This window comes from Ostrinia furnacalis, unplaced genomic scaffold (genome assembly GCF_004193835.3).
Source record: "Ostrinia furnacalis isolate ACB-3 unplaced genomic scaffold, ASM419383v2 OfSCF3523, whole genome shotgun sequence".
NCBI lineage: Eukaryota > Metazoa > Arthropoda > Insecta > Lepidoptera > Crambidae > Ostrinia > Ostrinia furnacalis.
Genome location: NW_021133762.1, coordinates 1 through 72,089, shown reverse-complemented (window position 1 = coordinate 72,089; position 72,089 = coordinate 1). Strand labels below are relative to the sequence as shown.

Sequence of the window (72,089 nt, the reverse complement as noted above, 5' to 3'; positions counted from 1 at the left end):
AGAGTAATTTACTCTTTTCTATACTTTCTTGAAACAGGGACGCACGCGATAAAGGTTTTCTGTGACAGACAAAATTCCACGCGGGCGAAGCCGCGGGCGGAAAGCTAGTACAATAAAGTAGAAAAATAAGTTTCCATCAGGTGAGATGCAGGGCAAGAGCTTTTGTGGAAAAAAATAAACAAAAGAATTGCGTTGTTTTGTAATTCCTTTTGAGCAACGGAAGCCAACGACTGACATGTTATTTGGGTTGTACCTCCCTTAATACACCCCTGTCCACTACTCAAAGGGAATATAAACAAACTTCGAACTAGTAGTGCTAGTAGATAGATTTACAAATTCTTCCTACTCGCTCGCTGGGATTTGTAATGTATGACAGTTTACCGTAGAAAACTACATTATATCCGCTTGCAAGCTCCACTGCGTTTATATGAGTTATGTATTGGAAAACGGGCTTTTATCAATATTAATGTTGAAAGTTTTATTATTTTCAGAAAATGTAACTCAATTTAAAGATATACATAAACATTTCGTTTTATAAAGTTTGTTGGCTGCAGCCAGCCATATTTATAATCATATTTCCTTTTGTAAACAACTTATTCAAATTTAAGTTAAAACTATGTACACCCGAGTCTAGTCCATGCAAAGTTTTGGCTTCCTACCCTCACAAAAACTACCGCAGAATAAAACTGTAAGCTGCTCTCGTGCCAAGTTTTGTCGGAACCACACGAGGTGTTCCTGAAAAGCCTAGCTTAATCCAAAGTGATGTATGGTTGGACAAACTGAACGAATGAAACGTAGAAGAAACAAAAACTCTTTTTATACAAACCACTACTGATTATTTATTAGACTTTTTTATGCAGAAAAAGGCAGGTATTTGACTGCAGAAGATTGCAGCTGTTNCTCTGTTCTCCGTTTGGTTTATCTTGGGCTATGCCAAAGCGTTTTAACTTATTGTATAAGCTCTTGGGGTGGAACAGATAAAACTTGGATGCTTCGGATTGAGAGAGCCCAGAGAGCCGTGATCAAGGTGATGCTTGGCAGGCCGCGTCGGTACCGAACTAATCTTGTGTACAATGAGAGCCAAGTCCTCAGCGTTCGCAAGCTTTTCATTCTTAAAGCCGTTCTGGCCACACATAGGACAGTAGTTCGGTCTGTAAACTACGAAGCACTACTCAAAAAACGCACATTCAGAATTGATACACCAAAAACAAACACCTCTTTCGCACAGCGACATAGTGTATTCCTATTCCCCTACGTTTATAATAAAGTTGTGAATAAATGTGACATCAAAACCCTTAGCGCAAATTTGGCTAAATTGAAAGTGAAAAGTGGCTTCTAAAAATTAATTATGCGGAAACTGAATCACTAGTGAGTTCAGTTATCTGATACTGGCATAGGATACATACAAAACACACTCACGCACGCACACACACACACACACGCACGCACGCACGCACGCACTCACGCACGCACGCACGCACGCTGTATATTGTAATCTTTGGTAATAAAGGTTTTATTATTATTTATTATTATTATAAGTAAGATGCAGTCTAGATGGTACATCTTCCCTGTAAGTGCCTATTCACTCTTGCCTTGAAGAGGCCCGGATTTTAGTGTTTGGGAAAGACAGCAAGCAGCAGGCAGATAATTTCAGCCATTGTTGGTGCTTTAGCGTGCTAAGCTCAAGTTATTGGCAAATGGCAACCAACGCAAAACAGAATACTACCCGTTCTCGTTAAGTTTGCCGATCCGTGGAATGCGCGTCCCCTCTCCCAACCGCGATTAAACGCAATTAGTTAGTGAATAAACGAAATTAATTTGTCTTATTTTACGCAAATACACAATTTTTATCAATAATAATAAATAAAAAAATATTTTAAATATAGGTACCTAGGTAGTTTGTTAAAGTTATAGACCCTTCGAGTGACGTCATATCGCCAGATAGTAGGTATTAACAGCATATGTAATAGGTAGAAACAGCCTTTAGAAAGACTTCTTTAGTTATAATTTGATTCTGTACACGTATTTCTTTCGTTTGTCAGACATAAATCTTTTCAAATTAATTCACGTAGAGGCAGGAATTAGGTACGAAATTAGGTGGTAAATGAGTACAATGGAAAACGGGGCATGGGTAAAACACCGTTGAGTAATGTTAGGGCTTATTTCAGAGCCTCCTGTAGCTGTGGAAATGTTTTATGGTGATAATTCTGGATGTCTAAATTGCAGTGTTTTAATAAATAACTATAGTGCCTTATTAAAAAAGTAAAGAAGGTAAGGAATAGGCTGCAAAAACTTAGAAATGGTCACGAGTTGTAAGGTAAGGTAAGGAAGTAGGTACGTAATAATAACTTCTACAGAAGATGGCAAATTCAAATTCAAATTTTCAAATTCAAATTCAAATTGTGTTTATTGTGAAATCACAGGTACATAAGTCAGGTCATTAAATTTGTATGATAGATCAGCTGTGTTCCGCCGCATGGGCATACAATAATGGTAAGATACAATTGATAGGTAGTAAAATTGAATACTTATTGTATATTATTGTACATTGTTTTAACTAGGTATTTACTTAATAAGACACATCTTGACTAACACGTGACACAACATGAAGAGTGATGGAGACAGTGGTTTCGGAGTAAAAAAACAAAAGTATAGGACGAGTAGGTAACTTGTTTTTTTTATATTCTCAAAAACAGAACAGCTTCTGCTACAATTTTCACGGAATAAGAATACTGTTTTCATTGTGACATAATTAGAATTGTATTTTTCCTCAGGAAAGAAGCCTTGTTCCGATTCTACAGTAGAAAGAGTCAGTAAGCTTTCTTTACTTTATTCATTCATATTTAAAATATGAAAGTTACTTTCCCGATTTAGTATGCTTTTATAACTAACTAGCTTTCCGCCCGCGGCTTCGCTCGCGTGGAATTTTGTCTGTCACAGAAAAACTTTATCGCGCGCGTCCCTGTTTCAAAAACCGGGATAAAAACTATCCGATGTTCTTTCCCGGGACTCAAACTATCTCTATGTCAAATTTCATCAAAATCGGTTGCGAGGTTTAAGCGGGAAAGCGTAACAGACAGACAGACAGACAGACAGACAGACAGACAGACAGACAGACAGACAGAGTTACTTTCGCATTTATAATATTAGTTGGGATAGGCATTTCTCCGCACAAAAATACTACAAACAGTCTTGACTCTCAATGGGTAGTTCCAACGGCAATCCAGTAATGCAGGATCCTGCAAAACTGGAGTACACATAGGCTGGGTTGCACCATCTTACTTTAACTTTGACAAACGTCAAAAATCTGTCAAACTCCATACAAAAAACACCGGTTATCGTTATAGTTAGGTGGTGCAACTCAGCCTTAATGTGTTTGAAATTGGAATTACAAATTCCAACGGATAAGTATTTTGCGGGACACTACAAACCGCATGTTCTTGTGGATATTAATCTTAAAATACGTATACTAAACGGGATCCTGCAAAAACAGTTCCTACAGGACGTCTCTGTGGGAACAAACCCTAATAAGCGTTGCGTTTAATTTCGTTTCATCTACAGACACTACTCCATCCTTATTTGTTGCCTGACACTGATGGATTTCCACGAACCACTGTCGGTCTGCGACAGTCGTTTGTTCTTAATTATTGTGGGTTCCTTGTGGCCCCCGGCTAAAATATAATTTAACTTAAATTGATCTTTCCAAATGTTACTTTAATATTTCTGATTGTTTTTTATTGTTTTCTTGGTAAAGCTTCGCCTCAGGCTATCAGTGTCGTTTGCTAGCAAGATTTGGTCCGTGTATTGAGATAGGTTTTTGATGTTTTCAGGAAAGAGCATGCGATAAGATGATCCTCTGTCGTTCTACTAATAGCGGAAGGGGTGAACTTATAGATGGGATGCAAGGGAAAACCTTCGTGGCAGTAGGTACTTGTCCTCCTTTAAAACAGTCTATTTGGCCCATTTCTGTAATGATCTAGAATAAAATGAGAAGCTGAGAGAACTATCGTTAGTATAGCCACGGTAATACTATCTATACAGTATTCCAACTCGACCATATTTTTGAAATAAATGTCAACAGCCGCGCGGAACGTCACGGTATGACAACATGCGATAGGGCTGCCCACCTACAGACCCTATTCATTACATCTGCCTACTAAGAATTTTTATCTAGTTTTGTGAATGTAATTTTTTATTTTATTTTGACAAATAAAATACTTTGTGATAGAAATAGGATAAAAATGCACGTAGTTTTGTGATTAGTAGATTTAATTAAAAAAATATATTGTGTTAAGATTTAGTAACAAATCTTATAAATTTGCGGCGACCGTAAAATGTATGCGCCTCGACTGAGGCGTACAAAATGCTTGATTATTATTGAGGGTGTTAGGTAAATGGGTTTACAAGCCGACACTAGCCCATGTTAACATGTGCATATAAATGGTATGGTGATGTCAGAAAAATTATATCATCATTTTAATAATTTTAATTTTCATACCAATCTGATTTTATAAATTTTATTTTGTATGAAAATTCAAAAAATTAAATGATGATATCACTGACTTCACCATACCATTTAANAGACATACATAGATAGTTATAGAGATCTTTGAAATTCGGTCTATGTTCATTTTTATAAAATTTTAGTAATGCCTTTAGAATAACGATACGATGCCTTATTGATTGTTCATTGTTTTTGGTGGCGTTGCTGAAAAAGACTTGATTCAACATTGCCTTCGGGAGTCCAGTGTAAAAAGCAACTCTTTCTTCAAATTCATTTAGCGGCACTTGCAAACATTTATTTTCTGCTTCTACCTTACAATTTGAAAGGATGGTGTGCAAAATAGGTTTAATTTTCTTATCGATAACTGTATTTTCATCGTAATCTGCCATTCTTCAGTCAGTTTAGAAAATAATGATGTAATTATGTATTTCGAGATAGAATTACCAGCCAATCTGTAATAGTAAAGTATAAGTAAGTACCTATTTTATAATTCAACAAAGATTGTAAAAGATTTTTATAACTAATCGAGAAATAACGTTAAGTTCAATGAAAGTTTACCTATTGAATAATAGTTGAGCATGTGTATTCTTAGTAATTTATAATAATGGTAGCTTCTTATACACAGTAAAAGATTTTTTTCTCAATAAACTTAATTTAAAAATGTTATTAATTTCGTATAGTTTACAAAAAAGACCGACAAATAACACCAAAACAACACGCGAGACGCGAGTCCAAAGCACAGATTAGAGAGTATGTCTAAAAGATGAGACAGCGCACAGATTAGAGAGTTTCCTATGTATTACTTTTCTCTATGTTAGAGAGTACAGACAGCGCGAGTCGCAGTGTTGCCAGTCGGGTCTTGTCAGAAATTACCAGAAATATAAAAAAATGGAACCTTTTTGAATAAAAAGTAACCTACTACTTTGCGTGCGGAGCGATTGTGTAAGGTTGTTCATGGATGGAAAATGAATACAATTGATCATCAATCATTTACCTAAATTCGAAATTTTCAGAAATTACCAGAAATATAAAAAATGGAACCTTTTTGAATAAAAAGTAACCTTCTACTTTGCGTGCGGAGCGATTGTGTAAGGTTGTTCATGGATGGAAAATGAATACAATTGATCATCAATCATTTACCTAAATTCGAAATTTTGACCATTCCATGAAGACCGAAAAGTGACCGGTCGTATAAAAACGTTTCATGGATTTGCGTTTCACTATCGAAAAACATTGGCTAAAACTCATTTTTTGTAACAAACAATAAATCAAATTCATGTTTAAATGCAGTTTATGACATAATTTTAAATTGTCACTATTAATATTTTTTACTGAATAACCTGTAAAAGTTAATTCTACAATTTCTGAAAAATCACCTAAAAGTAACCTTTTCATTAATGTAACCTAAAAGTAACCAATGCAGTTCAAAAGTAACCTAAAAGGTTACAAAAGTAACCTTCTGGCAACACTGGCGAGTCGCGAAAAAGCGAGTGTCAAAGTGACATAACTGACAGATGACAGAAGATGGTTGATCTCCACAGATCACGTAATAGTTGGTCTCCAAAGATATAGTAAGTAGATAGCGTTACGTGGCGGCTCGCCTTCTAGAGATGGGTTTCCACCCGGGTAAAAACCCACATGAGGGTAAAAACCCAATAAAAACCCATTTCATTCCACCCGTGGGTGTTTATACCGGGTAAAACAAACAATTTCACAATTTTATCAATTGGTATCTTTTCTTTATTTTTATTGAATTTTTTTCATTTCAGTTTATTAATTAATATGTAATAAGTCAAATTTAACACTAATATGCATTTATATTGTAGCCAAATCGTAAAATTGATCACGTTATGATGATGTGACCAATCATTTTATAAAATGGTGTTATTATTTCAAGAATCGTTGAACCGATTTAGAAGAATAATTGTAGTAGGAACACAATAATTTGTGATCATGGCAAGGACATGNCGAAATCTGCCAAATTCTCGATTTCTGCATGAAAAATGTGACAACGCTCTTAATGTTAACTGGGCTAGTGTCGGCTTATAAACCCATTTACCTAACACCCTGTATAAATAGGTACTTGTAATTATTTTTATAAAAAAAAAGAGCGCTTACTGTTTAAAAAACAACACATCGTCCGTTTATTACTGTGGCACATTCGCGACACCCCCGACTTTTGCATGTCGAGCGCATACCGAGATTTGAATTTCGAAGGAAAGCTCGCGTTTCGTCCGTTTATATGAAGTTACAATACTGTATGATAGTATTACCGTGGTATAGCGTTGTGTTGTGTGTACTTGTGTTATAGAAATACCACCTACATCAGGGGTGGCCAACCGGTCGATTGCGAACGACCGGTCGATCGCGACTATAAGTCCAGTCGATCGTAGCAAGGCAAAAAATACTACATAATTGTGTACTAAACTATGGTGTTTCATTTAAGAATTCAAGAAGTAGTATATATAGTGGTAGATCGCCCAGGGTTTCGTTAGTAAACAGTAGATCTTATGTCTAATCAAGTTGGCCACCCCTGAACTACATTATGAAACTTATTTTACTTACAGACATCGTTTAAATTAATTCATTGTTTACACTCGTTCGTTCGTTTCAGCCGAAAGACGTCCACTGATGGACAATGGCCTCCCCCAAGGATTTCCACAAAGACCGGTCCTGCGCCGCTTGCATCCAGGTACCTCCCGCGACCTTCATCAGATCGTCGGTCCACCTAGTGGGAGGCCTGCCCACGCTACGTCTTCCAGCTCGTGGTCGCCACTCAAGAACTTTCCTGCCCCAGCGGCCATCAGCTCTTCGAGCTATGTGCCCCGCCCACTGCCACTTGATTTTAGCGATTCTGCGGGCTATGTCAGTCACTCTGGTTCTCCTACGGATCTCCTCATTTCTGATTCGATCACACTGCTCCCAACTGAATTCGCGACAAACAGGTTCAGAAGAAATGCTTGTTTCTCTGAAGTCTTCTGTATCAAGAATTCTTAAAAAATAAGATGAATACAGGAAAATAAATTAACCGTGCCACCTCAATTTATGGTGCTCCAATTTCTTTTTTCTGAATATGCATCTACATAATTGCTTGTCAACGAATGTCGAAAGAGGAATAAAAAATGTTAAGAGGGTTTCCTTAATTTCTGAGGATCAAAGACAGTCCAGTTGTCATTTAAACTATAAATATTACAAGGAAAACGAAAAATAATTATATGTAAACAATATTATTTGTCTTTTCATCTTGCTCTTGTTTATTTGGAAGAGATATTTTATTAGGTAATAGATTTTGTCCTAGAGCTTCAGTATTCGCGATAACTTTATTTTCCAGTCAGAGAAACGTCAAAATTGGTATACCTAACTACACTAACTAGATTTCTAACTAAGTACACTAACTAGATTTTTACTTGTCACCTTATCATAATTAAATCACTACTTCATTGAACTGCAGAACGAAGCTTGAAACTAGATTCAATTTCAAGTATAGTTTGATTTTTGATTGATTCAATATTAAGACCAATCACAAGACAATCTAAGACTGATTTTGAATCAAGTGTTTCTCCTTACAGCTCTGTGCTGTCTTTTACTTGTTTATACTAAGACCTACAGAGTCTGAAGCCTTAATACCTACAATGAATTAATGTAGAAAATACTCGCAAAGCTTAAAAAGTTTTAACTATACTGAAAAACAAAATTAAAAAGCTCTAAAACCACGTTGACGCAAAATGCCACCAGCATAAAACATTTAAGTTCACGCCAAGTTAGGCTGAGTGCAGGCGGCATGGCAGCCGGGGGTAAGTGGATTGACCTCTTTATATTAAAGAGCGGGTAATCTTGTAATTACTTTAAATACATGCAAGTTGAATTGCTTTAAAATACCTTTATACGAGTTAAACGTCAAGTAACTAGTGATTTATTTGGATTGATCGTTGGAACCTACAAAATAAACTCGACGAAAAAAATCGCTCCCCCGTGAAAATATCGCTATCTGAGCGTCCCCACCAATATTGGTACTATTATTTGGAAGCATTATTTACATAAACTTGCAATATTTTCGCGGAGGTGTGATTTTTTGACGCCAAGTGTTTTACAAGAAGTTTATGCAAATAAGTAGCTTCCTGATCCGATGGGCTAGGTACTTGTACTTCCGTTGCTTAAGATATTTACATTATTTTAGACTTACTATCACTATGATTCATAAACTACAAGCATTATATGCTTCAATTCTATTTTTCTTTCCAATATTTCAAGTGGGCGACATTCCAAAAACCATATTTGTGACTTCAAAATAGCTTCCGCTCACCAAAACGTTCAATAGAGCCAAATATCTTGAAGTTTCAGTAACAGCAGATGTTGACAAATTGCCAACATTCGCTAAACTTGAGCTGAAACGTCTCTTCAAATCGTAATATATGTGGAAAGTTGTAGCATTTTCAACGATCATGGGTTTTATCGACAGCCTAATATCTACGGGGATAGTATGGTAAAGTCGACATATCGCAATGAGAATATGAATATTAGCTGCAAAATCCAATTTTTATAGCTTTGAAATTAATAAAATAGTGTGTTTACGAGTAAGTGCATATTATCATTATGCGCGCGCGCGAATTTGTGTCTGTATCCTCCTTAATAAAAGTTTGATGATTTGGAGGATTTGATGAGTGCTGCTGACAACGCCACTCTTGTGGCGGAGTTTTGGGCTGACACTGTGTAGGTTTGTTGTCGACACGAAAAGAAAGAAAGAATAAAAGTTACACCCTAGTTGAAGCTTAAATTATCATTTAGTATGGAAATGTCATGTTAATCCAGAGTTCATCCTAGGTGTAACTTTTTATAAGGGAGCAGAAGTATAACTGAATATTACTGAATGCCTGCAACTAACCTATAATCTTTTTTAGGCCCAAACTTGGGCCCGTAATCACATGCAGAGAGCCAATCCTACACCGTCGGACAATAGCGCCGGTTGTTAGCGCTAGCATCGCTGGCACTGGGCCACACACCCTTAATAACGGCATATATCTAGGGAAATCGCCGTTTTTATCGAGAAGCATTGTCCACGTATGAATACCGATGGTTATGACTTTGCAAATCGTTTTGGCACTAGTTGAAGAGTGTTTTTTTTTTGGAGCTACAGCTACTAGATGATGTGTGGTAAACTACAGGCCGCCACGGTAGTATTAAGGACGTGCGTACCTTACCTACTTACCATTGTATCCGGCCCACACTGTTTACGTAGTTTCGGGTCTATCTGTCACCGTCGCTCATGCTGGCTTCTCGCTTTGCGTGGGAGGGATGGCAACATTCGAAACTTCGGATAACGTTTTTCGGAGTAACCCCCCCAGATACCAAATACCTACCTACAATATGTAACTAGAAGCCTTTAAAAGCCTGTTTAAAGAAAAAATCTTGTTTAAAAGGACGGACGCATGCCGGTAAATAGTAGTTCTGTGAAGAGACTGGGTTCGATTCAGGGCAGCCTGTCATAAAGTAAGTAGGTAGGTAGTACTACCTACATAGATTTCTTTACTAGGTAAGTAGGTAGGTACCTACAAAAAAAAACAAATCTGAAATAACAAGTGGTGTAATTTGAAAGACGCAAAAGCGAAAAGTGAACGCGTTACTTACACTTTCATTGCCTCATTACAACAATAAAGGCTGTATGTTTATTTTACTTCGTATTCTACTCTAAAAAATTACTCCATTTCAGAGTAGGTTGTTCCCGCGTATCATTATGTGGAAGATATGCGAATAGATAAAAAGCATTTTCTGCGAGGGTTTCGGGCGGTCCTGGGATAAGCTAGGCTTAGCCAGCCACTACATTTTGAGATATCTAGTCTATCAGCATGTTATTTTCTAGTCTGTACGGTCTACTGTGGGCACAATATCAGGCTACACATTTTTGTGGGAAAATAGGAACTATTACAACCACATAGGATAGGTCAAACGTCGTATGAATGCCGTCATCCGTATTATGAAAAGGGTTTCAAGTGTATTTAGAAATTCAAGTTTTACGGTTCTTCCTTTTCATAATCATTCAACTTGAAATTAGTACCTACCTAACTAGCTAGGTAAGCTTCGGTACGCATAGTTGTTTAACTTTGGGAAAACTGGTAAACCTTTTTGACTAGGACTTAAAAACGTAACTTACGTAGGTACCTAGTCCTACAAATAGTTAAAGCAGTTAAAGTGTTAAGTAATTCGTAATTCAATTATTACGTAATACGGTAATGGGAAAAATATCCAATGGGGCGGTAAGGGACTCCAAACGACGTCCAACTAATAGTTACAGGATTGAAAACCCACTAACCTGAACCAGGATCGCCTTCAGCCAGATGCTGTTACGGAGCCAGAACTCGAAGGTCCGCCGTTGGTTCATGAGATCCCCAAAATCCTTTGGAAAACGTTCAACACGAGCACTACACTATTATAGTTTTCATAATCCACGTTACAATATTGGATTCACTATGAAATTACTCACATCACAGAGCTAGTAATCACTAGTAGGTACGATTAGCGTGTTCCATAATTCGAGGGTCCGTTGGTTTATGAGATCTCAAGAATCCTTTAGAAAACGTTCATCACCAGCACTATTTATAGTTTTCATAGTCCACGTCACAATATTGGAGCGGTTTACACTACACTATGAGTATTTTTATATCACAGAGCCAGTAATCACTACCTACGTTTAGCAAGTTTCACAAAATTCACTTTTGAAAATTGAAAATCGCGACAGAAAAGTTCCGAATAGCGTTGCTGTTTTCACAACAAATAGCTTTGATTGGTTCGATAAGTTATTGACAGAACCTTCTATTGACCAATCATATTGCTCCAAAATGACGACTAGCGCCATCTATGTCAGCATTTCAACCAATCCCGAATTCGATTTAGGAATCGGCGGTAAAGCAAATTGGGCACTTAACCAATAGGAAGTCGTTCGGAAAACTTTTTAAATTGTTTTTTTTCTTTGTCTTTCGCGGTTTGCGTTTAGGTGTAGCCACAATGGATAAAATTGGAAAATATTAAAGAAAGAAAGTATTTATTTGATGTAATATCTTTAGCCCAATCAAATTAATGAATTATAATCTATGATTAAAAAGCTCTTAAAAGTTAAACATTACTTGACGGTGAGAAATTAATAAAAGTTTGTCTTTAATTACTAATTAGACAACAAATGAAGCTTCAGCCGAGCTTTAAAGTTAGCAGCAGCTTTAAGCTCGAAGCTCGGGACTTCGATTAGTTCCTCAACTCGTTCGTGCTGGAATATTCAGGACAAATGGATTTCACTCGAGATATTGCTGTTGGAGTTTTGAGTTAGAAAATACTCTGACGGGACATCAAATAACGGGAATCGACGATAGTAGGTAGGTACTTACAATAGTTAATGGCATACATAGACCTATTGAACGTCTATTATTTACACCTTACTTAGGTAATCCAAATTACATTAAGACTACAAGATGAAAAATATGTTTTATGAGGGAGCGGTTCATGAAAACAATTAAAAAATATATTGAAATAAGAATTTAAAAGTATCAAATGATTCTAATAAATGTAATAGGTAAGGTACCTACAATTAATTATTTGCTTTTTTCTAACTATGAAATTTTTAAAATATTTCAGTTCTGCTTTTTGTAGAATACTAATTGAATGAAGCGCCCTATTGATATAATGTAGGTAGTTACCTAGGTACCTATACCTGGTTAGTAAATAGTAAGTGTGTAGGTATAAGTAAATGTCATTAAATGAAAAATGCATAGCGCAAAATAGATACCTAACTAACTAACTACTAATTATTATCTCATGCTGCTTGCGTGCTCTTTGTCGCTCACACGACATCGATCCCGAAGTTTTCTGAATGAAAATATAGGCAGGTACCTCAGATCATAGTCTATGATCTGAGGTAGGTACCGTCGTCGTCGACAGCACGTCAATGTAAACACTGTGGTATCTTACGTAGTTCTTTGCGACAAGGGCGACTTTGCAACGAAAATGTAGTACCTATAGCCTGATGTGCTGTCGTCTGTACTAATTGTAATTACTTAAGGTTAAACTAATACAATATGTATAGCGAGCTACCTACCATCTCGCCAACATGCGGCAGACAGTCACGAATCGAGTTTGAGTTCCAGCGTAAGTTAGTTTCCGAGTGCGGCAACTGCGACCTTAGTTCCAGAACTTGCTCATCACGGAGGAATGCCGAAAGATAATCGGGTCACTTTGATATTTCGTCAAGAGAAATGTAATCAGCTAAAGGAGACCTACAGTAGGCGCGCGAGTTCATATCCATCCTGAGGAATGAGTAACTACGTACTTAACGCCTTTACTTGCTACTTTTGCCATTAGGTAAGGTAGATAGTTAGGGCAGATGATCAGCCCAATTTATACCAAGTCCAGTGTTGAATCAACCCTCTTATTAATATAAGGAGTTTGTTGTAATTGCTTTCAAATGGATAGAGATTGTGAAAGGGATAGCCATTAATACCTTCGTATACCTATCCAGGCCCCTCTTTCCCACTGGGCACTTAGGGCACGTGCCCAGGGCCCCGCGACCGAAGGGGCCCCCGTCTGCTCGAAAGAACTTTCTCCAGATGATAAGGGCCACTCTTGATCCAGGGCCCCTAAGTAGTAGGTTAAAGACGGCCCTGTACCTATCTCATTTTTTTCAGTGGATGTTGTTTCAAGAAGAACAAAGTCAGATTGCCTATGATATATGCCCCTAAAAACTTTAACTATGCCCCATAAAAGTAGCAGGAAGGCGCTGGATGCTGGCCGTTACCAACCGGGCGATGTGGAAAGAGGAGGCCTATGTTCAGCAGTGGAGTGGTAGTCCTGTGGCTGAAATAATGTTGATGGTTATATGTAATTATAGGATGAATGTCCTTACCTGGATTATTTATCATCATTTGGGGGAAAATTTTATCACCATAATCATAGAGATCGAGATACTGTAGGTTTATTTTAAAATACCTAATGGACCCGGTTTACCCGGTCCGTAGCAAATTCAGTCGCTTTCAGGTCATTTGGGCTATTGTCAGCTTGTGTGGATACCTTAGGTACTTGATATTTTGTTATACCTACTTGATATTCTGAGAGGACCAACTGTCTGACTTCAGGGACGTGTATTAACTGTATTGTATTAAGACACACATAATATTTTAAAATATTTTTCCTTACTAATATTCTAGAGATTATTTTTTAGCTTAATTTCTAGTTTTGAGCGGTACTTAACTACCTAATTTGATTGATTTTTACAAGACGTATAAAATAAACGCATTCAATTTCAACCAAAACACTTAACATTAAATAGGCTACTTAATTATTCCATAAATTAAATAATTATGTGAAAAGTCTAAAAGGACTGATCTCTGAATCATAAAGGTCAGAAATCCCTCAGGAACATCACACAAAATTATAATGCGCAAATAACCTTTGAAAGGGAGTCAAACATTATCAGTCGGCGGCTTTATTTAACTACCTCCGGCCTTCTAAAATCCTATTTAATTTACATACAAAACGTACGGTCCCTAAACTTTTAACAACGCAACATCCACCTTGCCCAACTTTGCACTTGTCTCTTTATTAAAAGTTAAATATAACTTTACAGACAAGAAAAATGTATGTGCGATAGACGCCGCAGCAGGTTTTTTAAACAGATTTCATGTTCGATCCTTGGTGGCTAAGAAAAAAATATAAAACATTTTTTCCATCACGTGCATTGACACTCACTGTGTCTCCACTACTTACTTAGCTCTATCAAGCTGACTCATTTTACTTACACGAAGTTCCATTTCCGAAATTGAATGAATCGAAAACTTGCCAGTCCAAACTGTAATCACTGAATCACTCAGCTATTTAGCTGGTATCTACTGAACCAAATTAGTCTGTAAATAATTTCAAAGCGAAATCACGAAGCGAACATGTCACGATCCACAAAGTCAGGTCCTGCCAGAAGCCATTCCCGTTGTATTAATGTAGGTACCTACTTGTAACCGCTGAAGTTTGTCCGATTGTGATACTCGCACCATTTATCAACTTTATTATTAGACAAGTTTCACAAATGGAAGCGACTGTCTTTTGTTTTATTTTATTGGCTGGCACGGATACCAGCTTTATCCAGACGAATTCACTTTGATGATAATTTGCCGTATAATTTCGGAAAGGCGTTAGTACCCCTGGCTGGACGTAAAAAAAATAAATTATTAGCTAGGTGCTTAGTGCTACAGAACACAATCATAAAATAACATCGTCTCAAATAAACGCAGAGTTTTTTAGGTTTTAACTTAAATATGTTTACTTACTCGTTCAATTAAAACAATCCTTTCAACCTACCTTTACGTTGACACAGAGCCTATCTGTATGGGCGCTAATTCGATCACTGCAGAGCCGTTAACGAACCGTAGCGGCTGAAATAGCAGGCTCGGAGCCTAGGATAAACTACTAATATGAAATACAGGCTGTAGTAGATACCAGTAAAACAAGGTGTACTTACCTTGGTATCTGGATACAAGACAAACTAAAGTTACAAAGTAGATGGACCCAAAAAGGCACTTTGTTATGTAAGCAGTATGATACCATAGTAGTGTAATGTATTTTGCCCTAGACTAATAAAATCTACGATTTTATCGTCCCATAAAATTCTTCTCTTACTTACTTAGAATAATGCCCGTTTTCACCATCAATCCCCAATTTTTAAGTGACCCCTATGGTAACACATAACAGGAGTTTTGTTTTCTTAGGGGTCACTTAAAAATTAGGGATTGATGGTAAAAACGGGCCACCTATTTAAATACACTCAGCGGCACGGAATTTGGCCCAAGCCTAAACACCCAGATATGAGGCCAAATAGGTGTTGTATACCTAAGTTTCATGTGATATGTTAACAAAACATTTGTTTTTGTTAATTTAAGAGACTAGATTAATAAAAAAATGCGTCTGTTTAACTTTTTTGACTCTAGAAACGCATTTTGTTGTTGGAGCGTAAAGAGTACGGGGAAGTTTAAATTCGATATTAAATGTTGTAAGGGTTATTCTCGTTTCCATAATTTGAGAATAATGCCCATTACTCCAGCTCAAGTTGCTCAAATAGTGTTGCTTAGAAGTCAAGGGCGTATGCAGCGGGAGATGGCTGAAACTTTCAATTTATGGCGTACAAACTTAAGATACACGTTAAAAAGGCATGACTGACCGCCTTTTACACAAGAAGATCAAGAAGTCAGGCATTAAGGTGTAAATCAGCGCGCGATGACCCGATTATCGTGCTTGCAATATCAAGAAATCGGGTTCTCACTACGTTTGAGATACGCCAGCGTTCACAAACAGCAAGCCCAGTGAATATCAGTGAGCACACAATAAGAAGAAAGATGGAGGATCATAACCTGCATACTCGAAGACCAGCTCGAGGACCAGAACTTCTCCGATACCTTGGCGAAGTGCGACTTACGTTTTCTAGAGAACATGCAAATTGGACGAAAGGCTAATGGAGTAAAGTTCTATGGATCGATGATTGCAGAGTCACCTTAAGAGCTCCAGACGGCCGTGGAAGTGTATAGAGAAGGTGCGGAGAAGAGTTACTACGCAAACAGACAGTTTTCATAAAGAGTTTACTCCATTAGTCTAACGTCCAATTTGCATGTTCTCTAGAAAACGTAAGTCGCACTTCGCGAAGGTATCGGAGAAGTTCTGGTCCTCGAGCTGGTCTTCGAGTATGCAGGTTATGATCCTCCATCCTTCTTCTTATTATGTGCTGACTGATATTCACTGGGCTTGCTGTTTGTGAACGCTGGCGTATCTCAAACGTAGTGAGAACCCGATTTCTTGATATTGCAAGCACGATAATCGGGTCATCGCGTACTGATTTACACCTTAATTCCTGACTTCTTGATCTTCTTGTGTAAAAGGCGGTTTGGTCATGCCTTTTTAACGTGTATCTTAAGTTTGTGCGCCATAAATTGAAAGTTTCAGCCATCTCCCGCTGCATACGCCCTTGACTTCTAAGCAACACTATTTGAGCAACTTGAGCTGGAGTAATGGGCATTATTCTCAAATTATGGGAACGAGAATAACCCTAAGATTAATTTAAAAACAAAAAACCAAACGCCAAACCCTTACAACATTTAATATCGAATTTAAACTTACCCGTACTCTTTACGCTCCAACAACGAAATGCGTTTCTAGAGTCAAAAAAGTTAAACAGACGCATTTTTTTAGAAATCTAGCCTCTTAAATTAACAAAAACAAATGTTCTGTTAACATGTCACACGAAACTTAGGTATACAACACCAATTTGGCCTCAAATCTGGTTGTTTAGGCTTGGGCCAAATTCCGTGCCGCTGAGTGTACATACCTACTTGTAACGAGTACATAAACCATCATTTTAATAATAATATGCATTAAACGATACGTAATTAAATGCTGGACCCTAATGCTATTATTCAACGTTCATCCAGCTGTCTCCGCTAATCCCCTTAACATCCTCGTGTGACGTATCCTCCAAGTTGGAAACTAAGCTAACATGCACAATGCAAAATAAATAAATCAAGCTCGTTTTGACTGCGCCATGTAATCCCAACTTCAGACTTTGAGCAACGCATACTTCATGTAACTTTGCTAGCTTTGTTTGTCCAGGCGTGTAGCTCTATAGAAGAGTTTCAAAGTCCGATCTATTCATCAGAATGTCTATTCAAGTTGTGATTATTTCAGTTTAAATTTTTGGATGTTCGCTGGAGGGAGATTAGCTTTCATTAACTTTGTAATACAGTTAAAAATGGTGAATCAAGGTGTACTACCTACACTACCGAAGCCAGAAAAACAAAAGGTAGTAGAAACCTAGCCTAACCTTTGTTAAAATTGTTACAAAAAAAATGCCTTTTTGCTAAATTACTATTTTCATAACATTTTCATACGCAATACCGTTATCTCGATATAAAACCGGTAAATGCTGCCATAGACAACTAACCGGTAGCGACCGCCATATTGCTTCACGGCACCTCACTAAACTCCGTCATAGACAATGTGTTTTGACAAAGTTTACTTCGACCAAAATGACGAGCATCGTAATTCGTGGTTAAATTAATAAAAATATCGTGTTTTATTCATCATGACTGTGTGGCAGAAGTTGGAGAATGAAGAGTGCTACGCTGTCGGTGAGTTTTGAATTTATTCGTGCGATATCAATAGTGTTTCAAATCGTTATCTGCTACTATCTTGCTTCTGCTCGTTAGCAGTTTTGCCTCCCGCCGAGATCGCGTTAAATATAAACATTGTATCATATCTGGCCTGCAGCTGGTATCAGTGCTATCCTGTTAGAAATTGGCCCCAATTTTCTGTAATGGAGCTATAAAATAACCTGTAGGATGTGCCACTCCCATATTCAAGGCAAATCAATCTGATTGTTAAGTTCATAACACTAATTGAAGGTGATATGACGTCCCATAATGTTTTCGTAATGATTATCTAAACATTTATTTGCGGTAATTGTTTCTCAATAGTGACTAAGTGTTTCTCAAGATGTTGAGTCTAGAAAGAAAAAAGATCATCTTCTGTTAGGTAATTTTGATTCAGACGAATGCCCCAGTTACTGGAAGTTACCATTCTAATGCACATTAGTATGCTAAACGTTCATTAGATATGTAAATAATAACATGATAAAATACCTAAGTAAACAAAATACACAAGCCAAAATATCTTGTCCATAAAAACATTATTTACATTTTAACCAAATTATCTTACAAATTACAATATTTACTAATTGGTTTACATAATAGATACTTTTGTAGATTACATGTGAGTAATTAATCTGTAACATGATTGTTATTGACACTTGTTGCTTGTGCCGAGCAAAGCCTAGGGTAAATAAGTGTATTGGTAGTCCAAAAATCATTAAAGTATATCTTTAATTTATAAAAACTGTTGAAGCACCTGATGTCGTGCCCTGAGTGCCCAAGCAACTGCACTCAGGAGGATTTGATGAGTGCTGCTGACAACACCACTCTTGTGGCGGAGTTTTGGGCTGACACTGTGTAGGTTTGTTGTCGACACGAAAAGAAGAAGATAAAACTATTGTTATGATAAAATAATAGATGATCATGTCACAATTTCTATTATTTTATCACAAAATTTAACAAATTTAAACTTGAATTTGATAATACGGTCCTCACTTTGACTCTGTATGAAATTACACTCAAGAATAAGTCCAAGTCGTTCTATTCTGTACTTGTTAAATATCGCCATTAAAAATGCGTAATATACTTTTAACCTTTAATGAACACATCGGATGCCATACAACTCACCGGTGAGCATTGAACAGTAAAATTTATATTGTGTCTAGTGTCTCGGCAGTAAACAACTTAATTAAGTTTTAGACATTGCGGGCTACTGTTAACAAATAAGTTTGAGAACTGTTTTTCTAGAAATTGACAACAGCATATACGTATAAAACGAATCACTCATTTTATTTTATCCTAGTTTAATAGGCGATATAAACAATTAATAATAGGAACCTATTTCTCTTAGCACGGAACAGTGCACTTGTACCTAGTTTAGAACAAAATACAATCCAACAGGAAAACTATTGATGTTGTTTCCTCAATGTGGTCCAGATATGTACATTCTGCCCATCTCCCATCCTCCTATCTGTAATTAATAATGCTGGTTTATAAATATGTGGCTGGATAAAAATAATGGTGGTGAAGGTTTTTTAATTAATTAAAATACTATACAATTATAAACCAAACTCAACCAAATACGCTTAAAAAAGTCAGTTTCATAAATAATTTAAATCTCAAGAACACATATTAATTTCATTAGTGAAATTAATTCTTAGTACCAAATTAATTTAATTTCACATGTAAAGTGCAATTAAGTGTTCTGTGAATCATCATCATCATTTCAGCCACAGTACATCCCCTGCTGAACATAAGCATCCCCCAATGAATTCCATATTAACCGGTTGGTAGTGGCCAGAATCCAGCACCTTCCTGCTACATTTATCATTGTGAATGTTACCCGTTATTTATACAACTAGCGGTCGCCCGCGACTTCGTACGCGTGGATCCCGTTTTGTCCCTTTAGGGGTGGAGTTTCGTAAAATCCTTTCTTAGCGGATGCCTACGTCATAACATCTAAATTAGGGTTTCTGATTTCTCGACTTATTTTTTTTCTCGAGTTTCGAGAATTCTCGAGGCCAAAGTCTCGAGTTTTCTCGGGTCTCGAGTCTTTTAATGAAAACTGCTGAAATCGGTTGAAATTTAATAAAAACACGGGTTTTTTTAATCTAATATACCTACTTTTATGCACAACAATCAATATTAGAATTTAGTACCACTTATTTGGTAAGGAAAGAAACAAAAAATAAAATCTTCTTTCATAATTAATATTTACTAATAATCATAACAAAAGTCATAAAGTCTCGTGTACTTTAAGGATAAATAACAATAAAAATCTGGAGCTACAATTGAATCACTTGTTTTCTAAAGAACACAAGTCCAAATAGCAAAATTACGATAAATAGTTTTTTTTATGAACAAAAAAAAACTTTTTAATAAATTTTTAAATTTCTTACAGATAACGACTTGAATAAACTTTACGAGGAGGCACGAGTACCTAACCTAACGTCTGTTAGGTAAGGTAACTGTCTAGTTAACAAGTTTTTCAGTCTTGACATCAGTCAGAGTTAAAAATACATAATAATAATCATACTCGTTGGTGAACATTATTATTACTTAGTTTCGATTAAGATCATTACTTGCAAATCAAATCAGTTAAAAAAGGAAAGACTAGGCCAGTCTTAAAGCAACGTTGACCTATTAAATAATTAAAAACTTACTTTTGTCTAAGAAAATAGGCTTTCAAGAATATTAAAGCTTCAAAATCGAAACTCGAGAATTCTCGAGCTCCGGTAATTTTTTTCTCGTCTCGAATGAAGCCAAATTTCTCGAGTTTTCTCGAGTTCGAGAAAGCTCGAGCAGAAATCCTAATCTACCTGCATGCCAAATTTCAGCCCGATCCGTCCAGTGGTTTGAGCTGTGCGTTGATAGATCACTATGTCAGTCAGTCAGTCACCTTTGAGTTATATTATTTAGAAGCTTTATTATATTATTTAGATTACAATACAAATAAATCTCAATTGGTCAGATGTAAAGTGAAACAACACCTCACGTAAAGCTTTTGCATCACTCACCAACCCTTACTCATCATGCTCGTACTCGAAATCGAACCCTAGTTCTTCTTCTTATTCGTTACGCTCTTGGCAGAGCGGTCGTGGTCACGTTGAGGCGTTGTTCACATCGGTTGTAGAGGCGGATACAACTCTCCGCACGATCTCCCTCCATCTCTCTCTATTGGCAGACTGTCTGGTGCAGTCACATAAGCCGTCTCCCACTGCTGCTTTCACTTGGTCGGTCCAGCGCATTGGGGACCTGCCACGCGATCGGGTTCCTTCGACTTTTCCCTGGACGACCAGTCGTTCTATGGAGTTGTCATCCCGCCTCGAACCCTAGACTACCCTGTTAATTAAGGGTATTGCTAATAATTGACGTAGGGCAACTAAACTGAGACGTCTACAAGCGCCCTCGACGACGCGGCCGCTACTGGCCTACATCCCTTTATTAGGGACTAGTTGCCTAGGAGTGTGACACCTAAGACGAATTTGTCGAAAGAAAGTTTTTTTAAGCTTAAAATTATTTATTTGCTGAATGTGGTACATTAGATGTTACATAATAAGATAGAAAACACATTCACCAGATTTGAACTAGGATTAGAGTAGGCGCACACCGTTGATTTTACGTCGGCCGATAGTTTAGTCGGGCAGTTGATCAGTATGGGCATGTATGCGCACACTACGCCGATTCGATTTGGCAGATTCTTCATACAATTTGAAATCGGGCACAACTATCGGCCAACTAAAAATCAACGGTGTGCGCCTACTCTTAAGCTTAAACTTAAATTGGCTATGTAAACACATAACTTATGTTCATGCTTTAAACATTTATGGTAAACTTACATTCTGTTTTGTGCGAAAGATTGCAAATGCAAAGCGATTCATGGATTACCTATTTTTTATTAGGTAGTTCTTGTTTTTGAACTACATACCACGTTTTGCCGACAAATAAAAGACGTTTATTTGGCAATGTTCTCCCCATTTAATCTTATTAAGAATCACTTTAAGGGGTGTATTATGACCACGAACTCGTACCGTCCATTAGCTAATTGTATCACGAGTTCGTGAACTACCTTATTCGATTACATAGGTTTTCAAAAACGCCTGCACATTAGAAAAGATTGTGGGACTCTTATTTGGTTGTAGTTAATGATATTTTACAACTAAAATATCACATATCCTGGCGAGATCCCGTCTGTATAATAAACCACGGTTGTGTATCGCGTTAAATACATTCGAATCCTGTTCCCATTTCGCCCATCAAATGACATTATCAATCTACACAGTTCTTTATTAGTACGTGCTTGAGGCTCGCCTGCGATTACGAAATATGTATTTTTATATCGCACTACCGTTCCAACGCCCTTGCTCATCCATATCAGGTGCAGGTGCTAGTTTGTAGTCGTTGAGATCTTATTGCCAAGACTTAGAGATGGAAATTGTACGATTTGGGTTTAGAAGGTGATGGGATAATGCAAGTGATAGTTCAGCTCTTCTTAAATCAAAATTAGTCTTGAAAATAGAGTAAGGGTGGTCAAAAAATTAGTTTCTTGAAGGTAAAAAACATCTACGTTATGATAGGTAAATGTAGCGGAATCGTTTTGCTTCCAATATGATTCACAAGCTAAACCAGTTATCATTACGTGTTATCAGAACAGCAACAAGTTGCAATGAACTTACTCTCTCTTTTCTTATTCACATGGGCAATGAATAGACACAGGATATGATTACAAAATTGCGATAAAATGAAAAGTGTACTTTCCAGATTGTTTGTCATGAATACTGTCATTGCCAACTTTTAGGATTTTTGTATTCACAATGTAACAGAAGCTCCTGGCCTGATGATTAGAGATGATCAGACCGGAGGTGGAATCGAGCTTCACCCTACCAAAGTATTTTTTTTTAGTAAAACCAATTAGATTTTTTATGCCCTTCCCTTTACTTATTCAATTCAAACTGTGTGTTAATTCTATGTTCGAACCAAAATAAATGTTTTTCTTTCTTTCTTATGACCTCTGGGTCTGAGACAGGTGGTCTTACCACTAGTTTCCGTTAAATATTGGATTTGCATTCCTTCATAATCTCAGGACCATCATAAAACACTCGAACACGTCTACGTAATATTCAAATGGCGCTTTCCCCACGTTATGTATGCTGAACTGACACGCCATTTCCGCGAACCTGACACCAAGTGAACTTGGTCAATTTGCAGTGTTCCCGCTGGAAAGTGCACGGGAGCCATTAGCCTTGGTGATAGGTTGGTTTGATGTTTCTTCGGATGGAAGTTCTACAACGATAATAATGTAACACCTTTGACGTGTTTTTGTGATCGGAATCTACCTCGACGATATCACGATCTTCACGAAACCTTAATTTCGAACTCCTCCTATGTTCTTCTGATTAATTTCGTTGCGGGTCCATTGACAGTTTAACTTTCCCCCGGGACAAACTTGACCTTAATTGGTTGGGTTTTTATGGCGGTCAAGCTGTAGATCCTGGCTACACAGGAGTTGCAGTGGTGGGAACGAGAGGTGGGAATAGTCCCAATATCACGATCTCTTTCAATGTGACAGTCAGTTCTTCCATTGTGTCCTTGACAATCGGCCTAGAGTAACTGGTTGACAAGAGATAAGAAACCGATGCCGATTTTCGTAGGATTTGTCAGAATGCCCGATCCCGTATGGCCGTTACATTATTAACATTTCATTTTACAGCTTTACATTACGCCCTTTTAAATTGATAGTTTTTGAAGTTTGTCACCAAAAAAATCATTTTTTGAAACATTCTCATTATTTTTTATAGAATTGCAATGAAAGTTAAACTTATGACTTTTACAAACCAGTTTGGAACTTTGGATGCACGGGAATCTCTATGAAATTTACAAGTCATAATAGATCTGGAAGCCAAGAATAAGTAAAATAGTACATATACAGTAGGAAAACTTTGATAATTGTCTAGGATAAATTTATTCTCAGGCGCCAATGGCTATTAAAGGAACGCTTATCTGTTATCGGTTCACTTACAGATATATGACAAACCGTATTTATTTGACGGTCAATGTCTCGACTCTCGAAAATCTTATCTCGAACAAGTAATCCAAGGATATGTTACAACGATAAGTATCGAACCCTATGGAAACAAGAAACTTTCAGATAGAGAGGGTGTAGACTGAGTCTTCAGCAATTCCGTAATTTAATTATTACTGTTACTAAAAGTCAACCCCTTTATTTAAAATGCTATTTTCTGGCTTCTCACAGAAACTTGCGATTTGCGCGAAATAATTCTCATCATCATGAATCCTTATAAATTAAAAATCCTCCGCGCTAGGCTTATTGCAAAAAACCATTACCTTATTTATTTTTATACCTTGATCACAGAAAGAAGGAGGTTGAAAAGATTATTTAAAAAGCTGTAATTAATTAACATTCTGTTTAAAGCTACCACGGTGATGATTTGTGAATCAAGTCCGGAGAAATCTTTCCCTCTAAAATCTGTTTCAGTTATTATCTACGTTTTACTGAGAATTCGAATGGAAATTCTCAAATTCGTTATCGCTTTGAGACGGATTCCTTTTGTCTGTCTTTGGAAACTTTTAACAATCCCAACAACACTGGGTTAATCCTTAAGTTTCTAATTATCTCTGGTATTAGATGAAGCAGCCGCAATTGGCGCGATGTCGACCTAATTGGGACAAAACCGAGGATTGGAACAATATAGGTTAGACAATGGTTGTCGTGTAACGTTCATCTCTTTGTTAACGGTCATTGGTTTTGGCTCTTTATTGATACCATAGATTTTGTTAGAAATTGCATTGGACCTTATAAGATCTGCTGGCCAAATCATTAAAGCAATTATTAGAAACCCAATTTTACAATTAAAAACTTCGTTGCCTTTTGAGAGCTAAAATAACTGTGTTTATAGAAGTTTTAAAGGTTAAAACTTCATTACACGACATTTCTATTACCTTTTATAAGGTGCCTTTTAGTTATTGATTAATGGATGGTGCGTACCCTTACCAAATTACTGCTTAATCTCATCATTATTAACCAGACCACAGAACCGTCAAACTTGACCTCATTTCCCTACAGGTCAAACCGCTTTCGTATCCCCTAGTCGGGATACACCTGCGTCCTTGTCATACAGTTATAGGAAATTGCATTTATTAAATGAATCGTCAATAGCTGAATCATTCCCTCCGTCCTGCCTGGAGGCATCCCCTGAGGATGTGCCAATTATGTGCTGTCAAAACACGGGAGTGCGAATAAAGTGACTGGGATTTGGGCTTGGTTTTTTACGGCTCTGCGTTTTTGCTCCTTTAGGCCTGTCTTTTGTAGAGTTCATATTGTTTAGGAGCGTCTTAGCCACATCCACTGGGATTTCATGGTCAGAGGTTCTTCGAAAAATATTCATGTTGAAGAATGTATGGAATTGTATTTTTGAAATTTCAATCAAGTGCCTAGTCAAGATCACAGTTATTGTTATCTTGATTCATCATTAATATCTTCAGTCCACTGCTGGACATAATAGTTCTCCTTAACACTTGGTAGCTTGAGGCTAAAAATAGAGAAAATCGTCTAGGCACATGAAGATTCTCTTTAATCATCACGAGCACAGACGTTCATACTAATTAATAATGTAAATAAATTATGTGGATACGGGTGCACGTACTAGTCCACGTATCGCTGAGTACCGATATTACATTACTGTGGTGTCGGATGACAGGTGCACTATGGAGTCATGTTCGCATAGACGCTAAAACTTGTAGACTCGGCATGGAGAAGACTTCAACTTATTAGTGAATGCTCATTCGTTAAAATGGTGTTCACAATAAAAAAAATGATTGCAGTGCCGTCCAATAGATAGGTATTACAAATTATTTTAGTAGCTACTTACAAATTTTAAAGTAGGTACTGGTTTTCATCAATAAGGCACCGTTTACGTTGTCGGTCCTGACTCCTGACACAATCAGTATTCTGTTGTTATTACTTACCACAGAAGAATATTACGCTCGTTTGGAAAAAAGAGCAAACTCCTTGCGTTTACAATAAAATACAAAATATAATATGAAAACACGTTGAGGATCATGAGATTCATCATGCCAACAAATGAAATATGGCTCCCCCACATCCTCAAGTTTCGCGTGTCGCATAAATCTCTATAGCTTGTTGTCGGAAGGTAATATGCAGAGAAAGTATATTTTTATCGGTTTGGCACCTGTATTACGTGAGGTAAAAACTTCCACTTGCCATGAGGGACAGGACTAACTAACTGCGTGATATCCTAATTCCAAACTCTGCCTCCATTCTCAATGGTCATGACAAACTACCCTGCTAGAAAGTATGAGTTACGTACATAGCTATTCTCTCTAATAGCTGCAAAAGGAATAACTGAACTATATTCTCCGTTTAAAAAGATAAAAACTGAAATTTAGTTGAAGAATAATAAATAATGAGCTCTAATTATTGCCAAACTGAAGTGGCAATGAGATGTCCCATTAACAATACTGCAAAATTTGCCCTAGAACTGATAGGAAATAAGTTCAAAAGTTGAGACCCGGTCTTAGCGCCTTCGCTAAGTGGAGCAACAACAATCGCACTCAGCTTTAAGTTACTCAATACTGTAGCTTTGAACTCCAAACTTTGGCATTTTAATAATATGAAATTTGAACTGCAGGCAGCTTCAAACAAAGGTTACTTAAAAGGTATTCCTCAAAGCGCACCCATTTTGAAGCAAACCTAAATTATTCCGAAGTACACCATTTAGATACAGTGGGCCACAACTCCAGCTACCTATTTAAGCTTTTTCTTTCGCTCTCGTCAAATGTTATTTTTTTGCGATAGAACTGTGGCGTTGCGTTTCGACTCAGAGTACTAAGAATACTAATGTGGCTTCGAGTCGAGGAATAATTTAGGTGTCCTGTCTTAGGTGCTCTTGAAAATGGGTGCGCAGCGAAGAATGCCTGACTTTAAAATGTCTATCACATCCTTAGACATTTAAGTCGCTGATGCCCTTTTTCACCATCAATCACTAATTTTTAAGTGATGGTAACAAATTGTTTGAATTTTGTTTGCATAGGGGTCACTTAAAATTTAGGGATAGATGGTGAAAACGGGCATTATTCTTCTATGATCACATCGGTCGCCATCACACACACGTATTACCCCCTCCAGTGTTATATTACTCGGGCCATAAATATTCAGTTGAGACTGAGATTTATACGGTTTCATTAGACCGTATTGTATGGGCTCAAATTGGGTGTTACATTTACATGATATCAAAAGGCAAGGCTCTGCTTCCCTTTTGTAGCGCCGTGTGAATGAGGGTCTCGAGAAAACGTTTTAGCCGGATTTGGAAAGGGTAATAATGTTTTTAAATCATTCTATGTGGATTGGTTTACGTAAAAATACGTATCTTTGAAATTCCTGAATCCTTTTTACAGCGTACTCATCATTGACAAATGTTGAAAGCTTTACAGCACCAAGTAAATATTAACTAAACTTGTACTCTTTGCCAACATCTTGTTTTTATTGAACTGCTTGTTTTGTACTGAACAATTTAGAGTTAGAGTTTTTTCCGAAAAGTAAAATTCAAAGCCATTGCAAATCTCAGTACAAAGCAGAGCGGCGATTACGTCTAAAACTGAAATATTTCGTCTGAGACGTGCCCCTTCGAATCTAGATCTGGGAAAGCTGAAAAGAATTCTTAAGAGGATTTTGTTCAAAAATGTCCACATTTCGATTTAGTGTAATCTTTAACCAAGAATCGCATATAAAGAAGGAACTTTTTTCAAGTAATACTTCTAATTAGTCTTTAGAAATTTCCATCAGTTTTTAACATCACTTAAAAATAAAGACTTAGTTTGTTTATTTTCAGAACAAAATGTTTTTACCGACATATTCCCCCAGAATATAACCTGATTTACACGTACGGAGCCGTAGACAAATGGTAGTCTTCTAACCATTTTAATACTTAAAGGTCATGTATTTTTTACTCCAGATACTTAATCTGACACTTGGGACTAAGACCGTTATAAATGGAACGAAAGATACCGTGAATTGTAAATTTCGCCTCTTTTAAAAGTAGGGGCTAAATTTGAATAAATAATTCCGCAGAACTGGAAATGTTTTAGTAATTTAATTTTTAATGCTACGAAAGATATTGTTATCTTCCTTCTTTTTGTAAAATTTTAAACTGAGCAGTCGTGCAAAACTGTCTTGGTGTTATTGGCGATTCATCATTTCATCAGTGTATTTAATCTCCACTGCAGGAGCAAGATCCTTTTAATTTACCAGAGGCAAATACAAGATTTGAGCCACAACCCCCGCTGCCTGGACTATTTGGAAAGGCCTGTTGGCGTTTATAGGAAGAAAATTCCCCAACTCCAACTTAGGCCTACATTTTGTGAAAATAACGCTTTAGTTTATTAAATCTAGCTTCCCTTTAAAATTCGCCAATCACAAGCTTGAATCTATGCTTCAGTTAAAATCAAATTAGGTACAATAGGCTAGTTTTCTAAAAAAAATGTTTTAGTCCGTCATGTTTAGATAATATCAAAAAATATTGGACACATATATTTTTATTTGTCAATCTAACAAATAATTACATAGTTATGGTGCGTTGAAGTTCCGCACGACGTCACAACGTGCGGCACTTTTGTGCAAGCATTGACGTCACGGGCCTCTTCTTATGAACTTTGGCGCGCTTTATCTCTTTAAATTTTCCTTAGTTTGAAAAAGTGAAAAATACGTGTAGAGTATTTTTTGATAAGTTAACTGACGGACTAATTAAAACTCTTGCTTTTTGACCCAGGAAACATCCCTATTTTAATTATTGAACAAGTTTGCATTTATAATTTAAATCCTTGCCATGTCTAATCCCAACCAACTCTACGGCTATCCAATCATCATTCCCTGCGCAGCCCGCCAGCCGCGATTTTGGTGCGCCCGCGCATAGTGCGCGTTGACTCACGCATACCGACCCATTGTGGACACTAATCGAGTGAGTACAATTGATTACGTAGTCATTACAACTATCGGTTATCGGATGGGATATTTTATCGGTTTTGAAACGGGAAAAAGTGCGGTTCTATTTGAGATAATGTTAAATGTCAGCGGTCGGGATATTTATTTTTGGACGTGCATTGAATAGGTTAAGAGTTGTGGTTTAATGCTTCTTCTTCTTCTTTCCATGCCTCTTCCCATTATTTAGTTGTTGTTTGATGCATTTTAAAGTTAAAATAATCTATCGCTATTATTAAATTATTTTGTTCCCGCCCCTGAAAGTGGGCTCTACATTATAACTTAGAAAAAAATGTTCGCAAAGTTATTTCTATCTACTGTGTTCCAATAAATCAATAAAGTAATGAATAGTTAATTTATAAACAAAATATTAATGAAACCTCAGAATTTAATAGTAATTAATTAACCAAAGGTTCCAGTGCTCGAATCATTTTAAAAACATTTCATTTTATATTTTAAAATGCAATTAAGTATGTAAGTATAACAATCTGGGGGCACGGCAGTGCCCCCGCCAAGTCGAGCGCGAAGCAAACACTGCCGTACCATCCTTTACTGGAACCATTTCGCCGCATTTTCAGGTCTCTATTTGAGAACCTTTGGATAAGACCAGAACGCAGAAATTTTCGTCATCTAGTAAGCTATAATCACATACTTAAAATCCAAAATTTCAAGTCTGTAGGTCATTTAGTTCCGAAGTTAAGCGAAAGCAAAGTTTCGCATTTATGACACTCACTCACTCACTGATGATCATCAAAATAGAAGTAGTACTTCCCATTAACTTAGAGAGCTGAAATTTGGTACAGGGTTAGGGTTTAATGGCCACATAAAGGGAAAACTATAAAAACTAGGAAAATCGAAGATCTGGAGTAACACCACATTCATAATCAATACTACTAGCGCCACACCGGCACCGTGGTGTTCGCCTGTACTGCTCACCGCTAGATGGCGCTAGCACTTTGAGCGTCGATTTTCTGCACCGCGGTGTCAAGATATTTTTCCTTTCTAGACCCAGTCGATTAAGTTGAATGTTGTGTAATTATTTGAATTTCGTTGATTTCGTTTATTATATCGTGAGGTTCGCTATTATTAAAACAATTTCTGATTCGTTGTCCATTTTAAAGGTCGTTGAGTTTATTTGTGTTTAATATAAAAAAAAAAATGTCGATAATATTAAAAGAAAAGACGACGACGTTAAATAATTATGCCACTTTCTACAAAAAGAAGTGAAATCCCACCAAAAACATTCTGTAAAAAACTAGCCAAGTCTCGATGGAGCTGCCTGTTTATCTCTAAAAAGTAATGAAATCTAGACAAAGTCGTGCCAAGTCTATGGTTCCTTACTGCGATTTCTTTATTATTTATTGTTAATGTTGTGTGACTTGGCCGTTGAACTATCTTTATTAAGATAATCATACATAAGTATTATTGAAATACGCAGCTTTATTAAGTCTACAATTGACTGGTTATTGAATCAACGTTTTCCAAGTGCAATTTATTTTCCATCGTCAATGGGTAGCGGTTCTGGCGACAGATTGGTGCAAATGGTGTCATGGAGCATCTGGTTTTGTACCCTTCAACGGCCAAGTCACACAACATTAACAATAAATAATAAAGAAATCGCAGTAAGGAACCATAGACTTGGCACGATTTTGTCTAGATTTCATTACTTTTTAGAGATAAACAGGCAGCTCCATCGAGACTTGGCTAGTTTTTTACAGAATGTTTTTAGTGGGATTGATATTATTGTTATGAACTACCAAGTTATTAGTTTTCATAGCTCATTTATTTCTATAACTATGACGTAAAATACCCACTGCATGTCCTGTCCAATAAGTTTCCTTCGACGTTTGCACATATCATTTGCGTACAACCATGGTGTTCGAACGGTAACTTTTGGCAAACCCATTGTTATGGCAAAGAAAGGGAACTCGTTGTTAAGGATACACATCCTTGACTCTAGGGTTGTCGTAATGTATTTATTTATCTCTATTACGAAAAAATAAATTGAAATAATCATTCGAACTTCAAAAGTATTTAATTTTAATTATACATGCATGATTGCTAATTCCGCGATTTAAAATGTTATCCGCTTAGTTTAATTAATTTGTCGAACTGAATGGTTATTTTCGTACTTTCCTCCTATTACAACAATAAACTCACTACCTGTGCCATTAATTTTAGATATATTTTCAGTTCCTTTCTTCATTCCTCAAAATAGGGAGGCGCCCCTGAATCCTTTCTTTCTCTGCTATTGTCGGCTTATTCCACTATTCCCCGTTAACGCCAAATTGGAGCTTATAATGGGGAATAATGAACTAAAAAGTTCATTAATCCCCGTTATATTAGGATTTTATTTTGAACGTAATGGGGATTAATGAACTTTTTAGTTCATTTTTCCCCATTATAAGTTCCAATTGGCGTTAACGGGGAATAGTGAACAAAAAGTTCACGTATCCCCGTTAACGGGGATATCCCCGTTATACTTTTCCTAGCGGAACCCCCGTACTACTCCGCCCGCACGCCCTGCCCCTCCCTTGTGCGTAAACAAGTCGGTGCGAGCGAACAACGTCGGTCACGAAACGTGGGATAATATTTTTTACGGAACCCTTGCGGCCTTTCCACGGAACCACAGGGTTCCGCGGACCACCATTCGGGAACCGCTGGTCTAGCTCCCTTTTCTAGAACTTATCAACCCCAACTTATCAAGAACTGATGGACGGGACGGGCATTATCCTCAATAGAACTAAATGCTAATGCTAAATGCGTAGAACACTACGGTATATGTACGGTCAAGGCCATTGTCACTTTTGTTTAAGGATCCTATAACTGCTTTATTATTTTAAGAGACTAATGCCCGTTTTCACCATCAATCCTTAATATTTAATTGACCCCTTTGAAAACGAAATTCTTTTATTGTGTTGCCATAGGGGTCACTTAAAAATTTGGGATTGTGAAAACGGGCATAAGAGTAACGGGACTATTCCCACCTCTCGTTCCCACCACTGCAACTCTTGTGTAGCCAGGATCTACAGCTTGACCGCCATAAAAACCCAACCAATGAAGGTCAAGTTTGTCCCGGGGGAAAGTTAACCTGTCATTGGACCCGCAAAGAAATTAATCAGAAGAACATAGGAGTTCGAAATTAAGGTTCGACTTAATAGTAAGTTGATAACCCTAGCTTCTGAAGATTGCTATAAACCGTCTAATGGACCCTAATTAGCATCGCTTCGCGTCGGTTAACGGACCCCGCGAATATGGCCGGTACTTGGAACGGACGGATATTTATTAATTTTACTCTGACGTCTTTAATTGCTCATGTTGACGTTGTTTGCGGTGGCAGACTGTGTATGGTCTGCGCCAATAGACTTTTAATTTTGCGAGTTAGATATGAGAAATTTTAAACAGAATTACGCCTATCATCAGGGCACAAACAATTTGATGTAAACGTTATTCAGCTTCTGCAAGTCAGAATTTCAGGATTTCGTTTAGTAGTATACGTGTATTTAAATATCAACGTTCACACGCACATCCTTTACCATACGTTTGCAGCATGCAGTGTCCCGCACAGGCCGCACAAAACAAATCCGTTCGAATTTCAAACAAACATATTGTGAGTTCATGTTCACACGACAGTCCAACTGGATTGTCCTGGGAACGAGCCCTTCCTATAGGCTTTTAGTTAGCATGGTGACATGATCTGGTATGAAAGCTTATAGTCGTGGTAGTACCTCACCCTTTCCTGTCGATATTATTAAAAACATGACCCATTTTTCCACGCGTGCAAAGCCGCGGCCAACAGCTAGTTTAGATGTATTCCAGACATTAATTGTCAAGTCAACAAAAAGGGTGACTAATTGAAACGGACAATATTATTATTATTCAGTAACTTAACTGCACGTGTTCTTCGATAACTGTGTAGAAATATTATCAACGTTTTTTGCTACTGGGAACTGCAATGCAGTGGTCTGTTGACTGACTGTTGTGCGCAGTATCATTTCATGTGACTCCGGAAGTGTAGAATCGGTAAAGGGGAATTTTGGAAGAACCAACAAAGCTCAGAATAACTAAAGGTTACAAATATGATATGTACCTACTACCATAAAATTAATAGTACAAATACTACTATCGAATGATTTCATATGGGGTTGTTCAATTTTTTCAGTATCGATATCGATTTTCTATAATTCTTTCCTGTTTGCTTTGCTGGAATATTAATGAATTTTGAGGAAAGCATAGTAAACATTGAAGAAAATCCAATTATAGATATTATAATATCACTACATGCTTAAAATTAAGATTATCTCAAAAAATACTTAGTACATGGTGCCTGATAAGTGTCTTGGATAGCTCTACCACCACTTCGGGACAGTATATTTTGTCAGTCTTTTGTTTATTCATTAAATTCTTATACGTATTTCTCTCTTCCAGCCATATACAACTTCACCAGCGGCTCCCAGTTCCACCTCCAGCTGGATGTGGGGGAGCTAGTGCATGTGGAAGCAGAGACAGCCCACTGGTACTGGGGGCGAAGCCTCCGGAGAGAGGCTAGCGGTGCCTTCCCGAGAAACTACGTCGTTATACGGGACTGCAATGTTGACAGGTGGGATAGCATTCTAATACATATAGCTGTATTTTGTAAGGAAGCTAGTACAGGCATATACTGCTAGTTCTGGAAGCGCTGTTTTCTCAAAGAGGCCAGGAGAGTCTATCCCAGAAGCTACTTCGTCATACGGGAGAGCAATATTGACAGGTGGGATAACATTCAAATACATATAGCTGTCTTTTGTAAGGGAGCTAGTACAAGCAGAGACTACTAGTTCTGGGAGCGCAGTTTTCTCAGAGAGGCCAGGGGAGTCCTTCCCAAGGAACTACGTCGTCATACGGGACTGCAATTGACAGGTGAGAGACTCATTCGAATACATTAGCTGTCTTTTGTAAGGGAGCTAGTACAGGTAGAGACTGTGCTGGTACTGGGGGCGCAGCCTCCGAAGAGAAGCCAGCGGCGCCTTCCCGAGGAGCTACGTCGTCATACGGGACTGCAATGTCGTCAGGTGAGATGAGAATGCAGTTCGAACCCCGACGTCGCTCATCTTTTGTGGTGAATCCACTCGTAATACAAACTTAAGAGGGACTTCTCCTCTTTATCCTTTTTCTTAGTTACTATTTTTGTTTGGAAGTGATATTTGTAATGACTGTTTTTGTGCCAAATAAATAGAAAAAAGAAAATAGTTCAGCGGTCGACAGGAATCAACCTATCCATTATGAATCGGCATTTTAACACCAGTGTTGTAATTAGATTCTGTACTCTCAGATAGATAGATAGCTGATGAAATGACGCATCAAAGAAATATTTGCTATTTTCTAGTTTGTAACTTAAAAAATCGAACTGTTCCGCCCTTCGTTCGCACGAATGTATGTATGTTGCAAATTGAATTTCACTAGTTACTATCAGTTAAACAATAACCCGCTTATCAGATCCTTCCCTAACATTAGCCCAGTGCCCCTAAACAATAAGGGTGACCCGATGACTGACGGTTCAGCGACTCGGCAGTCTGACCAGTGAATCATGCTCTTTAATTAAAATATTATCAGTTTAGCGTTGTAGCGGTTATCGATGTCGATAAGCTGGCATCGACAGAAATTGAAAACAGTTCTAAAGTGTAGTTTGTCCAAACTAAAAGTAACTTAACAAATTACATCCAAGTTGTCTTTAAAATGCGAGCAAAAAATCAATCTCAATCTATTAATATTTTAAGAGATTTGTATGAAACGCAGACATAAGTCTAAGTAACAATAACAAGCATATAGGTGCTAAGGATAGTTATCTGTAACCATTGTTCATGCAGTCTACAATTCAGTTTAGAGTTTTTTTAAATGAGATTGAAGTTTTTTACACGATTGGAGATTTTGTGCCCTTCCCTCAAATCCAATTGCGATATGTTAGGCCAATAAAGTATTTTTTGAATTTCTGCGGAACAGCCCTCATGCTTAATTTGTTTTTTCCACTTTCCGGTCTATCGATACATTTTTAACGGCTTTCAGTTACATCTACACATCACTAACTTTACGTTATCCGGTTGGTCGGAATTCGATACATGCTGTGGGTGTCGACTCTGTAAACAATATGCGATCAACTTTATCTATCTCTTTTACCTATAATGGTGCAACAGGATGAGCAAGAGAGATGGATAGAATCAAGTTTATCGAATAATTTGTTTTAGTAGGACCCCAGCTGATAATAAATTGTTCGTAGCTTCTGATAGGTCAGTAATTCAATACGCTCTCACTTTTAGGCCAGTAGTTGAGTTACTTTGATAACAAGCCCTTTCTAGATTGTGACAAATTAATGTTACAGATCTCAAATGTAACAGAATTTAATGAGGTAACCTATTTGTCTCTTATTGTGATAAGTTCAGAAGCTTATGANCATGCAGCGGAGGTTACGTCATGACCCATTTAATGAAATCTTAAGAACCACATATAAAAGGTACCGAAATTTCTGTACTAATTTGGTTAGAAAGTTAAAAAATCAATATGAAAATGAGCTTTTAGCCAAAAATAGGAAAAACTCACGATGTCTGTGGCAAGCAATAAATGACATAACATCAAGAAGCACTAGAAAATCAGATGGACTAGAACTGCTGGATTCGCAAAGTACCCCGGGTTTGTCTGTGAATCACGTCAATGGTTTCTTTGCTGACATCGGGAAAACCTTAGCCCAGAACATTTTAAAAACAAGTTCCCCTCAACAAGCGAAAACTAGCAAGGAGCCCTATCATTCGCCGGTGACTTCTTTTGCCTTTCACAATACCACTTGTGAAGAAGTATACAAAATCCTGATGAGCCTTAACTCTGAAAGCGCCCCAGGCTGGGATAATGTACCAACCAAATTTCTTAAATTAGGTTATGGTATAGTGGTTCCCATAATCTCGCATTTAGCCAACTTGTGTTTTGGACAGGGTATCTTCCCAGATGCACTCAAGAAAGCTATAATCACACCAGTGTATAAGAGTGGGGACAGAGACGATGTGTCAAATTATAGGCCAATTTCGGTCCTTACTGCGATATCCAAAATTTTAGAAAAGTTGATCAACAAAAGACTCTTAAACTACTTAAACAAAACTGACTTTTTATCTCATTCGCAATTCGGCTTTCGACAAGGTCTCTCAACCGAAGATGCTATTATCTCTCTCACTTCTCACATTGTTGAAAAGGTTGACAGAGGGAAAAAATGTATCGGAGTATTTTTAGATTTGAAAAAGGCCTTTGACACCGTCTCTGTTCCGATTCTTGTACAAAGGCTTGAGTCTATTGGCATAAGAGGTGTCGCTTTGGCTTTGTTTGAGGACTACCTCAGCAATCGGAAACAGCACGTTAAGCTTGGTTCGCATATTAGTGAGGAATGCTGCGTGACGTACGGAGTGCCACAAGGAAGCGTCCTAGGTCCTACTCTATTTTTAATATATATTAACAGTCTTTGTAACATACAAATAGACGCAGGAAAAGTTTTTTCATATGCAGATGATACTGCAATCATTTTTACTGGCAATTCGTGGAACTCCGTGCGTCAGGCTGCAGAGGCAGGGCTTGCAAGCATAGCCATCTGGTTAAGGTTGAATCTGTTGACGTTAAATACGGACAAGACTAATTACATTGCGTTCACAAATTATAACTCATCACAACCTAAAACAAACTTTAAAATACAAATTCATGAATGTCAGAACCAGAGTAGTTTGGCATGTGATTGTAAAGTAATTTCCAAAGTGACTTACACTAAATACCTAGGAGTGCTTGTTGACCAGCGACTTTCCTGGCATGCCCACCTTGAAATGATGATGACAAGAACCAGGAAACTAATATGGGTGTTTAAAAAACTTCGTTGCGTTGCCGATAAAAGTCTGCTAAAATCAGTGTATATTTCACTAGCTCAGTCACTCTTGGCTTATTGTATTCCGGTCTGGGGAGGGGCAAGTAAGATGAAGTTTAAAGATTTAGAAATAGCACAAAGAGCTCTCTTAAAAGTTATTCACTTCAAACCGTACAGATATTCTACGCAAGATCTTTACAAACTTAGTGATGTTCTCTCGGTAAGACAAATCTATTTTTTAAACGCTATCCTAAAACTTCATAAATCCTTGCCTTACGATGCCCATAAAGTCGCCCGAAGACGTAATTATAGCGTAGCTATTGCTCCTGCTGTAAGAACGGCTTACGTAAAAAGGCAATATATGTCACGGTACTCACGGTCTGCCATATTATACAATAAAATAAATAAAATTTTGAATATCTACCCAAAGAATATATGCGCGTGCAAAGAGACCATCACTTTATTCCTTAAATCCTGTAGCTATGTGGAAACTGAGGCATTTCTAGAAGAAGTAAATTAACTAAATCACCCACCCTCGCACACACACTCACACTCACTCACACACACACACACACACACAAACACACACACACACACAAACACACACACACACACACACACACACACACACTCTTGCACCCTGGAATTTTGAACATTAATTTATATTGTGTAACAACAACAACCTGAAACAAATTACTTTTTCTTTTTTATATTTAAATTGATTTAATTAATTAATTTTTACATTATTTTATATAATTTAATAAAATAGGCTGAAAAATAATATATGTATAATCTAAAGTCACAATTATTATTTATATTGTCAATTAATGTTAAATTAATATGGAGAGCGGGGATATTCTACCACAAGTATTTATTTACTTAAAAGAATTCCTCGATCGCAATATAGAAATGTAAAAACAACTGGTTATGAATAAAGAAATTTGAATTTGAATTTGAATGGACACGAATCAAAGAGCGCACACACATTACACCGAATTGGTATCGGCCGATTCTTCATACAAGTTAAAATCGGGCCCAACTATCGGCCAATTAAAAATTGATGGTCTGCGCCTAGACTAAAACCCCGCAGACCACCGACTTTTAGTTCGCCGATAGTTGGGTCGGCTTCCAGTTTGTATGAAGAATCGACCGATACCAAATCGGTGTAGTTTGTGCACTTCCATACATGTTCATACTGATAAACAGCCCGACGCAGCTAAGGCTTCTTGTACACGCTAAGAAATTTCACCGTGTCTGCCGCAGACAAGAATTTCGTCGGCCTAGCTACTAAAATTTGTCACACTGATGCACTGTGCGCGCCGCTTGTCGTATCTAGAGCAGACAATTATTACTTGGTCAGCGCCGGAGCAATGTAGGTACACGGTTCGTGTGTAGAACGAACGACGCACCATAGGGGTCACTTAAAAAATTGGGATTGGTGGTGAAAAATGGGCTGAAAAGTCTTTATTTAGTCTGCGGGGTGCCTAAAGTCCTTGAAATACTTGAGACTAACTCTCGTATTCACAAACGATGCTTGCTTAAGTGAAGCAGAAAATCGAACGCACAGCGTTGTATAGAGCTCTGTGATTGGTTCGTGTGTCACCCTGTGCATCCACGTGCACTGTGAGACCTCATAGTAATGTTTGTTAATACCGGCGTGAGTCTCCCTCGTTACTCGTCTCGTGACATCACTAACGCCAGTGCATTCTCGAGATTTGTAACTCGATAACGCGGTGATTCACGAGAAAAATACTTTACTTCTGTCGCTAGTGAGATTACGTGGTGAAGCTGGGGAGATTTAACACTCATAATGTTCGCAATACACCCCTAAATATTCAAACAACAATGTTAACAGCATTGTTGTGTTCCGGCAGTTAGAGGTAAGATAGCCAGTTCCTCCGTGGTTGAGGATTCCGGGTGAAGCTCGCTTCCACCTTCGGCCTTCCGAGGAAGCTCTTGGCCTGTATCTTACCATCAGGTGAGATACAGGCCAAAAGCTTCTTCGTTATGGATAAAAAAAAAACTCAAATGCTCGTGTAATGTAGTAGGTAGATCGATGGTAAGGTGATGAAGGTAAATAACAAAAACATTCTACATTGTCGACTTTCCACCAGCTCGCACTAAGCGTTTCGATGACTCTTTTATAATGCGAACAGCTAGGGACTGGAATTCGCTGCCTGCTGCTGTCTTTTCTGAGCACTATAATCCGGGCCTTTTCAAGGCGAGAGTGCATAGGCAGTTAGGCACTTACAGGACAGATATGTACCATCATAGACTGCATCTTACTTAATAACACCAGGTGCAATTGCGGTCAAATACTTGCCTTGTCCTGCATAAAAGAAAAAAAATATTCGCGTACAATCGCTACCTCGTACAATAGTAGGAAAACCACAAAGGGAACGGCACGTTACCAATAACTAAATTTAAATGTTACGTTGAAAACCGCCCAGTTAATTCTCATGTCATTGATTAAATTTACAACTCCCAATCCAACTTATCTACACACGACTCGCGAAAAAAATCCATGATGGCGTCCGTGAACCTTGCCGTTGCTAATATCGCGTCAACGAACGGCCGGGCCTCAGGTCATCGACCCCGGTTGCGTAATACCCAAAATTAAGGACATGAGCACACGAGGTGCACGCCCGGTAGCCTTTACACACTCAAAAAGGCTTTGTAGGTCGCCTTTTTGAGTGTTTAAAACGCCTGTTTCGTGGAAATGGTGCAAGGGCTATTGGAAAATAGTATACGTTTTACTAGCTTTTTCCCGCGGCTTCACCCGCATGAAATTTAGTTTGTCACAAATCGTCATAAATTATAGCCTATATGTTATTCTGGGTAATAAACAATAATACTGTATAGTTTCATCAAAATCCGTTCAGTAGTTTTTGCATGAAAGAGCAACAAACATCCAGACGTCCATACGAACTTTTGCATTTATAATATTAGTAGGATAGGATTAGTATGATTATTAATTATGTTATACTTTAACTTCTTAGCTGTCTTTTAACAGTTAAAGGATTGTTATGTTGTAACATTGACATTCGTTTAACCTAACAATAATAATATGTATTTATTACTAGCTTTCCGTCCGCGGCTTCGCCCGCGTGGAATATTGTCTGTCACAGAAAAACTTTATCGCGCGCGTCCCTGTTTCAAAAACCGGGATAAAAACTATCCTATGTCCTTTCCCGGGACTCAAAATACCTCTATGCCAAATTTCATCAAAATCGGTTCTGTGGTTTAGGCGTGAAAGCGAGACAGACAGTCAGACAGACAGAGTTACTTTCGCATTTATAATATTAGTAAGTATAGATAGATGTAATGGTCCCATGTGACCAGTGAGTATGAAAACGTCTCAAAACGTGTTAAAGGGATGAAAGGAATAGGCATAAACAGAGCGAACATCGGTTTGTCACGAATTTTGTGTTCATCATAATAATACATAGCATTTAAATATTCCCCAATAAGAACAGCAGACGATAACGCAAAGCTAAGGTACAGTAATTAATTACTCTAGTTTTAGAGTTAACCTGTAAATCTCCACTATAACAAACTCATGAAACTGCTCACTCAGCTAATAAATAACATGAAACTCATAAATGCACCTTTACACAGCTTTATTAATTTATGAAGAAACCTGATCAGTATTAAAAGCTCTAATTAAAACCCTGCAAGACTTTATTAATTCTTAAAAGCTCGCAAGCTTTGTTATAATAAAGGGATTTGCTTTGATAGAGCATATTTGTCGTTTTAATGGAAGCTCTGGCTATTTACATTGAATTTATTATGTCGTATGCTTAAGCTTAGGCAATTAATGAGTGGAATTACTCGTGAATATATTAGAAGCTTTGGAATTAGCGTCATTGTGTAACAGACTTCATGTTTGATATACTTAGTTAGTTGATCTTGTTTTACTCCCTTAAGTCCCTTAGACTCCGCAGATTACAGACTTTCAGTCGGTCGATAGTTGGGCCCGATTCTAATTTGTATGAAGAATCGGCCGATCCAATGCGCTTTCATACATATCCATACTGATTAACAGCTTGTCCAACTATCGGCCGACAAAAAGTCTATGGTATGCGCCTTAGGCTTAGACTAGGCGCAGACCACCGATTTTTAGTTGGCCGATAGTTGGACCCGATTTTAAATTGTATATGTGTAATGTGCGCACTTCCATACATGCCCATACTGATCAACTGCCCGACTAAACTATCGGCCTACGAAAAATCGATGGTCTGCGCGTAGGTTTATATGTAGTTGTTTCTTTGGTGTACACTCACCACCATGACCTGCACGTATCGGCTATAGGAGGTATGTTCGGAGCGGGTTCCGAAATAGCTATCGCCCGTATTCACAAACATTACTATGAGGTCTCGCAGTGCGCGTGGGCGCACAGGGTGACACAAGAACCTACATAGTAAGCCAGCCATCGGGGAGCTGGTCCCAATCCCTGACGCCTCATGTGACTGTGTCTTTCTGTAATGTGTTCGAATCCACCGAAAATGTAAAAAGAACCAATCACAGAGCTCTATTCAACGCTGTGCGTTCGATTTGCTGCTTCACTTACGCAAGCATCGTTTGTGAATACGGGAGTTAGTCACCTTTGTCAACTGAAGCATTCTTAGGATTAATAAAGTAATATTGGAACATGTAAAAGCTCTTTTTAAAAGCTTATTTGCAAAAAATAAATGACCTTTATCAACATGATTATGCCAGATGTTTTTCAACGTTTCGGGATTGGACGTACTTTTTACACCTATCAAGGCATCCCGTTAGCCGACCAAAGCCTCGCGGTTGTAAACGAAAACAGACTAGGGCTGTCAATCAGTTTCAATTAAAAATGTTACGTAATTCAGGTGAATGAACGGTGTCTTTTTAGTAGGTATTTCTTGTCCTTCTGACTTGGTAATCTCCACATATCCTGCAATTTAATGCTTTATGTAGAGATAAAAAAGGCTATTTATGTAAAAGAAAGATGAAAGAATTCTTCAGATCGTCTGTCTCTTTCATCATCATCATCATTCCAGCCACTGGATGACTGCTGCTGAACTTGCCTCCCCTAATGATTTCCACATCGCCCGGGTGAATTTCTGCATCCAGCGACTTCCTGATTGATACCTTTATGAGGTCGTCTCTTTCAAGCTAATGTCAAAAGGAGTCTCTATCGTTCGTTCGTTTCAGCCAAATGACGTCCACTGCTGGACAAAGGTCTCCTCCAAGGTTTTCCACAATGCACGCTCCTGCGCTGCCCGCATCCAGGCTCTTCCCGCGACCTTTAGTCTCAATAAGTTAATAAAATTAAATATCTCTCATTGATCAACCCTACACATCTGCTCAACCCTACACACCAGAATTTAGGTAAGTACTGCTCTGCGTTGCTTGGTCCAACTAACACACTTGAAGGACGTTAATGAGTCGACCTTTACTGTCTCTTGAGAATGGAGCACTTGTTAAAATATGGTTGTAGTGGTTAATCAGATGAAACTACCTTTTACAAAGAAATAATAATTGTTTATTTAGTTCAAAAATCCTCAAAAATACAGATCTCTGTGTACATGAACTTGTTTTTACTAGATTAAGAATAGAGCTCTTCTTACTAACGTACATATTTATTCGTGGGTTGAAGATTTGTGATGAGTCATTTATTTATTGAACAGAGCAGACCAATTATACTATCTTTTCAAATAAGTATTTTTTCTTGCGGCTTCGCTCACGTTTTCAGTCTGTTACAGAAAGTCTTTATAATATGTTTTTACCTGGGAATGAAACTACTTATCTCTACCAAGATACCAACCAACCAACTGGGTAACAAACATTCATCCATCGTGCCTGGTCCGTCACTATTCGTCACAAACATTCACGTTAATTTATAATATTAGTAGATGAAACTCAGAATCAGATTTGGTTCATAAAACTTATTTTAAAATAAGTAAATTCCGTCCAAACTTAGTTAAACGTAGATTCCAACATCTAAACTAAACTTAGTCCATTGATTGAATCTATTATTAAGTGTAGTTTCATACTTGATCAATACTTGAATTTGAGAGTCGTTCACAAAACGGGGTAAATTAACAGGCCTTTTATGTATAAGTATACTTTTGAATTTATATACATACCATCAAAGACTGGTCTCGGCTATAACTTTGTAAACATTCAAAGACTTATTTATATAAAACGTTGTCGATGAAATGTATTTTCGACGATTCATCTCTAGAGAGTTCTGAAATGTTTTACTTTATTGTAAATGGTTTATTTCATATTTGTGAGACTTATTTTAGTCTCTTAGAATTTCTCGACGCATTCAAGATAAATCTAATTTACTCAAAAGATTCGTCAAGGTTAAATACAGGATGTCGCTTCTTCAAGTAAAAAGAATTGATTGTACTGCTCAAATGCAACAACTTTCCTACAGAAACACTATCCGAGTTCTTTAAAAAAATAACATACTAATTGGCTAATAATTACTGATGACGAAAGAATTTGTATGAAAAGGTTTGTGTTTTTAACAGACTTCACAGACTTCTTAGTATGTATTTCACTTTCTTATCCTGGGTGTTGCAGTTCATCCGTAGAATCAATCATTTTTATTTGTTTCACCATAGATACTGTAAAAAAACGACATCCCGTATAATTTATAGAGACAAGGTCATGGACACTGAATACTAAACTATGATAGGTATCCTTTTATGCGCCAAGTGTGAGACATGCCAAGAGAAAAATGATAGTGTTCGTAAATAATGCCTTTAAAGGTCAAGACCAAACTACTGCAGGATATTGGTATTAGTCACTATCAAAATATTATTGCGTAATCGCCCTATTGGTAATTCCACGAATTATTTATTTATCAATAGCTTTTGCCCGCGACTTCGTAGATTTGGGTGTCACAGGATGTTATTATTTTATCCCTCAACAGTATCCCAACTAATCCCAACTAATATTATAAATGCGAAAGTAACTCTGTCTGTCTGTCTGTCTGTCTGTCTGTCTGTCTGTCTGTTACGCTTTCCCGCTTAAACCTCGCAACCGATTTTGATGAAATTTGGCATAGAGATAGTTTGAGTCCCGGGAAAGAACATAGGATAGTTTTTATCCTGGTTTTTGAAACAGGGACGCGCGCGATAAAGTTTTTCTGTGACAGACAAAATTCCACGCGGGCGAAGCCGCGGGCGGAAAGCTAGTATTACATATTACATATCTCAAACAATCGATATTAGGAACTCATTGCAATAAAAGGCAGCCTGCATCATTCTCTAAAATTCATCATTATTAACTACTTTAGAAGGGTATGTTTACTGCTTCTTATTTCTCTGCTCTTTTTACCCGACAGCGACAGAAAGAGGGTTATGTTTTTAGTGATAGTTTTTCAGTCTTTTCAGAGCGATTTAGTTTCATTTGAAAATAAACAACATAATAAGTGTACCTACAAAGGGTTCACAAATGTTTTCATAATCATAATCATTTATTTATTGCTTCATAAGTGTACATAGGTGGTGATCTTAAACTTAGTCTCAACTTATGACCCTGTAAGGGTGTTGCAAATCTTGTATCGTAGGTACATTACTAAATATTCTACAATAGTTAGTAATAATTAATATTGATAAATTATAAAATTAATTAGTTTACATAATTTTACATTACAATTAAAATACAATAATGTTTCTCCATAACCTATTCATACATAATTTTCATCATCGCATCCTACTCAAAATATAGAACTCCTGAATACTATAAAGACATTTTGATATAAGGAACTCTTTTAGCTTGGCCAAGAATAATGAGTCTTTTTCAATATTTTTTAAATAGGTAGGCAGTTTATTATAGACTACTATGGACATGTGGTAGACTCCTGATCTTACCAGGTGAAGCTTAGTGTCGGGTAATGCTAATCTATCTTTGTATCTTAAGTTACGGGGTGCTGAATATTGTTCTTTTGCTTGGGAGTAAATAATTTTATTCTCTCTGACAAATTTACATAGACCTAGGATATAAATTGATGTTAGTGTTAATATTTTTAGTGATGTGAAGTGCTTTCTACAGCTTTCAGCTTCAGTTATGTTTACTATTATTCTAACACATTTTTTTTGTAGAATGAATAGGTCCTTTTTTTGTACAGTTAGCGTCAAATAGTTCGTTACATGCAAAGTAACCAAAAAGTTCGCAAGACATCTTTGTTACTTGCAATAAGATTGTGTTGTCAACTTTTTGGCTGTATTTGACGCTGACTATACTAGTGTCGAACTTGCGGACTTCTTTATTAGCAGAGTACCTACCACGCCACGCCAAAGCGGTTGACGAAAATAGTACCTTTCTAAGGCTTTAGAAAAGCTTTAACTAGAGCAGCCGGTAAAGGTAAAGGTTCTAAAGGCGACATTAATTAGTATTTTATGCAAAGCCGGCGCCTCCCCGACGGATTTGCAATTTTGCATCCTCAAATAGCTGGCGTTTGCCCCATGAATTTTCTGTACTCGTTAATTTTAAACGAATTTCCATTGTAATGTATTGCGATTTGCATATTTTGTGATACTCAACGTTGCCGGGTCTCAACATGTTTAGCGTTGTCATTAAAACATTTTTTTTTAAGATTAATTAGCAATTTGTATTACACAATTTACTAATTAGTAACCCGTTAGTCCCTCGTGCTAAGATAAATAAGCTTGTGTTACGAATGGGCTCACCACAATAGTCGAGCGGCGGTGGGATTCGAACCCACGTTCCTCGGATCTCGAGTCGGCCAGTCCGACCACTTCACCGCTGGGCTATCGTGGCTAATGTAACATTAAGTTGCGTAGCAGATTTTTTGTGACGTATACTTTTCTGATGTAGGCCCCCCACTAGGTGAACCCACGATCTGGTGAAAGTCCGGAAAGCACCTAGGTGTGGGCAGCGCAGGACAGGTGGCTATGGAAATCCTTGGGGAAAGCTTTGTCCAAACAGTGGACGTCATATGACTGAATCGAACGATCGAATATTTTCTAAATCTTCTTTCTAGTCTTATTCAAACAAAAATAATGCATTTCCCACAGCCTTGCGATGTGAGATTTGTAGATTTTCATGGTGATAGGATAGGAAAGTGATATTCACAATTCACATGTTTAAAGAAGTAACTCAGTATTTCTTGCGACAACTCAGTAACTCAGAGACTTACAGCAGTCAAAAGTGTGCCCTCAAGCAACATGTACAGAACGTTCGTAATAGATGTAAATATGAATAAGTGTATTTTGTATTCGTTTCGTAGCTTGTAATAGACCCTGCAATGTATAAAGAAATAGCGTTAGAAATAGACACAGAGATGTATGTTGTTTGTGCAATAAAGATAAGCTAGGCCAGAAAAGTAGGCAATTGTTATCTTTATCTGTCTTTTTTTTGAATTGTATAGTGTTCTGTTGTATGTCGCTATCAATTTCTTGAGCTTCACATCCTTGTAAGATTGTGTTAAGTCATTTTATTTGTACTGTGTTCTATTGTCTTTTATTTGTGTCTTTATATCGTGTTTATTGTTTGTGTCTATTTTTTGTATTTGTTAATTGTGTATAATTAATCGTTATTTGATATTTGAACATGTAAATTGTATTGTATTTGGATATGAAAATAAATTAACTTGTTGTTGGTGTTGGCTTCATTTAGAAAGGGACAAATAGGTAGGAAAAATAGGTAGTTAGAAAAGATAGGAAAATAGGTACTCACCCTCCGACGGAGGACAGAGACAGACATATCGGAAATAGAGCCGTAATCGCTTTACGGTATTGCCTTTTCAAGAGAAAAAGCAAGCATTTGTTGTCTCGCTCCCACTAGCGGCCCTCGCTCACACCGTATTGCGTCTCGCTCGCACTCGCTCCGTCCTTGTCGCACGGAGGCACGCGATACGGCGTTAGATTAATGCGTAGGCGTCACTAGTGGAGAGTGGCATGGTGGGCCCAAATATAGCGGCGGTCCGAGCCAAAAACACAGTCCACTTGAAGATAGCTACGAAGTAACAACTAAGAAACAAGAAGTCCCTAGAAGCCAACAGCAGCCAGTACAAGCCCACTCAAGAAACAAGGGGTTGTTATTTCACTACACCCCCTCCCCGCTACCCCGCTACGTGAACACCGGCGAGAGAGAGACAGCGATATCTCTGCATCGGGCGCTTCTTCTTCGAGCCTTCAACAACTCCCAGGCGCAACTCCAGTAACCCGTGGGGCGTACCCCACATTTTGGTCCTTGACGAAGCCGGATTACGTCGGGTTGTTGAAGAAACTTTGGAAGAATTGAAGACAGAAAATGCCAGTGACAAGATCGCGCAGCGGAGGTTCAAGAGTCGGAGCCACGGAGAGTACATCGGAGTACACCATGTCGACTGCCGTTGCGGACGAACAAGGGACTAGTCAGACGGAGACGACGGCGTCGCAGCGCACCGTGCCAGTGCAGCGCGCCGCTCCGGGGCAGGGCGAGCGCACGCAGGCGCCCCTGCCACACACATCCGCGCAGCCGCCGCTGGCTGAGCAGCAGAGAAGAGCTGCCCAGCGGCCGCTGTCAACATTGGGGCCGGCGCAGCCGCCGCTGAGGACAGACCAGCGGCCGCCGCAGCCGGCAACGGGAGCCGGAGAGCCAACGCTGCAGGAGCAGCGTCGCCAGGCTGAGCTACGGACCCGGCCAGTATCGTCGCCCGAGTCGCCGCCCCCTGCGGAGCAGGGGCCGACGCGGCTCGAGCGCCCCGCGGCGCCAGCAGCGCCGCCGAGATCGACGGCAACGACGAAGAAATCGAAGCGCACCCGCAAGTTACTGGAAGCCAGGGAGGAGCTACTGCGACTGCAAGTGAAGCTTGCGGCCGCCAAGGTGGCCGCCCTGGAAGCAGACAGCGACTCAGAAGAGGACGTGGACACGGTGATGGAGGAAGCGGACCACAACGCACGGGTGAACAACTGGTTGGATACCAGTGTGCCGCCCATGCCCATCGCCACCGAGCCGCCCCTAGCCATCGCCAGCGAGCCGCACAGAGCGCCGGAGCCACCGCCACCGCTGGGGGACATAGAAGATAGAAGGCCTCAAGCCATAGAAGTCCCTCAGGCACCGGCGGGAGCCGGCGCGCCCGCGCCGCTCCACCACCAAGTGGACCTGTCGGAGCTGGCCAGCGCCATAGCGCAAGCCGCCCGCTCCGGACAGCACAACAACAACAGCAAGATGTTCGCAGAGCTGCCATACTTCGGGGGGTCGCATCACGAGTGGCTTTCATTCAAGGCCGCGTACTTCGAGACGCAGAGCGGGTTCACGGACTTGGAGAACCTCACCCGCCTGCGCAGAAGCCTCAAGTCGAGAGCAAGAGAAGCCGTCGAGAGTTTGTTGATATACAACTCGAACCCACGCGACGTGATGAAGATTTTGGAGGCAAGATTCGGGAGGCCGGACGCCATAGCTGTCGCAGAAATGGAGAAAATTAGAAGCTTGCCGCGCCTCGCCGACAGCCCACGTGACTTGTGCATATTTGCGAGCAGGGTCACGAACATAGTCGCCACACTGAAGACCATCGGGAAGCAGCGGTACCTACTCAACCCCGAGATAGCGAAGTTAACAATGGAGAAGCTGCCGCCTGCCATGAAGTACCGGTGGTACGACTTCGCCGCAGGACAGCCCACCGACGAGGCCGACATTGAAAAGTTGGCGCGCTTCCTGAACCACGAAGCGGAGATCTGCGGTCCGTACGCGCAGCCGGAAGGGATTTCGGAGCCGGCGGCGAATCGCAGAAACCACAAAACGTTCAACGCCCAACAGTACGAGGCAGTGAATAGTGAACGTCATAATAGTGAAAGTGAACGGCAATATAGTGAAAGACAGAACAGTGAGCGGCGAANCTATGATCTGAGTAGACAACGGATATAAACATACTTAAATACTTTTTTTTATGAACATATCGTACTTAAATTTTCTTTAATGAACTTTTTTAATATATTTCATACTTGTAAATGTTGTTTTTATAGTGAAAAAGGCTGTTAAAAGTTTATGTAATTGTTTTAACTTAAACTTAGGTACACCCTGTATGCTAATTGCTTTTATTATATGGATTGCTTGATATGTTTGTATCATAATAGGTTTGTACTTATGATGAGAATGAGCATTTACAGGTAAATTATGGATCGTGATGTTATAATTATAACGTTCCTAAGATTATCATATTTAGGTATAGGCTCTTAAAGACGTATTTATTTTAGTATTTATAAAATTCAAAGTCAAAGTCAAAATTTCTTTATTTGTTTAGACTATTTATTGTTCTTACAAATCGTCATTTTGCTCTTAAGGAGCCTCTACATGTCTCATAATCTTTTTACTCTACCAGCTCTATTAAATGTAGATTTGTAGAGTCGTTTGTCTGCTGTGATAATTTATTAAAACTAGTGTTATAACTTGTAAGGTTTCACAGACATTGAATGAAGCTGAAGAATAAAACTTAACTTTCAAAAAGGGAATGTTCGCGGGTATTTATTTCCCGACTGCGCCAAAAGGAGGGTTATACCTACTATGCCTACTTATTTATTGTAGCAAAATGCTTTGAATATTAATTTCTAATATTTTTAGTTGATTTAGCGCTCTTTTGATCCCAAAACGAGCCACGGACTGTCCAGCTTTACAATTTCCATCGGCTTGTTGCAGTCCGGTCATAACTCGCATGCAAATTAAGCCTGTATCGTTACAACGGCAAAGTTAGATGGAATACTATTTTGGCAAATCCGCAGTTTTGCGGAACTTCGCTTAATCGCCCTGCGGCAGCCTGCAGATATGCGAGCCATGTCCTACTCAGACGCCGGGACGTCCGACAATGGCGCAAGTAGGTACACTATGCGGGAAATTGAATAAGACGTATAGTGTAAATATGCGCTTCGGTTAGTTTCGCCATGCGTCGCCTATACTTTGGTGTGCAGGCTCGCACTTCGTCTCGGTCAATTTCCGGCATAGTGTACTTGCCCCGTCTAATATTATTTTTCTGGAAATAAACCCTAGATTGTGTTTTAGTTTTAACCAAAAGTTTAGGGACCTCTCCCTAAACTTTTGGTCTATACACCACTTGTAACGTTTTTCGGTTTTGGCTGGACCTCCCATATTTGGGAAACATATACCTTGTAGTTGACATACAGAATAGCACTCAAGTCAGGTGGTCTTTATTTATCAAAATCTAGAAATGAAATGTATGACGCCAAAGGTCCCTAGTGATAAGAAAGTCCCAAGCTGCGTGGAGCCACCAAATGTAGAGTGCCTTCATTACATCAATGACTTCAACAAAGCTACCAACTTTGAGATCATCAACTTTAATTTAACCTTGTTGAATCAAAAACTAAATTATAAAATTTCCAGTTAATTTTAATGTATAACTTTGTTTTCCAGACTACCATTGTTGTCAATTTACACCGCCACGGCATGGCATCCCAGTATTCCCAGTGCGACATGCCTCAAGTGGGGCAGAAATAAAATGGTTTGTTGCAAACGTTTCCGCCCGGCTTGTTTCACATTATTTTATTCCACAGTAGATACCTACTGTTCGCCTTTGGTAGTATTTTTTACAATACAGCTACCGTATTAGAGGTAGTAAATTGAATTCAATGCTGAATTGATGTTCTGATGAGAAGGAATTCACAGCGCAAAATTTTCGTTTCATGTTTGATTGATTTTTATCCATTATATTGCTGACTTTGTGTTTGACTCTTTGCATAGGTTTGATTCCCAGATAGGACGCATAGTATGTAAATTCACTTGTAACATATGTATAATAATTTTGAAATACTACAGTCAGCGTCAAATAGTTCGCGACACCCAAAGTTACCAAAAAGTTAACACGTGTTTGTTACAATGAGGGCTATCGTTTTAGCGCTCACCAGTTAGCGCCACTGTAGAGTAAGGTCCTGTCACTTGCTAGTAGCGAAGACAGTGGCACCAACTGGTGAGCGCTAAAGTGGTAGGAGGGCTATCGCATTTGCACTCATCAAGATGGCGCCACTGTAGAGTAAGGTCCTGTCAATCGCCAGGGGTGCCAACTGTTAAGTATAAAAACGATAGCCCTCATTGGAATAAGGTTGTGTCAACTTTATGGCAACTTTGGGTGTCACGAACTTTCTGACGGTGACTGTACAAATATTTTGCAGATGTTAATGTTTCTGAGTCTTGCCACAACCACGACACGTTTGTGACTTTGACTCTCCTGAGACTCATTTGGCCAATGAGTCGCCGTCATCATTGTAACTAAGCAAGTAAGTTTAGTGTAAGTATTTTATTTGTACTGCTATCTAGGATGTCTGTTACTTTAAAATTATGTTCCTTTTTAATCATTTTGTTTATGAAATATAGCATGTTAAAAACCTTTCCGTGATTATGACTACTTATTTTCCTACTAAGTATAGAATAACTGGTAATAGAAAAAAAACTGCTTTTTTATCCAACTGTTTCCCATGTCCTTCACCAGATCCTCGGTCCACCGAGTGGAAGGCCTACGCTGCGTCTTCCGGCACTCGAAAAATTTTCTGCTCCAACCCAACGGCCATAAGCTCTACGAGCTACGAGAGATATGTGGCCTGCTGTTCACTGCTACTAAAGCCACACCATACCACTTAATTATTTATGGAAATTACAATGTAGTTACATTAGGATTTAATAAGCCTTAAAAACGCCTTGACTTAGCAAGAAGTTAAGTCACGGGACCGCGGTAGGACTGGGAATTTACACAACCCGCATTCCGCTGCGGTCAAGCTCCCTTGCCTTGTGGTCGGGAGTAAGCTGGAGTTACAGAGCTTACGTGAGGCAGGAAGGCAAGTACCTAAGTAATGGTAAGTGGATGAAGGGATAGCTAAGCTATTTTTGTTATTAATTTTGGCTTCATCTAGTCTAAGATCCCGCTATACAAGGACCTTCACCGAGATGCTTATTTGATGAAACATATTTTATATTCAATTTAACATGTCAATAATTATATTGCTTAAGGGTTGCCTAATAAATTTCAGTCCAGGATATGATTAATTAATTATTTAAAAAAGTTTTATTTTTAAATATTTCATCGGTTTGATTATTAAACAAACTCCATACCAATCGAAAGTATGAAGCCCATAGAATATGCAAACGTTAGGTTGCCTATTCTTTTCCAGTCATAACTCTCGGGTTGCCAGGTATAAACAGGTAAATTGATAGAGCATTTTGCATCGGTCTGATAATTTAATCAAATATAAATGAAAATANGAAATAATCTTTATTTTCATTTATATTTGATTAAATTATCAGACCGATGCAAAATGCTCTATCAATTTACCTGTTTATACCTGGCAACCCGAGAGTTATGACTGGAAAAGAATAGGCAACCTAACGTTCGCATATTCTATGGGCTTCATACTTTCGATTGGTATGGAGTTTGTTTAATAATCAAACCGATGAAATATTTAAAAATAAAACTTTTTTTAATAATTAATTAATCATATCCTGGACTGAAATTTATTAGGCAACCCTTAAGCAATATAATTATTGACATGTTAAATTGAATATAAAATATGTTTCATCAAATAAGCATCTCGGTGAAGGTCGTTGTATAGCGGGATCTTATACTAATCGTAGTCAGGTAAAAATATCTGTTAAATTAAGGTACCTACTAAGTAAGTACTTTATATAAAAACTGGAAAACTTTTTATAGTTACCTTTAAAAACATTTTTTGTGGTCACATAAATAGGTATTTATTTTTGGACATTGTGGTTTGATTAAAGCGAAATAAATCCAATTTCCAGTTCAACAGGGTGTAAATATAATTTATATACAGTCTACATAATATACCAATTTTTTTGCAATATAAGTTGATTTTGTTGCAATATAAGACATAATGCCACAATGTGACGTGTCATTGCATTGTCCTACAGCGCACAATCCTATGCAGGATCGGCCGAAAAAATTGCCTAGGCCTACGAACACGAACGGGCCGTCCATCTGGGCCTAGTCAGCCATAAATAGCGTTCCCTCAGGACTCCGGTAGTAAATAATCGCTGTCCCGAGCCATTGGCTCTTTGAAGAGCCTTTTCACGCTCGGCACATTGGCAAAATAGCCAGGCGTATTGCACAAACAAATCAAAAGGTGGAGTTAGGAGTTACTAGCAAAATGGTTAGTACCTATTCGTAAACCAGTAGTTTTGCAGGTCTTTTCAACGTGAATTGTTTAGGTTGTCCTTAGCTGTAACTTAAAAACTTTTTTTTCAATATGTAGGATGTGTAATGTACACACCAAACCTAACTGCCGATATGAGTAGTCAGCTTTTGATATTTTCTCAAAGTCGTAGAAAGTTTATGTCGTCAACATGATTCTTTTAAATTAAAGCCGCCGACAAAGCTGCCAGGCTGTGGACCGGCTTGGCGTGTAGAGTCCTTAAGTATGACATAGGTATTTTAAATAGGTGTTATCATTTACTCAATTATCTCAAAATACCCCCGTTGACAATCTTTTGTGTCTGTAAAGCAGGAGTGCAATCAATGTCACCTATGATATCCATGACGTGTCAGATTATAAAGGTTCAAAACCTAAAATAGTTCCCTGTGATATTGTTATTTATCGAAGTGCTCTCAAAATACACACGTTAACAATCTTTTCTCAGTCACAAAAGCAGGATTGCAATAATTAATGACGTGTCAGATTGTAAAGGGTTAAGCCTAAAATAGTTCTCTGTGGTATTCCCATTTCTCAAAGGCCTCTCAAAATACACCCTTGACAATATGTGTCACTGGTAAAGCAGGAGTGCAATCAATATCACCTGTGTCAGATTATAAAGGGTCAAGTCCTAAAATAGTTCCCTGTGGTACCCATTTATCAAAGGGCTCTCAAACGCCTGTAGATAATTTTGTTTTGTGACTGTGAAACAGTAGTGCAATCAATATCACCTGAGATATCACCATGACGTGTCAGATTACAGGGTCAAGGGACAGAAAGGGTTGTTAATCTCCTCGTATGTTTCGGCAGGCATAAATCGCATTCCCTCAGGACTCCAGTAGTAAATAATCGCTGTCCCAACTCCCGAGTCATTGGGTCATCGAAGAGCTTAAAGGCGTTCGGCTATTTGGGATTTACGTAAGTAATTGTATCAAATTGAGGCTGTCTATTTTGTATCGATATTTCAAAATTTGTAGAGTAAAGAAGTCTATGGAATGAAACAAGACCCACATGATAAGCAGTAAAATAAGGCAAGGTAGAAATAAAAAAATGTATGTGTAAGTATGTCGAGTACAAGTAAACATTTCTGCATGTTGCATTTTAGCATGTTCAGGCTTAGCTATGTGCGTATTCTTATAAAATACAATACAAATGCTAAGAGTTTGTGAAAAAAACAGAATCACAGTCATACAAAATTACCATAAAATGTCACAAAGAAAACTTTATAAAATAGGACCATTAAAATAAAACAAAACTCAGTCAACGTCAAAGATTAAGACATTGGAATGAAACAAAATAATTGAATTGAGGTCTGTATTCTTGGCAAATAGAATTTTAGGCCACCTTTATAGCTACGATAGGAAGAAGCATAAAGGCTAGGTCTAGTAATTCTGAACCCGGCAATTTATCTTCTTGGAAATTCCAATACCTATTGCATAATCGGGCTGTGAATAGAGGAGCAATTTGCCTCGTTTTGGGCCTCAGTATTGGCAACTTCTCTGGATTGGACTCAATTCCCAATGTATTGATAGTGAATAGACGAACTACTAAACTGTTTCAATACAAACCAGTTTACGCATATTCATACCCTATTTGTAAAACCACATGGTAGAAGGACACTATTATATTATTTTTAGTCGTTTTCGTTTCAGCCAAATGACGTTCACTGCTGGACAAATGCCTCCCCTAAGGATTTCCATAACCCGGTTCTGCGCTGCCCACATCTAGGTTCTTCCAGCGACCTTCACCAGATCGTCGGTCTACCTAGTAGGGGGCCTGCCCACGCTACGTCTTTCGGCCCGTGGAGAACTAGTATTATTTTACTTGTCTAAAATTTCCCCAACTGCAATGCAGGTATCGACAAAGAAGAACAATAGTGTCAATTAAAAATAGAATGAATATAACCTATCCATTGAGACTGCCTCTCATTGAAACTTTTATTTCGCTGAGCAAGTTCCGCGGAATTATTAAAGAAGTTCTACCCTTTTGTTCATTGAAGGATTATCAGGGTTTCTCGAGCAAAAACTATTAGGGCTGTAAAGTGGGAGATATCTTGTAATTGGAGCGGGTTTCGTTTGCATTTTTAAGAGAAAACTTTGAGATATCTCTTTTCAGTTTCTTTATAAAGGTGATTCAGTGTTTTATGAATTCCCTTCAAATATTAGAAGAGATGCAAAAATATCAGGTTTAAGTAGGTAACCGTTTCCACCTTCGGCCTGATCGTCGCTGTCCTGTTATAATGGTTTGTATTTAAAGATGTTCATTACTTATTGTGTTTCTTAGTAATTACAGAAACTTTAAATCTCTTGTTAATTGACACGTAAAGAATGTAAATAATTATTTGATATTAACATGTACTGAGCAGATTCAAATTAATATCCGTTAACAGGTTATCAAGAGAAATATACTTATTTGCGAAGTGTGACCCCCGATTTTCGTATTTGTTTCAAACAGTTTCAGAACATGGCCGGCGGTGTTGCTTCTAAACTTGGTAATGGCGTAATTTTTCATTTGGGAAACACAAATAATGTTTTCGGGCTAATATCTAGTCCTGTAATGGCGATTTTATCGGACTCCACGTAATTTAGACTCGCCCTGTTGTGAAACGAAATTAGATTATTGTTGGATTTTTGTCCAATAGGGATGTTTCCTGGGTCAAAAAGCAAGAGTTTTAATTAGTCCGTCAGTTAACTTATCAAAAAATACTCTACACGTATTTTTCACTATTTCAAACTAATGAAAATTTCAAAAGATAAAGCGCGCCAAAGTTCATAAGAAGAGGCCCGTGATGTCAATGAGTGCATAAAAGTGCCGCACTATTCGACTTCGCGCGGAACTTCAACGCACCATAACTATGTAATTATTTGTTAAATTGACAAATAAAAATATTAGGTGTCCAATATTTTTTGATATTAAACATGACGGACTAAAAAAATTTTTTTAGGAAACTAGCCTATTAAATATTTCTTGACTATTGTCTTAAACTTATTAATCTGCAATAATTAATCTTCAGCTGTTACGATTTCTTCAGATTGTAATTAGTGAGAGAGAAGAAAAACAAGTCTTTTAGGAGTCTACGATGTGAGTGAATCTTAATAAAAAACGTGCTAAGCTAAGTAGAAAAATACATAAGGTATTTCAATGAGAAATAAGAACAATGGCTACAATTAACATGGAAAATGTTCCACCATCTAAGCTACATGCTAATTCTATCAGGTATTCAGGTGTAGGTTTGACAGCAATTATAGTGTGACTGGTGGGTGGGTCTACATTTACATAATGACTGTGGGTGGGCTTAGTTTAAGAACTTATCCTAACCTACATAGGTTATACATACAACACAGGTAGGCTCATACATTAATAAGTATTTACATTACCTACCTAGTCAATCTAAAATAATAGGGTTAGAAAAACAATGGTCTTTTAAAGGTTTGATGGTGTAGGTAGCCAAAATATTTTAGTGGGCCGACTTACAAACCGAAAAAACTAGCAAAGGGATCAAATCAAATCGTTTATTTAAGCAAGTAGGCTTCCGAAGAGTCCCACTGCTTCGGCGACAGTAATATAGGCCAGTGCCGAGAAGAAGCAGCGCAATCAAATTTCATACAGCTTATTAATTTTAAATGTTTTCATAGGCAATAGAGTACCTAGGTACCGCTTTATAACGTTATTTTGTATGTTTACCTTTACAGCAAATACCAGTTATTCCGGTCCGTCCTGAAGGTAGAATCAAATAACCGGCAGGCGGATATAGTTGACCCACGCTGAACTGTCCCACCAAACTCAATGACAGGGGGGCGCTACCATCGTTCAAGTATATGGTTTCCAACATGGCAAAAATCTGAACCAGCGATCCGGTATTGACGGTGGCGCCCCACTGTCAATGTCATCGACAGGACAATCCAGTATTTTGGAACTATAACATAATCGGCTCCATTGCACGGCGGCTCTCGTAAATCAAGCTCGTTGAAACCGACCGAATATTGCGGCGGGTAGGCCTGCAGTGCACGCGCGATTGTATGCGGATACTTTATTTTTTATTTTATTTATTTATTTTATTTAGTGGAAGTTTATTTTATTATTTTACTATGTTGGAAGGCATAAGGCTGTATGCTGTTTGATTCCTTTGACTGAAATTAATTTAAAATTAGATAATGACGTGTCCAGAACTCTCTGTCATTAGCATTCTAAATTCAAAATTATGACGCGCTTGCTCGAAATTAATTAGGCTGAATTTATTTGGGTCATTTCATNAAAATACTCAAGACTAAAAAAAAATTTTTTCGGGCATTATTTTTTAACGGATTTGTGATCAGTATCAGTAATATAGTCACCTCTGTAAATATGGCAAGAATGCAAAGTAACACCCTGTATACTTAAAAGAATTCCTCGATCGCAATATAGAAATGTAAAAACACCTGGTTATGAATAAAGAAATTTGAATTTGAATTTGAATTTATGATATGTTTTCAATTTATTGTTTTTTTTTTTAATTTTGATTTCTTAACCGGATTGTCTAACGAGACTTATTTTAGGTTTCGGGTGGCACTTTATGCTATCAAAACTATGGACTCGGACGCCTTTGACTTACTTGACTAAAGGTCCTATGTCCCCTAGATGGGGCAGAGGGCGTCCACAATAGTCCTCCATCGCATTCGGTCTTGAGCTTCGCGTTTGATCTCGCTCCAAGTCTTGCCGATCTTCTTCGCCTCGTCTGCCACAGTGCGCCGCCAAGTTTGCTTGGGGCGACCACGTTTGCGTGACGGACGGACGCCTTTGGCGGTTGATAATTTGATAACAGGGTTCAAATCCCTCCCTTGTAATAATCCTCTTTGCAGGAGAGAAAGTAGAAGGTGAAAGAATAAAATATTACACATGAAACTTTTTCTTGATTTGGGTTCCCCAGTTAGATCTGAATATGTTGAAGTATTATGTAGTAGTTGACAACACAAATATGAAGACATACTCCTTTTTTCCTGCCAAAATGTAATTCCGCAGTTAATTTTAAAGTTATCTGTTTCCAGATCCCAAAATAGAGTGTCTTGTACCTACTAAGTTTTGTGAATGATGAAACAGAATGACTTGCTTATGATGATGGTTTACTCGTAGTTTGAAATTTACAATATTATGGAAAATGGATCTTTGTCACTCGGTAATTTAAAGCGCACGGATTTTACTGCGATGACTGCGGCGTTCGCGCCGCCGCTGTTTGACGTGACAAGATGTTACCATGGTTCAAGCATCAGGCGTTAGGCCTGAACAAATGATGTCAACTGCCCGATGTAAAATATTGATTTACGTTATTCCTGTTTCAGATGCGGTGGCACAGTGGTCGCGTCAGCCGGCGGTAGCGGAGTAGCTCACGACATAGCCCAGACCCTCAGGGAGTGGCTGGACCAGTGGAAGACGCTGTACATCGTGAGTATAGATAATGGCATACTTAGAATATACAGGGTGGAATTTTGTAATGCCACCTGGAGGGAAAGTACTCTTAATATTGTAGATAGAAAATTGTTCTTAAAGAAAACATTCCTTTTTTTTTGAAAATAAATAGAAGTGCATTCAAATATTTCCAAAAATTTGCTTGCCACACCCGGGAATCGAACCAACTAAAATCTGTTAAAAATTACTTCCTGTATTTTTATTGCATCGATCGTTAGGGTTAAGTATAAGGATGAAATCTCTCTAACAAACTTGATAAATCAAATGAAAGGAAAACCATGAAATCTTAAATTATTTTAATTATGTACAGAAAATTGTACGTTATGGTACTGGAGTTTCGAAAAAGTTTCGAAAATCTTTGAATGCAGTTCTTTTTCTTTTCAAAAATAAAGGAATGTTTTCTTTCAGTAAAATTTTCTATCTACAGTATCAAGAGTACTTTCCCTCCAGGTGGCATTACAAAATTCCACCCTGTAGAGCATAACTACATAAATAGTTATGCTAAGTAATTTAAGTGACTCTAAAATTGACGATCTCCAAAGCCATATCGTTATTTAAATTAGTGTGAACACTTTGCTGAACGTACCAACACAGTCGAAATTGCAAACTGTATGTACTCATGTAGGTGCTTCATGAAAATGTCGCGTTTAGAACCCCGGTTCTCTGTTCTAAATGTGAAAAAGAGGCGTCCCACAAGGATTTACACATCAGCCGATCCAGTGTTGACCGTATCCAGGTGCTTTTCGCGATCTACCGGACATTTTTCGTACCCCATGAGCCCCTGGCCCACTGTTACCGTAAACCGCTACCATAGATAAACCGATATACTAAGGTTCGTATTTTTCTTTAATCGCTTGTCGGGTTGGCGATCTCAGTTTGATGGCAAGATACGCGATAGCTAGCATGTAGTTTGGTATGAGTATGAGGTTTGAGGCATGGTATTTAGCGTAAAGGTATTTGATTGAGCCCCATCTTCTATTAATCCAAAACATTTCTTCCCCAGACAAATGATGAGCGCTTCAAGTTTATGGAAGTGAGCATGCGAGCGTTATTGGAATTAAGAAGAGAGGCGGCCAGCGGCACGCTGCCTCAGGACCAGTTGAAGCGCGTCTCCAGGACTGCCATATTCACCATCGACAAGGGGAACAGGTAAGGAGTGACGTGTGTCAAACAGTGAACGCTTCAGTTCTTAGAAGTGAGCATGCGAGCGTTATTAGAACTAAGGAGAGAGGCGGCCAGCGGCACGCTGCCTCAGGACCAGTTGAAACGTGTCTCTAGGACTGCCATATTCACCATCGACAAGGGGAACCGGTAAGGAGTGACGTGTATCAAGTAATGAGTGCTTCACTTCATGGAAGTGAGCATGCGAGCGTTACTAGAGCCACAGAATAATAATAAGTACTACGTACAGAAGTTTTACTTCGCGAAGATATTTAAACAAATGTATGCTCAATGTCATTAACAATATGGTGTAATTTAGCCCGTCTCAAGAGTCAAGCACCATTTTGTTGACAAACGTCAGTGATCGGCACTGCGCCGAAGCTATAGGGCTGACTTCGGTAAAATGATGTGACGTGAGGTGCCAAACTGCGGAAAGTGGCGGAGGAAATACATGATTTAGCATGAATTATCATGAATAATATTAACTACTTATTTACCTCCCAGTGTCTTGAGGCAACTTAAAAAAGTACATTCTGTGTTTTTATTATTATTTAGGCAGTTAAATACTGCACAGTATTTAGTACACCATTTTCTTTATTTTCTTCCATCATACACAAGAATACGCGTGCGTCAGTCAATGTTCGCTCGTATGTGAGGCCTTGTCGAATAGTATCCTGTAGGTGGGCCATCGTGCGTGTTTTGTTTTCGATGTAAACTCGCGGAGATGAACAGGCCTGCTAGAATTAAGAAGAGAGGCGGCCAGCGGCACGCTGCCTCAGGACCAGTTGAAGCGCGTCTCCAGGACTGCCATCTTCACCATCGACAAGGGAAATAGGTAAGGAGTGACGTGTATCAAGTAATGAGTGCTTCACTTCATGGAAGTGAGCATGCGAGCGTTACTAGAACCACAGAATAATAATAACTACGTACAGAAGTTTTACTTCGCGAAGGTATTTAAAAAAATGTATGCTCAATGTCAATAACAATATGGTGTAATTTAGCCTGTCTCAAGAGTCAAGCACCATTTTGTTGACAAACGTCAGTGATCGGCACTGCGCCGAAGCTATAGGGCTGACTTCGGTAAAATGATGTGACGTGAGGTGCCAAACTGCGGAAAATGGCGGAGGAAATACATGATTTAGCATGAATTATCATGAATAATATTAACTACTTATTTGCCTCTCAGTATCTTGAGGCAACTTAAAAAAGTACATTCTGTGTTTTTATTATTATTTAGGCAGTTAAATACTGCACAGTATTTAGTACACCATTTTCTTTATTTTCTTCCATCATACACAAGAATACGCGTGCGTCAGTCAATGTTCGCTCGTATGTGAGGCCTTGTCGAATAGTGTCCTGTAGGTGGGCCATCGTGCGTGTTTTGTTTTCAATGTAAACTCGCGGAGATGAACAGGCCTGCTAGAACTAAGAAGAGAGGCGGCCAGCGGCACGCTGCCTCAGGACCAGTTGAAACGCGTCTCCAGGATTGCCATATTCACCATCGACAAGGGGAACCGGTAAGAAAATGATTCCTAGAACTACGGATGATGACAGCTAGGGACTGGAATTTGCTGTCTGCTACTGTCTTTCCAGATTTCTAATCTAGACCCCTTCAAGGTATGAGTGAAAACGCATTTACTGATATAGATCGTGCCATCCACGAAGACGCGCCCCACCATTCTTCCGCTAATGTTTGAGTGTTATCGGTACACGCTAAATTATCCATGAGTGCACACGCACACTACAATAATGCCGCTCGGATTGCTCGGATCAAACTCCTCGCACCCCGCGTTTCCCTCGGCCAAAAATTGGTGGGGCGCGTCTTCGTGGATGGCACTATCTATAGTATGTACAGAAAACAGCAAATCAGACTAAAGCTTGGTCCGTGAGCACGTAGAATTTTGTCCAATGACCCCAAGCTACCCATCCTTATCGCTCGCGCGTAATTATGTTGCTGTCACGCTCGCACACTCACTGCGGGCGCCCGTCGCACAGTCGCAACAGCAATATAATTACACGCGAGCGATAAGGATGGGTAGCTTGGGGTCATTGGACAAAATTCTACGTGCTCACGGACCAGGCTTTATATTTCTTTGCAAAATAGCTCCTATTTCAACTCTATAGGATCCTACAGTGTTTAGCTTGACGTCGTCTGTACCATCCTTGACTGTATCTTACTTAACATCGCGATAAACTCTTGCCTTGTTCTTCTAAAAGAAGTAATAAGTAATTCAAATTGTCCACAGAACCTTAGGAATGGAGCTGGCAGTGAGAACCACGGGTGGTCAGCTAGTCGACCCTTTACAAACCTCCACCTACAGACTGAACTCGATGCATGATGAAGCAAACGCACGCATCGATAAGAATATGGTAAGATACCTTAGTAAGATACCGGGATTAAATTAGGGGTGGTTAACTAATCCACTGTCACTTTAATTATCTGCCTTTGTAGTGTTTAATCTAGTAAAATTAGTTAAAACTTCTCCATCTTCGGCCTTATTATCACTTTTCACAAACGCAAGCCATGAGGTTCGCCGCTGTACTTAAAATAAGTGATGCACTTCTAAATCAATTGGTCGAGTTTCAAGATACTTTAAGCCTGGATTTGATTCTCAGATGAGACACGCACGTTTTAGAAAAGAAAGAAAGAAATACCCTACTTATCACAGACTCGTTGCGGGTCCAATGACAGTTTAATTTTCCCCCGGGACAAACTTGACCTAAATAGAAATACAAATACAAAATTACTTATTGTGAATCATAGGTAAAATGGTGACATGTTACAGTAGGTAGTATCACTATGTTCCGCTCAAAGAGCATACAATTTGTTAAACAACAATAAAATTTCCTTAACCTTCATTAATTAATTAACCTTGATTAATTTAATTAACCTTCATTGGTTGGGTTTTTATTGGCGGTCTAGCTGTAGATCCTGGCTGCACAGGAGTTGCAGCGGTGGGAACTAGAGGTGGGATTAGTCCCGTGATTATCACAGATTTCTTACAGTATCGATTCATTTGTAAATTAATTATGCCTTAAATTATATATAATAGTAAATTGTGTCTTCAAGTTTTGTATTTAAAACAGTCTATTTTTATGTATCTATCTATCTGTCTGTCTGTCGGCCGTTTGGTGTAGTGGTTCGAAAAGGACTACTATTCCGGAGGTAGCGGGTTGGATTCCCGCACAGTAATATGTTCATGCACACAAATGTTTAGTGTGCATGAACATATTTGTTTGTATTGGACTGGGTGTTTTCTATGTATAATAAGTATGTATTTACAAAAAAAAAGTATTTAAGTATGTTTATATCCGTTGTCTAGTACCCATAGTACAAGCTTTGCTTAGTTTGGGACTAGAAGCGTAGTGTAAAATGTCCAAGGATATTTATTATTAATTATTATTATCTACAGGAGACAACCCCCACCACACAACCAGCATCGACCCCTCCCACCGCTAGAACGTACACCATAGCGTTACGCGTCCACAACTTCGTGTGTCGGATGTCGGATGCGGCCGAACTACAGCTGTCGCTATACGACGCGGCCGGCAACAAGATGACTGAACATTTGCTGCTAAGATGGCCGGTCACGAATTTTAATCCTGCGCAAGTAGTATTTACTGTGAGTATTATGGAATATTCTAGATGGAGACAAAAAATATAGGTGGTGCTAGATAGGTGGTAAAGTGTTCTTTGTAATGAATAGATAAAATAATAGAAATGTTTAAGGATGCGCCGGATTCGATCGGATTAATATTCTGCTATAAAATAAAAATTTTCTTTGTCCACAGGACTTGTCGAGTGACGTGAAGAGAGAAAAAGTATATTTAGTGTGCCATGTAGTAAGGATAGGATCTATGGACCCACAGAATATTGATCACAGGTAAGCATCAGTAGCCTCGTATTCACTTGAGTAGCCTCAGGCCACAGATCACAGAAACTAAAGGGAGATGTGACAAAGGGGCGGGACCAGTGTCGCAGCAATATGCCCAAAAACAGAACACATTGCTCGTGACAGCAATGATGACAGCAGCGACGTCATTATGTAAACAGCTTACATTACTTGCTTAGTATCTACTAAAGATTATTCAAACTTTGAGTACTGATACCGCAGTGAATGAGCACATGTTTTGATTACTTTGTGTGTGTGAATTTCTAATGCGACACTGAGTTTCGAACTCAGCGCATTAGTTGGCATCTCTCTATATCTCTATGCCTCAGGCTCAACTGTCAATAAGAGGTTGCTCGATCTGAGGATGCTCAAGTGGATAATTATGACGGATGATTCCAGCAGTGGACAAAAGCTTTCTTCTCCTAGCATCAACTTCGTTTTGACAGAGTAAATACAAATGAGTAGGTCATCTTCATAGAAACGCACGTGAGCGCGCACGCACACACTGACAAAATTCGGCGCAACACCCCGCTAATCCCCGCTAAATGAGGGCTATCGTTTTTATACCTAACAGTCGGCACCCCTGGCGATTGACAGGACCTTACTCTACAGTGGCGCCATCTTGATGAGTGCAAATGCGATAGTCCTCCTACCACTTTAGCGCTCACCAGTTGGTGCCACTGTCTTCGCTACTAGCAAGTGACAGGACCTTACTCTACAGTGACGCCAACTGGTGAGCGCTAAAACGATAGCCCTCATTGTGCCAGTGTGTGCGTGCGCGTCGCATACGTATTGGCGCGCTCACATACAAACCGCGCTCGGTGCGTTTCTATGAATAATTATGACCTACTCATTTGTATTTACTCTGGTTTTGATGTTGATTGATAATTCTTTCGCAGACGGAGTTCCATCGCCGCCGGCGCGCCGACTACTTTTTCGGCGGCCGGCGGCATGCGGCGGCCTTTCGGCGTAGCGTGCGCTGACGTCACTCGCCACCTAGCCGCCGACAACCCTGACAAACACATACAAGTGCCATTTTACGCGTAAGTTGAGCTAGAGATATACTACCTAACACCCCGTGACTTTGTCAACGTTTTCATCGTCTAATAAATTAGACTGTTGCCCATTTTCACCAACAATCGCTAATTTTTAAGTGACCCATATGAAAACAAAATTCCTGTTATGTGTTACCATAGGTGTCACTTAAAAATGAGGGATTGATGGTGAAAACGGGCATGTATGTCTCTAATTGTAACCTGTTGAGTGAGAATGAGTTCGAATGGAGCGAAGAAGTTTAGCTTTCCTGATGACTCCTCGTTGAATTGGGCTGCCTTTTAAGGATTTGCCAACCTGGATGCGTTCTGCGGTCTGCAGTTAGGTCAAAGTGAACGCAGCCCACACATAGCTCGTAGAGACGATGGCCGTTGGGGCAGAAAAGTTCTCGAGTGGCGACCACGGGCTGGAAGACGTAGCGTGGGCAGGCCTCCTATTAGGTGAACCGACGATCTGGTGAAGGTCGCGGGAAGAGCCTGGATGCAGGCAGCGCAGGACCGTTCATTGTGGAAAACCTTGAAGGAGGCCGTTGTCCAGCAGTGGACGTCATTCGGCTGAAACGAACGCACGAATCCCGCAAGTTACTTGTATAAACCTACCATGAAACTTGTTTGTGTTATTTGCCGAGAGATGTCACTGCTCTTTGAGACGCATAAAGCTGTACCGCGGTGTCCAGATTTTTTTCCCTGGCTTTATATACCTGGAGTATTTTGACATCTGTTAACCTTTGAGAACCTTTGACAACCATTGTGAANTTTGACCTCGCGTCAAGGATAAAAAAAGCTAAGACGAATTTCCAAAAAGGTCCGAATGAGCGTTTGACAAAGGAGTATTTAGAGGGCACGTTGGAACTACTTGAAGGTTTGTGGAATGAGTTTCTGTTGGGTCATAAGGAATTGTTGCGCACTACGGAACCTAAAGTATTGTCCGAGTCGACCTATATGCAAAACGATACTTATGACAAAACAGAAGATTGCTATCTTGATTATAAGTGTAAATTGAAAGGAGCTTTATCTGAATACGTTATAATCACAAGTTCTTCCAACACTGATTCTAACCAGCCCTCTCTACAGGCGCCTAATGTCAAACTACCAAAAGTAAATATTCCGATCTTCTCAGGAAAGTACTCGGAATGGAACACCTTCCGAGACTTATTCCAGTCCCTGATTCATTCGAATAAAACATTAGGAAATGCTCAAAAATTGCTCTATTTAAAGGGGTACTTGCAAGGTGAAGCCGAGCAACTTTTATGCAACATTCCGATTACAGACAGTAATTATGATTATTGTTGGGGCTTATTAGATGAGAGGTACAACAACAAACGGTACATCTGTCATCACATTTTGAAAAGACTGCTAAGCCAGAAAAATGTAACTTGTGAGTCGGCTAGTGGTTTGAAAGGTCTGATGGACACCACAAATGATTGTTTGTCCGCTCTGTCTAATATTGGCATAGATACAAGTACCTGGGACGTGCTGGTAATTCATATAATAACTTTGAAGTTGGACCCTGAATCAAAAAGGCAATGGGAGTTTAGCATCGCGGATAATAACTCTACCGAGCTACCAACTTACGATCAGTGCGAACAGTTTCTTAAAAACCGTTACCGCGCCCTTGAGTTTTTGAGTTCAGAGTCCAAACCAATTCCTAACAAAAACTTGCCTGTTAGTCAAATTAAGGCCATGCACGTTACCACGTTAGTCTGTCCCTTTTGTAAGAAGGAGCACAAATTGAGCACGTGTAAGGGTTTTAGGGATACGTCTGTGGATTTACGTCGCGAATTTGTTGCATCTCATAATGTTTGCTTTTGTTGTCTCGGAAACAATCACTCTGCCAAATTCTGCCACAGCAAATACAAGTGTCGCATATGCAAGAGGAAGCACCACGCTCTGCTGCATCCTACGAACAAGATTGTTGCTCAGGAACCCCAAAACGGGGAGGTTACTACGGCTGATACCAAGAAAGTTGGTGCTGTTATTTCCTGCACGTCTACAAGAAGCACTGTGGATTGTAGCCAGGTATTGCTAGCGACGGCACTTGTAGATACGGTGTCTAAATACGGCCAAACTTATACTATTCGTTCTCTGCTGGATCAAGGGTCCCAATCCTCTTTTATTACAGAGGCCATGGTTAAATTATTGGGTTTGAAGAAGATACCAGCTAGAGGGCAAATAGTAGGAGTAGGTGGCACGAACGGGCTCACGACAAAGTCGATGGTTGAAATAAAAATAGCATCACGGGTCGATCCGAACTTTATTATCACAGTGAAAGCTTATGTACTAGGGTCCATCACAACGCTTTTACCTAACCGGAAAATAAGAGCGGAGGAATGGAAGGAACTTCAGGATCTTGTCCTCGCGGATCCGAGCTATTATACTTCCAATAGTATAGAGTTGTTGTTGGGTTCAGAAGCATATAGCAGGATTATTCAAAACGGAGTCATCAAGGGACCGCGTGGTTCACCACTTGCTCAGTGTTCGTCATTGGGGTGGATTTTGTCTGGTGTTGTTCACACGCCCACGAAGCCCTCTGAAACAATAAATGTGATGCATTGTAGCGTGGAGGATAATCAGCTTCTAAAAAGATTTAGGGAGCTAGAAGATGACATTCCGTTGCCAAAGAAAGGAACGTGTTCAGAAAATAAAAAGACACGCGAAGGATACTTTACCAGAACTACTCGTAGAGGAGATGACACTGGTCGATACAATGAGCGTCTCCCGGTGAAGAATGAAGTTCCCGATGTGAAGAATCCCTGGCAAACATCTGAAAAAAGAACGTATTCATTAGAACGAAGACTGAAGAACGGCGATCTGAAACAGAAATACACAGCGGTTACTAGTGAATATGTTGACATGAATTTGGATCATGGTGAAGTTTCTCCAACGGCGGCTGAAAAGATATTGTCAGATTTTAATGTGGACGATCTCATGATGGGTTGTGAAATTGTCGATCAGGGGAGTCAACTTTACAGAGAAATGAATATGATGTTAGGTAAAGAAGGATGTGTGTTGCAAAAGTTGACTACTAACAATGAAGATTTGGTAAAGACAATGAAAGAAGATGGTAAAGTAAGTCAACGGAAAGGAAACGAAGAAGGGCTGAAAAGGAAAGCTCATAAAATAATAAAAAGTGGTGGTATTACCTGGAACCGAAGTCAAGATGTATACCGCTACAAGGTCGACGTGCAGACCTACGAAGAAACTGAAACAAAAAGAAAAGTTAAGTATAAAGGGATACGCTTGAGAAACGCGACGGGTATTCAACAACAGTAGAGATACAGAAGGCTATGGGTTGTATTGCATGCCAATCTGAGTACTTTAGTGCTGATGTTGAAAGGTAAAACGAAAATTGATACTTACCCATCGTAGTTTTCTCCGGTACTTGAGTCATTGTCTTGAATGTGAACAGTTACTTTTACCAGGTTGGAGACTTGAAAATTCACAGCTTCAGGAACGTCGCGAAGGTGTAAAACAAAGGTGGACTATGCAAATTCGTCAACCTAAAAGTTGGCGATTTAGTTGTCTTAACGGTGGACAGCTAGCTACGGGTCTTGGCTTAGTGGCAGGGTGATTGTGGTCCATCCCGGTAACGATGATGTTCTAGTTGTTAGTTTCAAGGGTAACAGATTTGTCTCCTTCCTAAGGCTAAATAAGTTTAGTTTATTTAGTTTTAAGGTTTTAAGTATATTTAATATGTTTTTGTTATTTTACGGTACAATGGTTTTTTACATGATTTATTTTTATTTTATTGTTGATGTGTACCGTAACATGTTTCATGGTGGGCGATGCATTCGCATTAAGTTTCATTGGGTTGTTTTTTCCTGTTGTTAAGGACCTAGGACGGTCCTTGGTGGGCGATATGTATAAACCTACCATGAAACTTGTTTGTGTTATTTGCCGAGAGATGTCACTGCTCTTTGAGACGCATAAAGCTGTACCGCGGTGTCCAGATTTTTTTCCCTGGCTTTATATACCTGGAGTATTTTGACATCTGTTAACCTTTGAGAACCTTTGACAACCATTGTGAACCATTGACAACCTGTGTCAAGCAATAAATTGTCACCTACATATTGACGTCTTATTTATACTTAGATAAGAGTCCCTTAAGTGCGCCGAGAGTATCCGTGGTTTATTCATTACTCAAATGGAAAAAAGGGGGTTTCACACTAAAGTGGCGCTGCTAAGTCAGGGAAATAATTTTTTCTACTGTTCAACCATAACAAATAAGTGGTGCACGTAAAGAATAAGGTCCTGTATTCGTTCGTTCGTTCGTTTCAGCCAAATGACGTCCACTGCTGGACAAAGGCCTCCCCCAAGGCTTTCCACTATGAACGCTGAATGAATGAACTTTCCCGTTTTCACAATCTTATAAATTGAAATGATTGTTTTTTTTTGCAGATGTGAAAAAGAAAACATGGACACGTTACTAAAGAAAGTCCTGACGAATAGAGATCTCAAAGACGCGAAACATTCCCAAGGACTCTGGGTGTCGTTACAGCTAGTTGAAGGAGATTTGAAACAGGTATGTTTACATCTTACTACAAGGTGCAAAAACTCAGAGATACTAATTGCTATGCCCGTTTAATGGTTACACTATACAGGGTGTCCCAAAAACAATGGATAACCCTGTAACCATCGATAGGCCTCGCCATGATCTCCCAACGTCCAATTTTGTCCTAAGTAAAAATATCACCGTTATCAAGATTTTTAAGTTTTTGTGCATTTTTAGAAAATGCCACCTGCGATTACTTTTTCTCATGCCATTTCTACATTATGAGGATACTTTTCAATCTAGTTTTTTTCCTTATCACAAGGGATAGTTGGGCTATCAAAAGAAAAGATGAAAATTTTAAGTAATTGCAGAGAAGAAGGAAAAATTAATTCATTGTCTTGCACTTTTGATCAGCCATCGTGTAAAAAAAAATGTAGGAAGACCATCGTGCCCATTACCTTTAAAAATTCCTTGGGTAATTGAGACTCTAAAAAGGTATTATATCCTATCTAAGCACAGGGTGTAATCTTTTGTTTTTCTTTTTTTTTTATCAAACATGCATAAAACAAATATGTTCCCTCTCCCAGATTCGTGAGGAAAACCCACACATAGTGGTCGGCAACACAACAGTGGCTCGAAAAATGGGTTTCCCAGAAGTAATATTGCCGGGCGATGCTCGCAACGAATTGTACGTGACGGTGGTCAGTGGATCCTTCTCTAAAGGCGGCGGCAAGTCGTCTGAAAGAAACATTGAGTTGGCGGCACGATTGGTGGACAAGCATGGACGCACTTTGTCGGTAAGTTTTGGCAACACCAGACTTTCAGATACGTTCCTAGAGACTATTTGGACAGCGGATCCTTCTCTAAAGGCGGCGGCAAGTCGTCTGAAAGAAACATTGAGTTGGCGGCACGATTGGTGGACAAGCATGGACGCACTTTGTCGGTAAGTTTTGGCAACACTAGTGACTTTCAGATACGTTCCTAGAGTCTATGTGGACAGCGGATCCTTCTCTAAAGGCGGCGGCAAGTCGTCTGAAAGAAACATTGAGTTGGCGGCACGATTGGTGGACAAGCATGGACGCACTTTGTCGGTAAGTTTTGGCAACACTAGTGACTTTCAGACACGTTCCTAGAGTCTTATGTGGACAGCGGATCCTTCTCTAAAGGCGGCGGCAAGTCGTCTGAAAGAAACATTGAGTTGGCGGCACGATTGGTGGACAAGCATGGACGCACTTTGTCGGTAAGTTTTGGCAACACTAGTGACTTTCAGACACGTTCCTAGAGTCTTATGTGGACAGCGGATCCTTCTCTAAAGGCGGCGGCAAGTCGTCTGAAAGAAACATTGAGTTGGCGGCACGATTGGTGGACAAGCATGGACGCACTTTGTCGGTAAGTTTTGGCAACACTAGTGACTTTCAGACACGTTCCTAGAGTCTTATGTGGACAGCGGATCCTTCTCTAAAGGCGGCGGCAAGTCGTCTGAAAGAAACATTGAGTTGGCGGCACGATTGGTGGACAAGCATGGACGCACTTTGTCGGTAAGTTTTGGCAACACTAGTGACTTTCAGACACGTTCCTAGAGTCTTATGTGGACAGCGGATCCTTCTCTAAAGGCGGCGGCAAGTCGTCTGAAAGAAACATTGAGTTGGCGGCACGATTGGTGGACAAGCATGGACGCACTTTGTCGGTAAGTTTTGGCAACACTAGTGACTTTCAGACACGTTCCTAGAGTCTTATGTGGACAGCGGATCCTTCTCGAAAGGCGGCGGCAAGTCGTCTGAAAGAAACATTGAGTTGGCGGCACGATTGGTGGACAAGCATGGACGCACTTTGTCGGTAAGTTTTGGCAACAATAGTGACTTTCAAATACGTTCCTGGAGTCTTATGTGGACAACAACGGATCCTTCTCGAAAGCCGGCGGCAAGTCGTCCGAAAGAAACATTGAGTTGGCGGCACAATTGGTCGACAAGCATGGACGCACTTTGTCGGTAAGTTTTGGCAACACTAGTGACTTGCAGATACGTTCCTAGAGTTTGTGTGGACAGCGGATCCTTCTCTAAAGGCGGCGGCAAGTCGTCTGAAAGAAACATTGAGTTGGCGGCGCGATTGGTGGACAAGCATGGACGCACTTTGTCGGTAAGTTTTGGTAACACTAGCGACTTTCAGATACGTTTCTAGTCTTATGTGGACAGCGGATCCTTCTCTAAAGGCGGCGGCAAGTCGTCTGAAAGAAACATTGAGCTGGCAGCGCGATTGGTGGACAAGCATGGACGCACTTTGTCGGTAAGTTTTGGCAACACTAGTGACTTTCAGATACGTACGTAGTCTATGTGGACAGCGGATCCTCTTCGAAAAGCGGCGGCAAGTTTTCCGAGAGAAACATTGAGTTGGCGACACGATTAGTGCCAAATCTTGACAAGTCTGAGTTTTTTTTAATGAAATCTGTGTTTGAAATAAATTATGTAAGTATACTGCCTGCTAATAAACTGCGTCCTTATTCTTTTTGCACAGGGTGTAATATCGGTCGGCGCCGGCGTGAACCTAGTGGATGAGTTCACGTCCATAGTATACTACCACGACGACCGGCCCCGCTGGCAAGAGGTGTTCAAGGTATGGCTCCTTTTGTTATTTCTTAAAAAGTACTTGAAAAACTCATTTATTTTTAGCACGTTTACACGTCCCAGTATTAAAATTAAAACCGAAATTTTATGTCAAACGTTTAGTCTTTCAATGAACCATCGTGTACGATTAAAATGAGACCGATTAATCTTTTTCATTATTTTACGTGACATGAAATTATTTTGGCTACTTTTTAAAGACGGCATATAACCGCGTTTTATCCTAAAAAACTCGTCTAGTAACAGAATAGTTTTGTGTCGTTGTATAGATACCGACGTTCGTAATCACAAACGATGCTTAAGTGAAGCAGCAAATCGAACGCACAGCGTTAAACAGAGCTCTGTGATTGGTTCGTGTGTCACCCTGTGCGTCCACTTCTCCGTTTGTGAATACAAGCGTGAGTAGCCTTTGCTTGCCCTAAGCGGCCGGTGCCCGCTGCGGAGCGTGGGTCCGCGTCAGATGTTCAGAACGGGACACTCGCGCAAGTTTTAGCGTAGCCTCTTATAGCGTACTTAGATGTTCAATAATACACAATTTGACACCATTCCCCAATAATTCAAAATCACAATTTCTTTAAAAAGACACTTCATTGTATTCTGACAGAGATAATTTACGAAATTGGTAAAAACCAAGAATTAGATGAGAACTCCAATGTAATTATAATGTATGGTAATAGTTACTCTGTAGATAAAAAGAGTATAATTCAAAATATTGACCAACTATTAAATTTGCAAAATAGGTTAAAA

At 39.0% G+C, this 72,089-nt stretch overlaps 1 protein-coding gene across 1 annotated transcript; it reads left to right on the top strand.

Annotated features, from left to right (window-relative positions):
- Positions 1 to 17,498: 17,498 nt before the first annotated feature.
- On the top strand, positions 17,499 to 71,348 carry LOC114357846 (dedicator of cytokinesis protein 1-like; the record flags this gene model as incomplete). Its single annotated transcript, XM_028311632.1, has 11 exons — positions 17,499 to 17,646; positions 33,107 to 33,278; positions 58,000 to 58,102; positions 59,130 to 59,275; positions 61,534 to 61,657; positions 62,701 to 62,910; positions 63,080 to 63,171; positions 64,080 to 64,223; positions 68,631 to 68,754; positions 69,312 to 69,521; positions 71,236 to 71,348. Coding segments are annotated over exons 1-11 (1,484 nt in total), but the record flags the coding sequence as incomplete, so codon positions are not given.
- Between the last annotated feature and the right edge of the window lie 741 nt (positions 71,349 to 72,089).